We start from the raw sequence: 63,107 nt of genomic DNA on the forward strand, positions 1-63,107 counted from the left end.
CTTTTATATTTGTTATTCACTCATTTTATTTATTAAATGCATATTTGATTTAAAACAAGAAGTATTTCCATTTAAATCCAGTCAAAAAACACATATATTTTTTTTGTCCTCGGAAAGGCAACCAAACAAATTTTTTGGCCTTATCAATGCATATATCAAAATGCAAATAAACTACAAAATTAATCAACAAATATATGTTATTAAAAACATTTTATGCACATTACATGTGTGTAAGTTAACTATATGTCAAAACTTGTATTCCAAAGTGGAATTTTAACAGAGATGCATTTAGCATCGAAATATATTCATTCATTATTTTTTATTTATCATTTCATTCATAAAAGACATTATAATTATCAGTGTATCAGGTATTTATAACTATATATATAACCTTATAATATGGATCTGAATGTTATTTATAATATGGATCTGAATGTTATTTATAATATGGATCTGAATTTTATTTATAATATGGATCTGAATGTTATTTATAATATGGATCTGAATGTTATTTATAATATGGATCTGAATGTTATTTTCAATATGGATCTGAATGTTATTTTTGATATGGATCTGAATGTTATTTATAATATGGATCTGAATTTTATTTATAATATGGATCTGAATGTTATTTATAATATGGATCTGAATTTTATTTATAATATGGATCTGAATTTTATTTATAATATGGATCTGAATGTTATTTATAATATGGATCTGAATGTTATTTATAATATGGATCTGAATGTTATTTATAATATGGATCTGAATGTTATTTTCAATATGGATCTGAATGTTATTTTTAATATGGATCTGAATGTTATTTATTGTGCCTTACAAGTTACAACATCATAATTTCGTACGTATCTGCAGAACGGTATCAAAAGAATGCAACACTTTTCACATAAAAATGTCAGTGATTTAATTTCTCAAAGTAAAACTAAAACAAAAAGTAAAATTTAATCATTCACAACGTTTCATCTTAAAACAAAAATGCTTCACGCTATTACAATTTTGGTGTAATTTTTTAAGTATTTATTAAATTTATGACAAAACCGCATCTTCATCGCGGCCCGTGTGCATCCTTTTGGTGCAGCTATGCAATGTTATTATATTAGCTGTTAGGCCGTATAAAATTAATGTTTTGGTTCTCGTCCCCTCCCTCCTCAATTTCTGTGATTTGTCAGATTTTTTTTTATTTTTATAGATTTGTCAATTATTTTAGACTTTGGACTGATTTATGAATTTTTCATACATATAAATAAGTTTATTAGAGAACAAGGACCACTTCCAAGTCTTTTGTGGTACTCTAGGGGGTTTATACCTCAGAATCTCACATTTGAAAAAAAAAAGTGCCTCATCGTTTCCTCGAGCACTGTTGGAAAAGACCGAAAACTACAGACAATGCTGATTTTACACTGAAAAAAAAAAAAAAAAAAACACCTCCCTCCCTCATCAATTCATGAAAATCCGCTGGACGAGAACCAAAATATTAATTTTATACGGCCTTATTTATGTTTATATTTTTTAGATACTGTAAAAAGATAACAATGATCTTCCTGATTATTCCGTCGCAATTGTGTACTGTATTATTCGTTATTTTAATTACAAGTGAATAGAACCTGTAAAGTTGACAATTACCCATTTACTCATCATGAATACTGATTGAATTATATATAGCAACATGCTGTTTTAAAGTTTGAACAGTTGTTTGTATAGCACATGTATATACTATACCATTCTGCTTGTATATGCTCTAAACCTATAGGCCTATAGCCCGAGTTGAAATATAATTAATAGTACCTTTAAATGACATCAATTTTTGTGATGATTTTTAAATGCATAATCAAAATTGATTGATGATGGTATATGAATTTGCAGATAATTTTAAAGATGTGTCGCTTTTTTTTTAAATTTCTGACATGCAATTTTTTTTTTTGCATATTTTATGACGAAATAATAAGAAAGCGACGTCTGCTATGGTTGCGAATTGTAGATTATGATAAATGTAATATTGTTGCGTCAACTAACGTGTACAAAAGCACCGACGCATTGGTTATACAGGCTGTATCAAAATGATTGGTACCCTTCAGTTGCCAGTGATTTATGGATAAGACTACCACATCGAAATGCAACATATGAGAGACCTAATTTATTGATGAACGTTATAAAACTATGAATCTTGAGCATTTCAAGAGGATCCAATGTTACATTTGAAGTAGAGAGCTTGTCGCCAAAAACTGTTGGGTTCCACTATTATTGTGATACAGCCTGTAAGCCTAATCATGTATATTGTAAAAATGATTTATTAATTACAACATGATAAGTTAATAATTATTATTGTATTCAGGTTGAAATGCCAAAAAGATTTTATACAACTATTCAGACTGATGTGCAATCTTTGTATATAGTTTGTATATAGTTTCGTGTATTCAACAACATTATTTTGTGTATAATTTAGTTATACAAAGATTCCATTCAAGTAGTTTCAAATATGAGTGGAATCTAAAAATATAATAAATGGAAGTCAGTACTACTATAGTAAGAAATATGTGTGTGGTGTGAATCAAGCAATAATTATATGTGTGCGATAAAAGCAGGCATAATCCTAAAATATTAAACAAATATAGCTAAACCAATTTAAAAGGGCACTTCGTGATCCACAGCATCATCCCACCACTTTTCTCCAATAAAGTCAGTTGAGATTGTTATGCCACTGACAAACTCTGACTACATAATATTTAGGCTTTTGTAAAAAAAAAAAAATCTTGCAGATTGATTCGTTTGGCAAAAATATCGTGAAATTTGAATTATGTTCTGGTACAATGTACACCAGAACAAAATTACAACACAGAAGTCATTGTCTATGGAGCAGTGTAATACACATGCAAACGCAAAATAAGAATGAACTGAACTTTGGGAATAGGCTTTGTTTCGTGGATGATCTATACTGAAAAATGTCATGAAAAGAGGTTGCTAGGATGATTAGGATCACAAAATACTCCTTTAAGAGAATGGTTGATTCGTTTGCATTCAGTACCTTCAGCTCAAGACTGGTGCTCAAAAGCGTATAATTACCCTTAAACATGTTAAAACATTGAAAACTAATGAAAAGTTATCACAAACATGGGTTAAAGAATAGCAGACGAGGTGCTGCTGCAATTTAATGGACCATTTTGGTGCTAGTTAGAAAGCAACTGCTTGTAATGTATTTTATGTTATGGAATGCAGTGAAACCCTAATGAAAATGCTTCTTTCATTTCGTAATAATTATGTGATAAAACGTGTGTGATTAAATTTAAGCAATTATGAATTTATATAAAAGTAATAAATCGTCATGAATTATATAATGATTGTTAAATATTCTTGTCTATTATTAAAAACTGTTTCAAAATTAACTTTGATCCCGTCAAACAAATATGTTTATTATTTTCACGGATTTTGAGGCCAATATAAAAAATTAAAAAATAAGTTTCTGGAATGGAGTCTGAAGATTAAGAAACTAGAGCGGTTATCGCACAATAGCTGAACCAATACCACTATCACCCGGGGTTATACCTTCTTGGGATCTCGAGATAGACCCAAAATAGGAATTTTGACCACTCTTATAATGAGAAATGTCACCCCGATGGGGAAATTATTTTTCTGTACTTTTTTCTATTTCATTTGACACCACTCAGGAGGTTATACCTTGGCATTTCAAGATATGAAAATGACCAACGATATGATGTTGACCCAGGTCTTACAATTATCAATTATTTTATACCGTATAGGGCCTATTCTTTACCCTTTTCTCTTTCATTTGACACCGCTGTGGGTCATATCTTCTTGCCGGATTTCGAGATATGGACCCAAAATAAGAATATTTACCCGAGTTTATATGAGGAGTGTCACCCTGGTACATTTTTTAAATACATTATTTCTCTTTCATGTTGAGATATGAAAAGGGCCAAAAATATGAATAATGACCCTGTGATTGACCCAGGAGGTCTTACAAGGAGTGTTACCACCGGTGGGGAAATAAGTTGTAAGTTACTCTGTTCTCTTTCATTTTACACCACCCGGGGATCATACCTTTTTGACATTTTGAGATATGAAGAGGACCCAAAATATGAATATTGACCCAGGGAAATTATTTTTGTTCACGCGAGTGAACGTTAATACCACTTGCACCCACATCTCATATGCACAGTTTATCCCTTACATATACCCTGTGTCTCGAATACGGTACCTATTGTAACCCACCAACCCTGTGGTTAAAGGAAGTCTCCGGCAATCACAACATTATTCCTTATATGTTAGAAAAAATAATTATCAAGCACGAATCACATGGTTTTATTTAAAACAAACTCACAGTGACCATAAAAATGAATACAAACATCCGTTTCTCAACACGCGATATTCAAAATTCTCGGGCGCCGAGTGCAATGACGTCCCAGTAATACAATGAAGGCTGACGACAATTGAACACAAATAACCATTACGTCATTGCACTTAGACAATTTCGGCGCGGGAATTTTGAATATCGCGTGTTGAGAGCCGACTGTTTTTATTCGTTTATGTTGTTATACTGTATTTGTCCGCCCTGCATGATCTTTTATACGATCTGTCCTGGGCTTATTGTATTCCTTTATTGTTCAATGGTTTTATATGTATTTTGATAATAAAGTGATTTGATCTCATAAGGCATCTAGCATCTGTATAGCTGTATAGACGAATCAAACGAGCCAAGTAGCTCCAAGTCATGGTCAGGATTTGGTCGGCCATGTCGACGGGTCCCCGCATGCACCAAACTGGCATAGTGACTGCCCAATCGGGTGGATTAAAGCCGCTTAAAATTCGATGTTAGATTCTTTTGTGTTGTACACTGCACTGTCATTATTATGATTTTGATGTTACTTACATTCCTGTTGAAAACGTTGACCGATTCAATTTCTGAATTTTGGCATAATCATGTTCGTTCTCTTGCAGTGCAAGGACGTTTTTATGATCTCCTTTCCAAGGAATCTTCCTGCACTCTCTGGCGTAGCATCATTTTCAATCTTCCTTCGAGAGTCAGCAAATTTGTGGTTAACGCCCTTGGTGACTCTCTGAACACAAGGGTCAACCTTGCTAGGTGGGGTAAATCTGTTTCCAACAAATGTTTACATTGCTGCAACAAAGAGACTCTCAATCATGTTCTAAATAACTGTAAAGTCTTTCTGGACCAAGGTCGTTATACTTACCGTCATAATAGTGTTCTGAAATATTTTATATCTGTCGCACGAGCTGGCCTCAAAGATTCGGATGCAACCATTTTTCATGACATTCCAGGTGAAGCTGGCTTTGCCGGTGTCACTACCATTCCTACTGAATGTTCTCCAACCAACCTCAAACCTGATCTGGTAATTCTTTGGAAAAATCTCAGGAAACTGTTGATTGTGGAACTGACCGTTCCCTTTGAGCATGGTATTGACAGGGCCCATCAGTTGAAGCTCAATAAGTATGCGCCTCTTATTTCTGATATTCAGGAAAATGATTTTGATGTTACTTACATTCCTGTTGAAGTTGGCTCGAGAGGTTTCATTTCGCAAGATAATGCTGACAGGCTCAAATCATTCACTTCTTTAGTTCACTCCCCGATTTGTTTCAAGGAATTCCGCGACAAGGTTTCCAAATTGTCCATCATTGCCTATTTTGTCATTTACCATGCCAAAGACGAAAGGTCTTGGGACCAGTGCAATTTGCTCAGTGCATAATGTGATAAATAATGAAATCTTATATCTTTTTATGTCTTTTAATATTGCTATTTCTAGTGCTTATATGTTGTTATACTGTATTTGTCCGCCCTGCATGATCTTTTATACGATCTGTCCTGGGCTTATTGTATTCCTTTATTGTTCAATGGTTTTATATGTATTTTGATAATAAAGTGATTTGATCTCATAAGGCATCTAGCATCTGTATAGCTGTATACAAGGGGGTGACACTAAATTCACGGTTGTTCTATTAGCAACGCAAAATCTATGAAAAATTCAGCTGGTTTACTAGCTAGAAAGTGAGGCCAGTTATCGATCCGTTATAGCTCGTTATGAATAATTCATGTTCGACCCCTTGGATCATGTTAATTGAGTTTGGCAAATAACAACGTTGTTAGTTTTGCGAACTTTGCCTGTTCAATGAGAGTATAGCGCGCCCCCATACATCTGGGCACAAAACAGGCGAAAACGATCCAGTTTAATGAAATGGCGGACGGGTATTCCCATCAGGCACCAGTGATATGTTTTTTCAAAGAAAGTCTACTAATTTGATATGAAATGACATTTTGCAATAGCAAAGTCAAAATTAGGACTTGCTGTCAATAATATGAAGGAAATATGTGACAGAGGCAAGGTGGAAAATACAAGTAGTATTTAAGTTATAATAACCTTTGATACCCGACCTGACCTTCCATCATGGCGCCTTATTCGTCTTTATGTATTTCTATTATGCTCTCAGGTAAAATAAAATACCACTCTGCTCTGAGCAGACAATGTTACTTGGCTCCCAGCATGAATTATTGATTTTATACGGAAGTAAAGAAATGCACAGTGTATGTGCATGATGTGCAAGCATACTCCAAATATTGACGGTAACATAGGCCTATCATGTGCTCGGGAAATCACGTGGCAACATTTTAAGATTTCAGGCTTGTTTACTAGTTAATTGCCATTTGTACTCTTTATTATTTATCTTTGTTAATTAACATATATTTTAAATGCTGATAAATCGTGGTTGGCTACCCATGATATCTGTTAAATTCAATGTTTTATGAATATAATTCTACCACGCAGAGGGGGTCACGCAGCAGAATTTCACATCACCTGACTTAGCTACATTTCGAAGCTCTGCTCTTCAAATTCATGTAAATTTCAAGGTTTATGCATTTAATATATTTAATATGATACTAATTTTTTGTTATAACCAACTGGTACACGAAATATAGGCCTACTAGCTTATTACCTATACAGAAAGGTGATTATCAGCCTTCACTCAGCAAATTGACATGCCCAGCCTGGCATATGCAGCCATTCTCCGTCTGGATAACATGACTGTCGCCCTCAATACGTCTGGGCGCAAATTTAAATAACAATACGCTATTTACATATCAATGCGGCCTCATGCTAATTAAAGCTGTCCCATCCAGAAGTTCATCTATGCTGTATAGACGAATCAAACGAGCCAAGTCATGGTCAGGATTTGGTCGGCCATGTCGACGGGTCCCCGCATGCACCAAACTGGCATAGTGACTGCCCAATCGGGTGGATTAAAGCCGCTTAAAATTCGATGTTAGATTCTTTTGTGTTGTACACTGCACTGTCATTATTCTTTTGTCTACGTGTAACACAGGTGATAGAATGCAGTTTAAAATACCCTCCAAGGCCGCATCATTTCACATTTTAGGTGAGATGGAGCCGACGGGGACCCAACTTTGGCAGTCATTGAGGTGTAGGAATGCGTAAAATTGGATTCGTCTATAGAAAACTATTCAACAAAATAATTTGACATGCAGTGTTCCTGAAACACATTAGGCGATTTGCTTCCAAATAAAACTTCTTTTAAAAAGGAATGGGGCATCCAACGGGAAGTAGCATATGATGCATGATGGGCTGATACAGTAGACATTTTCATGTAATTTTCTTCGTATAATACTGTAGCCAAATTTGTTTCCTGCAGGTGGCTTAAAACCTAAATGCAAAATGAGGTTTTTTGAAAATTATTAGTCAAGCAAGATGCAAGTATCATTTCCGGGTATCATTTATACCTCAAATCACTTAGGCTATTTATTGTCAAATCAGTGCAGTATATGAATATTGGAAGTTAGACTAAAGTAGCTCAAAGTACTACACCTGTTCCGTGAACTTTGTCTTTTTAAAGACAAATTATTGTTTATTATATTCTTTACTTTGATCTCTTTCATTTGACACATGGGTGGGATGGGAGTCATACCTTAATTAATTCTTGGCATTTTGAGATATGAAAATGACCTAGCATTACTCGGGTCTTGTGAGTGTCACCCCGGGTACTTGGGAAAATATTTTTTTATTATATTCTTTACTTTTTTCCTTTCATTTGACAAACTTGGGGGGGGGCATGCCTCGTGGCATTTCAAGATAAGCTAAGATATGTCCATTTCAGACCACAAGGTTCAGTACTGAGGCCTAAGTTAGTATTAAAACAAGTAACATTCACTAATTCTAGCTAATTATGTGGCTGATACCATTTCATGGTGCAGCACTAAAAAATAAAAACTCCAAAATGTGAAACGAGTAAATTTCCCGGTAAATTTATCACGGTGAAACGGTATTGGTAAATCAAGCCAAAACATAATATTATTTTTAGGTAATTCCCATTTCATTTTCCCATCCAAATCGCGTAGTACCCTTTAAATTTCAATCCTGCATTATGTCCTTATGAGCGAGCCGTACGTATTCAATCAATTATCTCCGTCAGCCAATTAGCGCGCCGTACGTGATCCAATCAATTATCTCCGTGTCCAATCGGAGCGCGAGCGCGCGTTGGCTGGGGCCTGCCAGGCTCCCCTCATGGTATCTTTCTTTTGCTCTGCGGATTCATATTGATAGGCAAGTTTTGAGATTCGCTGTTAGAAATACTCTGATATTTCACATAACTCGCGGTTTGGGGGGAATTTAAGTGATATTAGACTGTCAGGAATATGTTATAGATCCTTCACATGAGTTATTTTGGTTGTGGTCTTGTTGTAAAATGTGTAATTTGATGATTATCTTCGTTTAGGTTTTTGTCAGAATTGCTTGTTGCAGTTCGCACATGGTTTCGATGTGTGAGTCGTGGTTTCTAAAAATTTCTAAAGATTTTGTCTTCCATTTTTCTCTTTAAAGTCATCCTGTGCACGTAGTATTGTCAAATTTTTGGGCTCATACGGATCAGCAAATATTCCTGGCCAGTTGATATCATTGTTGCATTTGGGGCGTTCAGTCTGGCCAAGGTATTTTTAAATATTTTGGCGATATAAAATTATGAAAATAGTTGCATGTTTTTGAGTCAAAATCACTACGCGCTGAGTGCGCGAGTGCGCGTATGCATGTACCATCTAATTAATCTGGGGATGTTTATTTTATATTATTGGAGCGTGATGGTACAAATGTTTATGTTGACGTTTAATTGCTGAGATTATTTTCTTCAGGTAATCCTTCCCTTTCGCCGTCTTATTAATTGCAATGCGCTGTATTTATTTATGTCATGTCGCCTTGCTTAAGTTTTTCTCAGATATTTATGTAAACTTTTTGAGATTATATATAGGCAGTTTGGTCATGTTCGAACGTCCTGCATCTTGAATCTTTTAAATAAATACAGGCATGTCATATGTAAACAAAGAATATTGACGTTCTCTAAAACATGTAAAAGCAAAATAAGTTTAGGATTATTATTATCGGTCGCACCCATACCTAATATTCTAATTGTCATGTAAGTCACTTTTATTTTATTTCTGCTTTGGAGAAAGATACTGAAATGTCATGTGATTTTATTTATGCATTGGTGGAAGTATACCTAGATTGTCATGTACAGAGCCTATGATCCTATGTAGGCCTATGCGTTGTGTGAAAAAGTATTTGAAAATTCATATCTTTTTATGCGAATGTTTAGATTTTACAGAAAGACGTGGTAAGTGATGGGTAGTATTTATTATTTTTTTTTATTTTTTTTATTATTGATTCCAACGGACATTGTGTATGTGTTGCTCTTTGTAGGATATACTTAGGCCTACAGGCCTGAGTGGATTATCAACTAATATGGAGAAGTAGGGATTAACGCCGACCCTGCGAGAAGTTCGGGGTTAATCCTGAGTGGATTATCAACTAATATGGAGAAGTAGGGATTAACGCCGACCCTGCGAGAAGTTCGGGGTTAATCCTGAGTGGATTATCAACTAATATGGAGAAGTAGGGATTAACGCCGACCCTGCGAGAAGTTCGGGGTTAATCCTGAGTGGATTATCAACTAATATGGAGAAGTAAGGATTAACGCCGACCCTGCGAGAAGTTCGGGGTTAATCCTGAGTGGATTATCAACTAATATGGAGAAGTAGGGATTAACGCCGACCCTGCGAGAAGTTCGGGGTTAATCCTGAGTGGATTATCAACTAATATGGAGAAGTAGGGATTAACGCCGACCCTGCGAGAAGTTCGGGGTTAACCCTGAGTGGATTATCAACTAATATGGAGAAGTAGGGATTAACGCCGACCCTGCGAGAAGTTCGGGGTTAATCCTGAGTGGATTATCAACTAATATGGAGAAGTAGGGATTAACGCCGACCCTGCGAGAAGTTCGGGGTTAATCCTGAGTGGATTATCAACTAATATGGAGAAGTAGGGATTAACGCCGACCCTGCGATAAGTTCGGGGTTAATCCTGAGTGGATTATCAACTAATATGGAGAAGTAGGGATTAACGCCGACCCTGCGAGAAGTTCGGGGTTAATCCTGAGTGGAGTATCAACTAAATAGAGTAGGTTCATTAGAGTTACATCAACTAAGTCCGAGGAGTACTATGAGTTGGGAGGAAGTTATTTTGGTGAGTTATATTTTATGAGTAAGGGAGGAGGCTATTTTGGCGAGTTATATTTTATGAGTAAGGGAGGAGGCTATTTTGGTGAGTTATATTTTATGAGTAAGGGAGGAGGCTATTTTGGCGAGTTATATTTTATGAGTAAGGGAGGAGGCTATTTTGGTGAGTTACAAGTTTTATGAGTTGGGAGGAGGTTATTTTGGTGAGTTATATATTTTATGAGTGAGGGAGGAGGCGAATTGTGAGCCAAATTATTAACATTGGAGGAGACGAGTTTTACATTATAGTAGAGGGAGGTGAGGATATTTTATATGGGAGAGCGGGGTTTATTTTTTTTTGTAAGTGCAGTGAAATGAGATAATTGATTTTTATATATGGTATATATTTTTTATTATGTTATTTGATGATAGGTACAGTCCGTTGGGATCATATTGTTGTATTATGTGTATTATGAAATGTGATGATACATAAAGATGCATGCCTCTGGTGTGACATTTTTTATGTATTATCGAAAATCTGGTCCGCACCTAGAGGGGAGCTATGCTGACCAGATTTTCATTTGGCAAAAAGGTGTTGTGTTTTATAAGATTTTCGATAGAGATTATGATGATACTTTACCAATACATGCTTGCATGTGTTCGTAAGTGTCGTCACTATTAGCATGCGCTGAGCGGAGCCATGCTGCCCAAATTCTCATTTTGTGCTAATTAACTTAGGTCTTTTTCGTACGTCTGTTATGTGTAATCATATGTAACGCTTTTAACGTTCTTATAACCTCTTTTCTTTTGCTCTGCGGATTCATATTGATAGGTGAGGGAGGGTGCTAGCCGAGTTATTACAGAAGCATTGTAGGAGTAGGGTGCCAGAGTATTGTGTGACTGAAATCTGTATGTTATAGTCTGGAGTTATGCAAATAAAATATTGTTGAGGATAAGTAAGAGAACAATCTACGTAAGAGTTATTTAGATGCACTCCTGTTGGTAAAAATATCGAAGGTGGGGTTCTGCCCCCACAACTTGCCCACGCCTCAGTACAAAATTTTTCGTGTTCCCATTTTGGGAACTGGTGTCAAACCGGCCACCTGACTTTCATAACCAAATTACAGTCCTGCCAGGTTTCTTTTCAAAAACACATTGAGGCATTCGTGCTCTCGTCTCGGCATTCGGCCGTCCCGCCACAAATTGGTGTCAGAAGTGGGATTGGAGTATTGCCAACAGACCTGTAGGTGCAGTTATCATGGCGGGGAGAGAAGGGAGGAATGGAGAAGGAGGTGAGGATGGGGTCGGAGGAGCAGAAGGAAGCATTGGAGGGATGGACGTCCCGGGGAGAGTAGGAGAGGGAGGAGGAGAGAGTAGAAGCGGGAGTGGGTGTCGTGTGGTGGAGAGGAGGACGTGTAAATATCAGGAGGCATGTGAGACTATGAAGGAGGAAATGGAGGAGCTAGACGGTTATATTGAGGCCCTGTCAGACATCTGTGTTAAAAATGGAGCAAAACTTGGGGGTATGAGTAAGGAGGAGGAGAGAGTAGGGAAAGATGATACGGATGGGAGAAGTGAGGAATTGCCACCGAGAGTGGGGAATACATATGAGCGCAATATAGAGCGCAGTGATGGGGAAGACAGTGGTATATATCTATCTGGAGGCACGGAGGTGGAAAGTGTAGATTGGCGGGGTATAAGAGGGCGAGAGGAGACCGGGGATGAACCAGGTGTGGACGGAGAGAATAGTGATCATAGCCCTCAGTCTGAGACATTAGAATTTCTGGGAGATTGGAATGACTCTGAGAGTGATTCTGGAGATATCACGGAGGAGGAGGAAGAGTATGAGACCGATAAAGTGGACGCCATAGATGAAAATGTGTATGGGAGATTTGACCAGGGTGATGGAGGTGGACCAAGGGGTAAAGATGGAGGAGTGGTGACTGTGAATAGGACGGAGGAAATAATTGATAGCCCAGAGTCTGGTTTTCCTCACATAGGTGGTGTAGATGTTAGTGCAAATAATGAGAGGAATTCAGCTATCCGGGAAGATGAGGACAAGGCAGAGGTGGAATACCAGTTTTCCGTGCAGCGGGCACAGATTGAAGATGTTAGACAAGCGATAGAGAATCGTATGGAGGAGAGACTGGCTAATGTAGTAGGAGAGGCCCAAGAGAAAATCGATATTGAAGTAGAGATTCTGGAGACATTGAAGAAAGAGCATATGCTGAATGTGGAGTTGTGGGAGAAGACAAAGGGGGAGGAAAAAGGAGAGATATATATTCAAAACATACAAAGTGATCGCCGGAAGTGGGAGTTGGGCAAGAAAATGAGTAAATTGGAGGAGCAACGAGCTACTTTTGAGGCAGAAGTGGAAGAGTGGGGAAAAATTAAAAGCAGTGAAAGACAGGAGATAGATGTTCAAAAGGAGGTAAATCAGCGACGAGGGGGAGGAGTTGAGGGAGAAGATGACGGAGATGAATGACAGGGAGGCTAAGGTAGAAGCCCAAGTAAGGGAGAAAGTTACCCAGGAGCTAAAAGAGAGAGAGGAGCGTGAAATTGCTGAATTTGAGAATCAGCGGTTGTGTTGGAACCGTAAGAGAGAGGAGTGGGAAAGAGGAGTGCAGGTATGGGAGGAGGCGAGGAGTAAGGAGGGTGAGGGGCTTGATGCCCGGAGGGTTGTGTGCGATAGACGGGGCAGAGAACTGGAGCAGAAGGCTGCTGAGCTGAGTAGTGAAGCAAATAAGGTCGAGAGACGGCGTGAGAAGTTTGGAACTGAAAAGAGATCCTGTGAACAGGTGTTCAGAGAGAAGCAGGCTAAGTTGAAAGAATGGGAAGCGGAGTTAAAAGAAAGGGAGCAGAAAATGAGAGACTTAGAAAACCAACTAGATGAGAGAAACAGGTTGATGCAGGGGCAACGTTTACCTCCTGGCCACGGTGATGAGAAGTGTGACGACTGTGTCGAATTGAGGCCATTGGAGTTTGATGGGAAAACGAAATGGAAGGATTTTATAATCCATTTCGAGGCATGTAAGGCTTACAATCAGTGGACGGAGGAGGCGGCCAGGTACCAGCTATTTACCTGTTGTAAGGATGATGCCCTGGCGATTTTGGGTGTTAATGACATAGATCCGAGAGAGACATCTTATGAGGATTTAGTTGAGCTATTACAGAAAGAGTTTGGGCCTAGGAGAGAGTGTGCCGAGAGTTATTTCTTGGAGCTGAAGAGGCGGGAGCAGAGTAGTGGAGAAACTCCACGGAGTCTGGCCCGTGATATTGTAAGGCTGGTGGGGCTGGTGTACCCGGAGATGAGCCGTGTGAAGAAAGAGGAGATTGCCAAGTTGCATTTTGGGCAGGCTTTGGGGGCTGTGGAGTTGAGGGAGGAGGTGTTTCGTGTTAGGCCCAAGACTTTGGAGGAGGCAATAAGTAGTGCGGAGGCCATGGATTCATTTCTCCACAGTGAGGAGGAAAGGGTGAAGACTGGTGATCATGTCAAGGAAGTGGAGCAAAGAGGGTCTGTGTTGGCGGGAGTGTACGTGAGGCAAAATGGCGAAGGATTGCAATCAAGTGTGTCTCGGTCGTTGACTGTAGAGGACGATGTCAATATAGTGCATATTGAGGGGCACCAGACTGGGGTGAACCTACAGAAGAGTGTGAAGGGTGTGGTTGGAGAGAGTCAAAGCAGCAAAGGAGGCGCACGAGATAATGAGAGATTGAGGAAGAAGGAAGCAGTTGGAAGGATGGACGGGAATGTGCGGAGAGGAGATCAGGACTGGGAGGGGGGCTGTAGTGGCGAAGGAGGTGTAAAGGGAGGATCAATTACTTTGGGGAGCATAAGGGACATGCAATCACGAGATAGGGTGATTGGCCCTGTTTTGAGATGGAAGATAGAGGGTAGAAAACCAGAGTGGGGAGTAGTGGCGAGGTTTCCTCCTGCGACACGGGCGTATATGAGGCAGTGGGAGATATTAAGTGTGAAGGAAGGTGTTTTGGTGAGAAGATGGGAGAGCGGCGATGGTAGGTCAGTAAAGTGGCTGATTGTATTACCATGGGGACTACAGGAACAAGTGTTGGACGAGTTTTGGTCAACTAGAAATGCTCTGGCTGCGGTAAGAGAGAATTACTACTGGGTGGGGATGGGTGACGATGTGCAGGACTATCTACGGTGTCGTGGAGTTGCAATGATATATCATGGCCGAGTGAATAAAGGGGTACGACCGAGATCGCCCGTAAATCATGTTAAGCCTGGAGACTTCGTTTGGTTGTTGAACGATCAAGTACCGGGGAGAGTTGGCAGGAGATCTGGAATGTCTCCATATCAGGTGCTGAGTAGACTCCCAGGAGGTGGTGTGCGAGTCCAGAAAGCTAGGGGCAGTAGGCCAACAATTGTTAGCGTGAGTAGAGTATCCGTGTGTGAGGGACTGGACTTAGAGCCGTGGAAGTATGGAGTTCCTTTGGTGGAACATGAGCGGGGGCCTATGGTGCATAGCCTGTGCATGCGAGTGCGCTGAAGAGTGGGGCTAATTAGAAGTTCGGTCAGACCTGCAGAGTAGTCAAAAGTGGAGCAGTTGTAAATAAGTTATGTTGCAGTTTTCAGTGTGTTTTACGTTGTGTTGAGGTTGTTGCGTATTCGAGTAAATTAAACGTGCGGTTAAGTAGTTAGGAGATGACTTCGTCCGTGACTTTTGCGGATGTGTTGTAGGAGGTGAGTTATTGAGGATGCGCGGTTCTTCAAATGACGTCTTCTATGGACGTGACAGGGAGACTGTACTTTGGGGCTCGACACACTTATTTCCTAATAGGAGTATGGAAATGTCGTCAGGACAACAGAGAGTCAATGATAGTTCAAGGAGTTAGAGAATGCTGTGCCAAATTTGGATGGTGGTGATGTCTGTACGTCATAGAACTCCTTTGTTACCTTGACGACGATAGCTTGGTAAAGTCAAGGACACTTGGTCCGGAGTAAAGGTCCAGACCGTCCTATTCCAATGCAATCAAGTTGAGATGAGCTGACCAACCAAACTCCCATGACCATGACTTATGAAGAGAGTAGATGGTGGGGAAGGAGAGAGCGTGCAGTGAGAGGAGGTGGCGGCATTAGGTGAGGTGAAGGAGGACAAAAGAGAGGGAAGTAGTGAACAGCGGAAGGAATAGTTAGGGAAAGTCGAGGGAAGTGGACAGCGGGGAGTACCAGGGAGACTAATGGCACGGCGAAACCCGGAACGGCGACGCCAGAAGCCTAAGCGGTTTTGATAATGCCTCTTAAAGCAAATTCAGGGCAGGGTTGGGAAATCCAGGAAAATAGAGTTTGTGTACGAATATGTGATTTATCTAGTTCTTTGGGGTTTTTTTGTTGTTGTTGCAGGTCGAACCCAGTGAAGAGATGGCGGGGCAGTTTGATGTTGTATTTGGGGTAATGTTGGGGATTGTACTGGCGAGTTCTGTCAGTGGTCTGATTCTCCTGTTTTATTTGATGTGGAAGGTCTGGATGGGAGATGTAAAGCATGGAAGAGAGAAGATGTTGTCGCGGACTTGGGAGGCTAGGGTAGAAGGGAAGCTGAACTGGCTACAAGAGAGGCAACGGTCGGAGGAGAGGGGAAGAGGGGCTACTACCAGCCGGATTAAGGTTTACTCTCGGAGGACCCAGACAGTCGAACAGATGCCGGGAGGTGTATCCGGAATTAGTGGAGACGTGTATGAGTTGAACCAAGGCCAGGTTCGCCTGACCTGCCCGGGTGGGGTGACCGAGAAGAAAGTGAAATTTCCCAAGGGAGTTGGATGCTCCCATCGGCTGCCGGGGATCAAACCAGGAGAGCTGTCTGAGGCCGAGGCAGTAGGCCAAAGCCGGGCCAGATTGGTCCTGGAAGGCGAGGCAGAGTTTAGAGCCGGTCTGTCGGGGAGGAGAGCATCGTGGCGCTGAGAAATGTATCTGGAGAGTTGGAGAAGAAGGGAGGTGCAGGAGTTTAGGAGGTATACGGGGGTGATAGGCTGGTTCTTTACCAGAGCGAGGGGACAAGCTCCCTCCACCGCCTTAGTCGTCTTTTGTACTGTACCTTGTGTACAGTACCCTTTATTTTATTTGTCTCTCTTGTCGGTCCTGATGGTAGTGTGTTTTATTTTTGCGGAGGGATATTTTACTCCCTCCAACACTTTATATTTAGTAATTTAGTTTGTCTGTTTTTACACTACCTCCCGGCAGCTGCCTCCAGACAGTACTTAGACTGGGAAACAAACTTTCTTTGGGTGAGACGTGAGTGGCGAGTGGCACCATGAATTCGGACAGTGATAAATGCCGTCACTGAGAGAGTGGTATTGGCATCCTCATCTTGTGGAAGACTGTCCCTTTGCTACCAGAGCTGTGATAAAATGCTGCCCTAAACATCCCCCGCCTCTAGTGTGTGGCATCCTCATCTTGTGGAAGACTGTCCCCTTGGGGCCTGTGCTGCTATAAAATGCTGCACTGATCATCCTTCCCCAGTGGGAAACTGTTCCTTTGGCGTCTGGCTTCGATGGAATGTCCTCGGGAGTTTAATAATTGGTATTCCAGTTCTCTCCAGTTGACAGTTCCATTCCCTTCGGTTCTGTCAGCGTTTCCCGTACTTATCATCATGCGTAAAGTAAGGGGTAGTGGTGCCCTGTTAATGTGAATCACAAGGAGGAGTAGTATGCACGAGGAAGTTCAGAGCAATGGTTCCGGTGGTATACGTGTGGCTGCTAGTGTGAGGATACTTGTCAGAGGAATAGACGAGTGAAGACATTTATAGGTGGTGGGACCACCAGACTCTGTCTCAATTGAATAAGATTACTGGGTAGAGCCACGGTTACCACCAAACCGTCTCTTCTTACCAGTGCATTCCATGTAGGAATGAGTGACCGACCAAACCCTATACCATGACGTACATACTTCAGAAGATGATAGCAGTTAGACATTCGAGTGGTTAATGATGACGGACAACCAGTCGCAGATGTCAGAACTGACAGACTGATACAGACGATACCCATGAAGACTGCGTTCAAGATTGAAGATTTAGGCCAATTTCATGTAGCTTAGAGTAGAGTAGTGTAGAAGTAAGATAAGGCAACATGTACCAATACCGTTTTTATTTTTTTTACGTCCATGTGCCAGGGACGGCACATTGTGGGAGGGGGGCTGTGAAACGGTATTGGTAAATCAAGCCAAAACATAATATTATTTTTAGGTAATTCCGATTTCATTTTCCTATCCAAATCGCGTAGTACCCTTTAAATTTCAATCCTGCATTATGTCCTTATGAGCGCGCCGTACGTATTCAATCAATTATCTCCGTCAGCCAATTAGCGCGCCGTACGTGATCCAATCAATTATCTCCGTGTCCAATCGGAGCGCGCGTTGGCTGGGGCCTGCCAGGCTCCCCTCATGGTATCTTTCTTTTGCTCTGCGGATTCATATTGATAGGCAAGTTTTGAGATTCGCTGTTAGAAATACTCTGATATTTCACATAAATCGCGGTTTGGGGGGAATTTAAGTGATATTAGACTGTCAGGAATATGTTATAGATCCTTCACATGAGTTATTTTGGTTGTGGTCTTGTTGTAAAATGTGTAATTTGATGATTATCTTCGTTTAGGTTTTTGTCAGAATTGCTTGTTGCAGTTCGCACATGGTTTCGATGTGTTTGTCGTGGTTTCTAAAATTTCTAAAGATTTTGTCTTCCATTTTTCTCTTTAAAGTCATCCTGTGCACGTAGTATTGTCAAATTTTTGGGCTCATACGGATCAGCAAATATTCCTGGCCAGTTGATATCATTGTTGCATTTGGGGCGTTCAGTCTGGCCAAGGGGAAGGTATTTTTTAAATATTTTGGCGATATAAAATTATGAAAATAGTTGCATGTTTTTGAGTCAAAATCACTACGCGCTGAGTGCATGAGTGCGCGAGTGCGCGTATGCATGTACCATCTAATTAATCTGGGGATGTTTATTTTATATTATTGGAGCGTGAATGGTACAAATGTTTATGTTGACGTTTAATTGCTGAGATTATTTTCTTCAGGTAATCCTTCCCTTTCGCCGTCTTATTAATTGCAATGCGCTGTATTTATTTATGTCATGTCGCCTTGCTTAAGTTTTTCTCAGATATTTATGTAAACTTTTTGAGATTATATATAGGCAGTTTGGTCATGTTCGAACGTCCTGCATCTTGAATCTTTTAAATAAATACAGGCATGTCATATGTAAACAAAGAATATTGACGTTCTCTAAAACATGTAAAAACAAAATAAGTTTAGGATTATTATTATCGGTCGCACCCATACCTAATATTCTAATTGTCATGTAAGTCACTTTTATTTTATTTCTGCTTTGGAGAAAGATACTGAAATGTCATGTGATTTTATTTATGCATTGGTGGAAGTATACCTAGATTGTCATGTACAGAGCCTATGATCCTATGTAGGCCTATGCGTTGTGTGAAAAAGTATTTGAAAATTCATATCTTTTTATGCGAATGTTTAGATTTTACAGAAAGACGTGGTAAGTGATGGGTAGTATTTATTATTTATTTTTATTTTTTTTATTATTGATTCCAACGGACATTGTGTATGTGTTGCTCTTTGTAGGATATACTTAGGCCTACAGGCCTGAGTGGATTATCAACTAATATGGAGAAGTAGGGATTACCGCCGACCATGCGAGAAGTCCGGGGTTAATCCTGAGTGGATTATCAACTAATATGGAGAAGTAGGGATTAACGCCGACCCTGCGAGAAGTTCGGGGTTAATCCTGAGTGGATTATCAACTAATATGGAGAAGTAGGGATTAACGCCGACCCTGCGAGAAGTTCGGGGTTAATCCTGAGTGGATTATCAACTAATATGGAGAAGTAGGGATTAACGCCGACCCTGCGAGAAGTTCGGGGTTAATCCTGAGTGGATTATCAACTAATATGGACGTAGAAGTGCGAGAAGTTCGGGGTTAATCCTGAGTGGATTATCAACTAATATGGAGAAGTAGGGATTAACGCCGACCCTGCGAGAAGTTCGGGGTTAACCCTGAGTGGATTATCAACTAATATGGAGAAGTAGGGATTAACGCCGACCCTGCGAGAAGTTCGGGGTTAATCCTGAGTGGATTATCAACTAATATGGAGAAGTAGGGATTAACGCCGACCCTGCGAGAAGTTCGGGGTTAATCCTGAGTGGATTATCAACTAATATGGAGAAGTAGGGATTAACGCCGACCCTGCGAGAAGTTCGGGGTTAATCCTGAGTGGATTATCAACTAATATGGAGAAGTAGGGATTAACGCCGACCCTGCGAGAAGTTCGGGGTTAATCCTGAGTGGAGTATCAACTAAATAGAGTACTAGGTTCCTTAGAGTTACATCAACTAAGTCCGAGGAGTACTATGAGTTGGGAGGAAGTTATTTTGGTGAGTTATATGTTATGAGTAAGGGAGGAGGCTATTTTGGCGAGTTATATTTTATGAGTAAGGGAGGAGGCTATTTTGGTGAGTTATATTTTATGAGTAAGGGAGGAGGCTATTTTGGCGAGTTATATTTTATGAGTAAGGGAGGAGGCTATTTTGGTGAGTTACAAGTTTTATGAGTTGGGAGGAGGTTATTTTGGTGAGTTATATATTTTATGAGTGAGGGAGGAGGCGAATTGTGAGCCAAATTATTAACATTGGAGGAGACGAGTTTTACATTATAGTAGAGGGAGGTGAGGATATTTTATATGGGAGAGCGGGGTTTATTTTTTTTTGTAAGTGCAGTGAAATGAGATAATTGATTTTTATATATGGTATATATTTTTTATTATGTTATTTGATGATAGGTACAGTCCGTTGGGATCATATTGTTGTATTATGTGTATTATGAAATGTGATGATACATAAAGATGCATGCCTCTGGTGTGACATTTTTTATGTATTATCGAAAATCTGGTCCGCACCTAGAGGGGAGCTATGCTGACCAGATTTTCATTTGGCAAAAGGTGTTGTGTTTTATAAGATTTTCGATAGAGATTATGATGATACTTTACCAATACATGCTTGCATGTGTTCGTAAGTGTCGTCACTATTAGCATGCGCTGAGCGGAGCCATGCTGCCCAAATTCTCATTTTGTGCTAATTAACTTGGGTCTTTTTCGTACGTCTGTTATGTGTAATCATATGTAACGCTTTTAACGTTCTTATAACCTCTTTTCTTTTGCTCTGCGGATTCATATTGATAGGTGAGGGAGGGTGCTAGCCGAGTTATTACAGAAGCATAGGAGTAGGGTGCCAGAGTATTGTGTGACTGAAATCTGTATGTTATAGTCTGGAGTTATGCAAATAAAATATTGTTGAGGATAAGTAAGAGAACAATCTACGTAAGAGTTATTTAGATGCACTCCTGTTGGTAAAAATATCGAAGGTGGGGTTCTGCCCCCACAACTTGCCCACGCCTCAGTACAAAATTTGTCGTGTTCCCATTTTGGGAACTGGTGTCAAACCGGCCACCTGACTTTCATAACCAAATTACAGTCCTGCCAGGTTTCTTTTCAAAAACACATTGAGGCATTCGTGCTCTCGTCTCGGCATTCGGCCGTCCCGCCACAACGGTTTTACCATCAACATCATGTAAGTGCATATATATAAATATTCCATAAAAATGGTGAATGGTAGCTCCACATACATGGCCACAAACAACTTGGAGTGGCAAAAACATAGCTAAACATGGTTGTGTGATTTTCTACAATTGAATTTGTTGACTATAGGCCTACTAAAATGCAGCAAACCTTTTACGAGCGCGACTACCGTGATGTTGCAAATTCGGCGCTAACAACGCGTTCGGCGCACAGTTCATTCATAAATTTCCACTCAGCAACAATATATCGCCTTAGCAGCCAATCAGAGACAAGTGCGTGCAACGCAGTATATACGCGATGTATCCTTACAATACGCGCTCGTCTAAGGTTTTCTGCATTTTAGTATAGGCCTAATACCAAATTTGTGTTTACATAATTTCATCTTTCCCTTTCAAAAAATGCTACTTTTGTGTCGTGCTTGAAGAATAAAGAAGTTATGGCACTTCACTTTACTATACATAGGCCTACATTTCTGAGAGTGCAGCCGGGTTTTTTTTCCCGGGTTTTTTTTCATCCGGAGCTTGGTCAAAGATCAGCATCCTTTCTACATCATGTTCCAAGTTATACAAATCAAGAAAATAAAATCATGCATCATCGGTGCGTTCAAGGGTATGATAGCCCGATCCACATTCCTCGAATAAGGGGCGGGCCGGGGGGCGGGCATGGTCACAGTAAATTCCGAAATTATAGAGGACGAAATTGTTCTAGGACGGATTCGAAATAGACCGACGCGACACGACGTACGTACGCAAGTCATAAGCCTACAGGCTGCGTTTACCCATAGAAAACCGCAGAAAAATAATTTCGTTCGGTCTGGCTTGGTTTTGTCCATTTGTTGTTGCATGCAGAGCAGGGGAGATATTTGGTTGCATAACTTGCATTGTCAACTAGCTGACAAAATATACATTGGTCATTGGGTAAGTCTGTTACCGTAGAACATGTCGATATCCGATCTGAGAGCATATACCCGTGAAAATGTGGGTTTTTTTGGATCCCACTTTTTCTTATTCCGGACCCGGGTAGTCACGATTATCGCACTTTCAGTTTCCCACGCGTTTGAACGGGAATTGGATTGCGTACTTTTTCGATGTCTAGTGAGCAAATTTTTTCAATATTTTGAGAAAATGATGTCAAATTTTCTATTCTGTATTGTTTGGTAATAATGTCTTTTGCCAATAGTATGTTTAAAGTTGTAATTTTGTGTTTTTGATCGCAAAGATCGGATATTTTCGTTCCCGATTCGAATTCTGAACCCTTCGCAAGGGTGCCGATTTCAACAGAACTTTGACGATAATTTTGCCTTTTGGACACTAAAATGCTTTCGATCCTTAATTTTGTTTCAACCGAGTCTTAAATTAGCAAGCACAATACGGTTGGTACCACTTTTATATACATTGATGAAATTTTAAAGATTTTTTTTCAAGTTTCTAACCGGCGCAAATCGTTAAGTGTGTATTTCCCATTGACATCCAAAATGGGAAATACGAGTCTGATGGACATAGGAACGGCGTCCATGAGACTCAGCGAGTCTAGACCCGGGCACATCATTACTCAATGATCTAGCCCGCGAGGTAGGCCTACTCACACCTCCGTCACTAAGATTTCCACTGTCCTTCTCCGTACGAAGGTCTGAGACTCCTGAGCATATCTGGTCCACGGTACACATAAAATACCACTTTTTCTCATAAATACCACTTCCTACCATTCCTCACGTGAAGATGAGACTTAAACAAAACATATTTGGTGCATGTTTGTAAATTTTGAGCACATTTGAGGATGTAAAAGACCAGACTTGTGACTGTTATCGTCGCCGTGTTTTGAATTCTGGATTTCTTCCTATAAATAGATGCTGTCAGTGTGACGTCATCACCGCGACGTGATTTCAGGGTGCCCCGGTTTTACGTACATAGGATAGGGCATTCATGGCCCTAGTGAGGAAGAAACAGGGCCATGATAGGGATGTTCATAAAATTTTGAAGTTCAATATTTTTAGCTGAAAGTTCTTTCATTTGAAAGAGAATTAAATTACCAAAACAATAAGGGGTCAATCATGTTTCTAGTGCATATACTTTTGAAGTAAAAATAGTGTCATCAAATTGCCCAAAATTTTGTGTGTGAAATTGTGACAGCCGGCACATGTACAATGCGCACTACTACTAGTGACCCCAGATGACCTCCTATTCTTTACTGTAAGAAAGCTGTTTTGGATGGTCTTGATTTACACACAAATTGCTTTTGAGCTAAATCAAGCGTCGACTTGGTGGAACATGGATTGCACTATGTGATAGTTTATGAATCCAGTATCATGCCAGTACCAACATAAGTCAACATCACTTAGGTTTTGGTTGTCAAAATTAATTTTTAGTAATTTTCTCCATTGAGCCCCACAGTAAAGCCATTTTTGGACCGTACATGCACATTCCACTTCCCTATGGACGAATAGCGCCACCTATAGTGTGTGATGTGAGCTAGCCAAGCCATGATGTTTCGGGCTTATCATGATCATGCTTAGTTTAGAAATCAATGCACTAGTGTGTCGAGATACTCCACAGCTCAGTAGGACCTATACAGGTTTACACCATGTACATTTTAGTGTTATCTATCTTACACCTTGGTGTGCGCATGCATGGTGGTGAGTACCTCGGCCTCAACATCGCTGCGACGCTGGTGATATTTGGTCTTCAAAGTTCACCTTTGATGATTTTTTGATGTTTTCTCAAAATTGCTCAAGTGGATGTATTAAAGGGGTTTTGAAACAAAGCTCTTCATATATATACACGGCCAGGGAATTGCTGCCCGGGGCAGCCAAACCTCGGTAACTACATGTCGGTGATCTTGTGCGTGGCATGCGAGGGGTCCCGGGTTTGAATCCCGGGGTATCAAGTGACTTCTTTCTTCACCTTCTCTCATTTTTCGTTTCTTCTTTCCCTTCCGATAGCGAAAAAACCACGGGTAGTGTTAGGGTTTAATTAAAGACACAGTTGCAGCTAAAGCTGAATTTTGATGTGCAATTTACAATCAATAAATATCAACAAACTACATGACACATAAAATATATAAAAACAAAAATTAACAAATAATATTTGACAGTGGGGAGAGACCTCGTCCTACACCAAATCCCAAGGTGAGTAAAGGATGTCGGGCGAAAAGGTGGAAAGGAGGTGCATGGTCTTGCCCATAGTACTAAATCAGTGAAATAACCAATTATATAAAGAAGTGGATAAAATAATCAGAAATATAAGTAGATAAAATATTCAGATCAAAATTTGTAATTATACTGCACAGTCACTTCACATCAATACATGTATTTACTTCACATCTAAAAATCATGCAAACTTATAGACACACCCAAATAAGCATCACCAACAAACTAGTACACACACGTAAGTATATACTGGAACACACACATAAAGTACACCCTATAAACACTTTCCAGCTCCACCCTGATGTAGCAGTGTCGTCGGAACATGTTGATGCAGCTGTTTCACTTGCGCATCTATGTGGCATTTTTAAAAGCGTGTGTGTATGTATGCCAGCGATTTGAAGCTGCATCCAATAAAATGCACCCAAACGTCACTGCCACATTAGGTGAAAAATGGTATAGTCCAGTTGCGAGAGGGATAGGATCTTGCAAATATGCTCTTGTCTATTAAACGTTTTTAGATCAAAAGATGCAAACAATTCTGCAGTATAACATATCTAAAATCATCTCAAATTAAGGGCTGGGGTATGAACGTTTGGACAGTATTTATTTTGGGACATTAGAGCACATCAGACATATCGAATTGCATTCTGAATACGAAGAATGTCATTCTGATATCAAATAATTTTGATTTTTGAAATTAGCAATTTAATACACATTTTATGGCAAATCATTAAAATTGATACTTTTGATATTTAACAGTACTTGAAGTAAACTTTATAAATCTGATGATTTATACTTAAAGTGTATGTAAAGGCGGGATGAAAAGCCCGACGATCAATTGAAAATTTTGACTTTTTCAGATTGAAGATATGGATTTTTTCCCAAAACACCAAAAAAAATTAGGTCTTTTTGGGAAAAAATCCATATCTTCAATATGAAAGGTCAAAATTTTCAATTGACCGTCAAACTTTTCCTCCCTGCTACATACACTTTAAAATATATCATTGGATTTATATAATTTACTTCGAGGACTGTTATATATCAAAAATTTGAAAAATATCAAATTTTTATAATTTGTCATAAAATTTGTATTATATTGTGATTTTCAAAAAATGAAAATTATTTGATATCAGAAAGACATGCTTCAGATTCAGAATGCAATCGACAGGTCTGAGGTGCTCTCATGTCCCACAAAAAATACTGTCGAAACGCAATAAACGCCATTTTAGATCCCTTAACCCTCTTTGTGGAAATATTTTACAGATCTATTCAGTATCCATATATAATACTAATCATGTTTTCCATCCCATCATCCCATCAAATGTGAGTTGCTTGGGACCATGAGAGTATGCCAAAAATGACCATGAGAATATACCAAATATTCTACAAAAACAGATTTGTGAGGTAGTTTGCTTGTATGGTGGCACCCATACCATGAGTAAAACATACAACAAAGAACAACAAAAAAAATAATTTGTTTGGTGTGTTTTATTTGGTTTGAAGTGTGTATGTATGTATTCAGGGCTGAGATGGGCAGCCTCCTTGATTTGTTTGTCTCCCATCATCCCATGACTCCCATATATTATATTTTTACAATCTGCATCTCTACTAAAATTATTATTTATTTCATATTAATACAGGTAAAACTAGCTACAGGAATAACTGACAAGTGACAATGTTGCAACCATTCAGATGTACAATCTGTAGAGTCAGTTTCAACTCATTTGACAAACGTTTGCATCATACTCGTAGACACAAGATGAAGTATAGCAAACTTCTCTACAAGAAAACATGTCTTAATCAAACTCAGGACTTGAAAATGAAAAACCATAGATGCGGACATTGATTTGTCGAAACCAAAGAAGGTGTGGTTATGTATGACTTGTGAGAAATGCTATACAAGCAAAGACGCCTTGAATAGACACTTAATAATGCACCATGGAAGGACACTATATAACTTCTGTCAGTTTTGTCAGAAATGCTTTATGTACAGCAGTGATCTCCAACAACACATGAGAACTCACACCAAAGAGAAATCCTACCAGTGTGAGTATTGTCAGAAATGTTTTGCTCACAAAAAAGGACTCTCATATCACATCAAAACTCACAACAAGGAGTATCAGTGCAAGTATTGTCAGAAATGTTTTGCACAAGTTAGTAATCTCAATAAACATATTAAAACTCACATCAAAAAGAAACCATGTTTGGCACAGGGTAGTAGTCTGAATGAACATATTAGAACTGACATCAAAAAGAAACCATGTTTGGCACAGGGTAGAAGTCTGAATGAACATATTAGAACTGACATCAATGAGAAACCATGTTTGGCACAGGGTAGTAGTCTGAATGAACATATTAGAACTGACATCAAAGAGAAACCCTACCAGTGTGAGTATTGTGTGAAAAGCTTTAAGCAACGTAGTTTCCTCAAATATCATATAAGAACTCACACCAACGAGACACCATACCAATGCGAGCATTGCCAGAAATGCTTTAAACAAAATAGTCATCTGAAAAGACATATTATTACAACTCACAAAGAGAAATCCCATCAGTGTGAACATTGTCAGAAATGCTTCATTAATAGTTGGCATCTGAAAAAGCATATTATGATAACTCACACCAAAGAGAAGCCTTATCAGTGCGAGGATTGTCATAAGCGCTTTAAAGACCGCAGTTCTCTGAAAGTGCACATCATAACTCACACCAAAGAGAAACCCTATCAGTGTGAGCATTGTCAGAAATGCTTCAAGAAGAACAGTGATTTGAAAAGACACATCAAAATTCACACCAACGAGAAAGCTTATAAGTGCGAGTACTGTCATAAGTGCTTTAAGCACAGCAGTTCTCTGAAATTGCACATCAGAACTCACACCAAAGAGAAACCCTACCAATGTGAGCATTGTCAAAAATGCTTCATTAGCAGCAGTGATTTGAAAAGACACATCAAAACTCACACCAAAGAGAAACCGTTTCAGTGTGAGTACTGTCAGAAATGTTTTATTAGAGGAAGTGTTCTCAAAGTACACATCAGAATCCACACCAAAGAGAAACCCTATCAGTGTGAGCATTGTGGGAAATGCTTCATAAGTAGAGGGCATATGGGAAGTCATATGACAACGCACTCCGATCAGAGCAAAGAGAAACTGCATGAATGCAAACATTGTCAGAAATGGTTTGCCCAAAGGAGCTCTCTCATAAGACATATCAACGACATACACATCATCGAGAAAAATTGTCATTGTGCAGTATGTGGGAAAGGCTTCCGAACTAACTGTTATCTACAAAGACATATTAGAACTCATAACAAAGAAAAACCTTATCAGTGCGAGTATTGTAAAAAATTGTTAGGCTCAAGTGAGCGTCTCAAAAATCACATAAAACGAGTGCACACCAAAGAGAAACCGCATCAGTGTGAGTATTGTGGGAAATGCTTCACCACCAAAACGGATGTGAATAGACATATTGCCACTCACACTGAAGAGAAACCATTTCTGTGTGACTATTGTGGGAAATCATGGGTGCAAATAAGTTCCCTGAAAAAACACATCAGGATTCATCACACAAATGAAAAGCCTTATCAGTGTGAGCATTGTCAGAAACGCTTTGCTGAAGAATGCAGTCTAAACGAACACATCCAAACTCACACTGTTAAAGAGAAACCCTTCAAATGTGACTATTGTAACAAATCCTTCTCTCAAAAAGGTAATATGAAATCACATATTAGAACTCACACTAAAGAGAAACCTTTTCAGTGTGAGTATTGTCACAAACGTTTTTCAGATTCAAAAGCTGCAAAAGACACACAAGTATACACACCAAAGGAATTCTGTTATAATGTGCAATTTCAGAAGTACAAATGACTGGGTTCAATATTATGTGATATCTATGTGCCTGTTTATCCCCCTGGCTTTAGCCATGAGGGGGATATTGCGATAGTGTATTCCTTCTGTAGGTATGCGGGGTGTATGTCTGTTCCATTTTGGTTAGGGTTTGCCTTCCGCCTATTTTCTCGGACACTAAGGGTCACATGTTACTCAAACTCGGTGGGTGGGTGCATCTTGACCCGAGACAGAACCTGTTTTTATTGGTTAGAGAGTCAAGGTCACTTGGGTCATCCAAAGGTCATCTGAGGTCAAATTAGTAAAAACTGTTATATGGGCATGAAACTTGGTAGGTACAGTCAACATTTAAAGCCAAATTTTTGAAGGTCATTTCGAGGTCACCAGGGTCATCTGAGGCAGGGGTAGCGCTAGAACTAAACACTCGAGGGTCCGCAGGGACCCCCGAACTTGCAAAAAATTAAAAAGTAGGGGGTCCGGAGTAGAGTTTGGGGAGTCCCAGTTGCACAAATGCAGTATAAATAGTATGTCTGCAATAGCGCTAGATTGAAAAACTGGGGGTCTGTAGGGACCCCTGAACTTGCAGAAAATTTAAAAACAGGGGGTCCCAACTCTATTTTGGTGGGTCCGGGACCCCAAAAAGCAACTTAGCGCTACCCTTGATCTGAGGTCAAATTAGTAAAAACTATCGTATGGGCATGAAACTTGGTGGGTACATTCAACATTTAAAGCCAAATTTTTGGAAGGTCATTTCGGGGTCACCAGGGGTCATCTGAGGTACAAGTTTACTGACCGCCCAGCCAGGGGGATCGCGTGGTTCGAGAACCGCCTATTTTTTAATAGGTCATGCTATTACAGCAGCTTCCTTGAAACTGAGTTGGATTTGATTTGATTTGATTTTGATCTTTGTCCAGGTTTATTCAAGGGACATTGAGAGATCTTGAGATGTGAACTATTTGCATGCATTTTACAATGAGTCGGTGACCTGCATACATTGATGGTAAATTTGAGGGCAAGCATTTTAGCATTTACATTTCAATTCCATTTTGTTGGTAAAAATGTTAAAATCAGCCTTTTTTTTAAATCTAAACTTCACAAAAGTTCCACTTTTTAGCTCCCTACACCCCAGAAATAAATCCTGGCTATGGGCCTGATCTAACTTGATCAGTTTTTAGTCAATGTTAAAATCCTGGTGTTAGATGTCAATCCCCTAACCCTAGCCCATATCTCTTTCCCTTTCTATACTTTCTTCCCTTCAAGATTATTCTATTCAAACTCAAAAAAAAAAAAAAAAAAAGCAATTTCATTATTAACAACACCTGAGCAAATCTTCCATAATTTCAAGACACTTAAACATTTTTGACATAAAGGAATGACAAGCAGTGCTCTTTATGTACCAATATGACAAAACTCCCAAAGTCATTCTCTAACTTTCTCTCAAAACACATTGACATTCATAAAGGTAGGGCCAATGCAGATTTAAAGCCCTTAGGGTTTATTTGGCATTGCCTTCAAATGTTTTTTTTTCACCCCTCCACCCTTTACATTTTAATTCCTCTTGTTTTCAAAATCTACTGAGTTACTGAGTATGTCAAGGGCAGAGCTGTCAACTTTTTGGAATTGCTTGGCATGAGACAAAGCCGTACCGGGATTTATATCGACTACAATGTTTATTTTGACCCATAATTATTTGAGCCATGGCACTTGTGAAACTGAAAAGCTGGGGGGGGGCACAATTTTTTTTGACGATGAATGAGATTTTACTCATTTTCCAGCATTTTATGTGAGATTTACTACCTAGGGTGAGATTATACTACCTTGGCGTGAAAGTGACCCAGTGCGTGAGACTCACGGCCAATGCGTGAGAGTTGACAGCCCTGTCAGGGGTGTGAGAGTCCAGCTTTTTAGCTGATTTCAGCTATTTTTATTGCCAAAATTTACGAGTTTTCTTTTATTTTCAGCCCATATTTTGCATTTTTACGCTGTTTTTCAGCTATTTTAGTAATTTTCCTCTTTTTTTTTGTTTGAGGCCTCTCACACCCCTGGTATGTCTAAACACTGTACAATATGTACATTATTTATTATTAATAATGAATTGCTGTTTTCTATGGTAATACTTAATATAAATTTGTTCTAATGTATGATTTTGAAATTGTGTCTTTGATTTAGGCTAATCGTGATATAATTTTGTATCATGTTTGGTTACATTTTCAATTTTTCATTATGTACATTTAATTTAAATTTGTTTTTTGTTGTTTATAAATATGATTTTGAAAATATTGTACATTTATTATCATTAAGGGGCAATAAGGGCTGGGATACTCTCCCCGATAGTGACATTTGCACAGTGTTTTTGTGGGACCTGCGAGCACGTTAAGACACACCAAATTGCATTCTTAATACGAGGCCAGGAATATCCTGATATCAAATAGTTTTTATTTTTTAAATTTGCAATATAATACAAATTTTATGACAAATTATTTAAAAAAATATTTTTTTGACATTTAATAAGTCAAAGTAAACTTTAAATCTAATGATATGAAAACTGTCCATCGTTATGAAAATTTTGACCATTCAGTGTCGATCGATACATGTTTTTCCCAAGCAGATTTCAAATTTTAGGTGTTTGGGGAAAATGTATCTTTAATATGAAAGGTCAAAATTTTCATATGATGGATGGCTTTTCCTCCCCGCTACATACACTTTTACATATCATTATATTTATGTTTGCTTCGAAAACTGGTACATATCAAAAATAGTAATTTTAATAATCTCCAATAACATTTGCATTTATCATGAATTTCAAAAAATACAAATTATTTGATATCAGAAGGACATTTCCTCATATTCAGAATGCAATTTTGTGTCTGATGTGCTCTCAGGCCCCACAAAAATACTGTGCAAAGGTGGATGACCAACTCCGTAATGTGAAAATTGTGTGTGAATAAACTAATTAAATGAATAAATAATAGCCTGTGTTTTAATATTGGCATTGGGTGAGAGCACATGTACAAAAGTTGGGGTCATTGGGTGAGAGAGAGACCATTTGGATCTAAATTAGGGGGGCATTGGTTGAGAATAGGCTATGACCTTTTTTTAAAATAGGGTCTTTGGGTGAGAGCCAAAAGAAGCCACATAAATTGAATTTCTAGTTCTAGTGGCTTCAAATGCCTTTGTTATTTCAAAAGAAGTAAAAAAATCAGTGATAGATGACTCGGTGCTGTTGGGTAATAGATCGAACACGGAAAAAATAAGGGGTCTTTAGGTGACGGACTATGTGTGCTCATCACAAAATATGGGGTCCAGTCAGCGATGCTAAAAAAGGGGTCTTAACAGCCCTACATACAAGTCACCTCCAATGGGAGTCCCCTTCCCCCTGAGTAAAATATAAAAAAATATGGATGGGGTCCTTGGGTACGAGACGGGACTGTTTAGATCTAAATTGGGGGGCAATATTGAAGGTCGGGATTGAAGCGCCCCTCCCCCGGGTATTAGAGTACCGTAACCTGTGGTTTACGCGAGTCATATTAGGGGCACCGACCATGATTGGGGAGGGCATGGGGCCCAGGTACAAACCATTTGCCTATGGGATTTTGAAATTTTCTCGACCCCACACATTTTCTTTTTCTCTTGTGTTAAGTATACATTTTTTTTTTTTTTTTAGATTATTAAAATAATACATGTAGCGACATTTTCAAAAACTGACACCATTCATTTTATTGGCATGGTGTGGCGTATAATAAATGGGTACGGTACTCACCTTTGGTTCACAAGTAGTCAGGGAGAGAGAGCTCTGGGAAGGCTGTCTGCTGGAATTAATTCCTCAATCGACATTTTTTGTACTGGTAGACGTGGCTGCAATTATTCTATCACATATCCAAAATCGACCAAAATCCACCCTGGATGACAGGGGCTCAAAAGGGTGAGCGTGTTGGCTTGCATACTGCGTAAACCAGAGCGTCCACGAACACATCACGCATAAAATCGGTGTCTAATTGATCGCTACCTTGTGCAATAATTTGTCGCTCGGATGAAATAGTGGCGTATCACAAAATGGCCATTTTGAGATAGGCCCTATCGCGTTTGAAGTTCTTGCAACTTTACCTGTTCGTCATCATGGTCATAGGCCTACATGAATTAAGATGTCCCCATTTGTTGAATAGATATTAAAAAATAAATATTTAGGCCCTAAGTAATACATTTGATGTATAAAATACATTGATGTCGTTCACCAATTAATTATAGTCATTAAACCTAGGCCTAAGTGGTATATAATATATGCCAGACTATATCAGACATTGCAAGACGCCTACAACGGAAATTAATAGTTATCTACACCTGTACAATAATTATGAGCCCTGGAGGAGGGTGAAATTGGGGGGGGGACAAGAGCATATAAGGTTTGCAAATTGGGATCCCACAAATTTGGCATGTGCAAGGGGCCGGGGGCAAAGGTTTTTAGCGGGCCGAGAGGGGAGGCAAGCGATTTTTGACAGGCTGAGAGGGGGAGTGCGATTTTTGGCGGCCGTTCGAAATTTTACCACCCGGGGCTCATTCAATTGGTCTAATAACCCATAACCCGTTTGGTCTACAAACCATTTGGTCTACAAACAGTGGCGTAGCCAGGAGTTTGAAAATGGGGGGGGGGGCACAACTTGTAAAATGTACCGACGGAAATATTTTTTGCCGACGGAAGTTGTTATTTGTTGACCCAAAAATTTTTTGCATGGTTTGAAAAAAGTGAAGAGCAAAAAAAATAATAAATAAATAAAAGGATAATAAAAAGGATAATAGGCGGTATTCTCCCCGTTTTTCTGTCACTCTGGGTAAAAAATAATCTATTGTTAACCCTGTTTTTTTCACCAACGCCTTCCGTCTACCGACGGCCTTACATCATGAACCGACGGCCATGACGAACGGGGGCAGGGGGCACAGGCTACAACGCCACTGTCTTCAAACCATTTGGTCCTATGATTTAGTCTGCTAACAGAGTGGTTTAGGCCTACTAATGAGTTATAACTGGTTGGTATAAAAGCCTATTATGCAATTATTTTGCTAATGCAGTATAGATTTATCGTGTTTTTATTTTCCTAATGTATAATGTAACTGACGGCCTAATAATATAGGACTATAGGCCTACGTCATTGCATACCTGCTGGCACACACTTTTACACATGTGATATCGCGGGAGCCTATTAGGCCCTATTATATAGATTTGATTGAAATGTTATCGCTCCATGAAATTGAGTCACTGACAAGCGATGGCGGATTATCAACAACCTTGCTCAAACATTATTTTATATAGATTTCTAAGTGAAAGTTGACGGTACTTAGTTTAACCTAGGCTATAATAGCTTTAATAGATTTTTTTCTACAATATTTAAGTAAAAAACGTTTAGATTCTTATGATTGACAAATCCATTTTCTACTCTACTTCTCCTAGACTTTCACCATCTTGGCACTTCATGCTTCACGAGGAAAATGTGGTCAATCGGGACACACCGGTACTACACGCTACCCTGGACCACGTGAGGCATATGTAGGGCCTATAGGTATAGGCCACGCCTGGGCCCTACGGTCCACTTAAAAGAACCAAACATCATGGGAGGTTTTGTGATCACATAGGCCTAGCCTAACTTAAAAGGGCCCTACTCCCGGGGCCTACCTCTCAGAACAACAAATATAACTAAGCCCTTGTCTTTGCACCAATCTTGCGATCATTCATAAGAAATAAAAAGCAACTCTTCCTCTTTTTGTTTTTAAAACCGGACTATAGAGCCGAGGACCCAGAGAGACATGTTTTTTTTTTTTTTTTTTGTTGTTGTTGTTGTTTTGGTTTTAAAAAAAATAATAGGCCTAGACCTAGTGGGCTATAGCCGCTATTATAGCAGGCATCGTAGGTGCATAAGGGACGCACCATTAGATTCTCAGGGGGGCATGGGAGTTTGGGTCAGGCAGAATTTTTTTTTTTTTTTTCCCAAGAGCAACAAATTTTTTTTTTTGCCCTTGGCGGCAGCTATTTTTTTTCAATTTTAATGTACATTTTATACAAAGTTGGGTGGGGAAGTTTTTTTTTACTCATCAGTGAGGCAAAATTTTTTTTTTTTCTTACTAGTGGGCAAAGTTTTTTTTTTTTTCACTAGTGGGCAAAGTTTTTTTTTCTCAAAAACTCCCATGCCCCCCCTGGAAATCTAATGGTGCGCCCCTAATATAATTATTTAGACTAATACTAAATACGACACCTTCGAAGTATCTTGAAAGCAGTTATGCTGAAGATCCCAATTAATAATCCGCATTTCATTGGCAAACAGACATGAACAGTCCGCCGCAAAATATGCAATCAATAATGCGAACCGTGTGTGCGGAAGGATAATTATAATAAAATGTGACTTAGCGCGGAACACGGTGTATGCGCAATACGCAATTTGACGCTCATGTATCAGCGCCTAATGCCGTCGCGATAGCCGATGCGACCACGCTTCGCAAAAGTATTTTCTATTTACCTCTTCGGAATTAAACTTGCTCAAAGTTAGAATAAGTGCAATTTTCTAAGGCTTGTAATTTTTTTTGCCCAAAGTAGATTTCAGTCGATTTTTGTTATACAATACTACAATATATTCTACACCCGCTGGTACAAAAATCGTCGATTGAGGAATTAATTCTACCTAAACTGCTTTCACTCCCTGACTAAAGGTCCCGGGTCCAATTCTTTAATTGTTTAAGTGGCGTAACCAGGACTTTTTCGAGGAGGGGGGTAAGACAACTTTCAAGGAGGGAAAATAGGCATATAAATATTAGGGTTGCCAGAATCCCACAGAGGAGGGGGGTGGGCAAGACTTCTTACCGGGGGGGCTCATGGTGGCAGGTTCCTGTTCGCCCCCCCTGGCTACATTATTAACTACATGTACCGTATATGACTCGCCCAATGGTGCTTTTAAATTGGGTAAGGTGTGAGTTCACAGGTACGTACCCAGCAAACACAAAAACAGTTTTAAAACGTTTAAAATTTAGGTAAAAACGTTTTAATAACATTAAAATGTCGGGTTATATAAAGGTCATGATAACGTTTTAAAATGTTTTGTATGAAAACACACTACAACAATATTTTTAAATGTTTTCAAAAAATGTTATTGTAAACTATTTTTACAAACATTTTTGCCAAATATTGTGTCAATACTTAAATAACATTATGTTAAAATGTTTGAACCCAGCAAACACAGAAATGTTCTTAAAATGTTTTTTAAAACCTTTTAATAACATTTAAATGTCGGGTTATACAAAGGTCATGAAAACGTTTTAAAAACGTTATTGAAAGTATTTTGGGCAAACATTTTTCGCAAAATATTTTTTTTCAACCCCAAAATAACATTCTGTTTAGAATGTTTTGTATCAAGTTTTCAAAAATGTTTTTGGAAAGTTATTAAAACGTTTTATACCCTTTATATAACCCAACATTCAAACGTTTTCTGTAAAACATTTTTGTTTGCTGAGCAGTAGATTATCAAAAAAGGCTTTTTAAGGTTATGAAAACGTTTTATACTCTTAATATACCCTTTATATAACCCGACATTTAAACGTTTTCTGACAACCTTTTATAACCTTTTGCGAATGATGTCGAAAACGTTTTGTATTTGCTGGGTAAAGAGTCGTACCGTACCATTACATCAAGCAGTTTAATTGAGTTTTCAATTTCAAAACTAGAGAGGTTACCGCACCAAAGCTGAACCATGGGGCTTCGGCAGTATATTGAGGTATACCGTTTGTCCCCCGGGGGTTCATACCTTCTTGGGATATGTGAAAAGGACCCAAAATAGGAATATAAGCAGTGTCACCCCCGGTGGGAAAACTATTTTTTATATATTCTGTACTTTTTTCTCTTTGATTTGACACCATTCTGGGGGTCCTATTTTCTAGGCAGTTCAAGATATATGAAAAGGACCCACAGTTATGAATATTGGCCCAAGTCTGGTGAGGAGTGTCTCCCCCCCCCCCCCCAATTGGGAAATTATTTCAATTATTTTCTTTCATTTGACACCACCCAGGGGGTCACCCCTTGGCATTTCGAGATATGAAAAGGACCCAAAATTGGAATATCGACCCGGGTCTTATGAGGAGTGTGACCCCCGGTGGGGAAATTATTTTTATTATATTCTTTATTTTGTTCTCTTTCATTTGATACCACTCGGGGGTACCTACCTTCTTGGCATTTTGAGATATAAAAAGGACCCATATGAATATTGACCCAGGGTTTATTATGTGTGCCACCCCTGTGTGGGAAAATATTTTTATTATATTCTTATTTTCTCTTTCATTTGACACCACTCGCAGGGTCATACCTTAGTGACATTTTGAGATATGCCCATTTTAGACCAAATGGTTAGTCAGTCTGTAAGTAAGGAAGTAAGATACACTCATATAGGCTGATACCATTTCATGGTTCAGCAAAAATGGTAAACTATACTGTCTATCGATCAGGGTTTACTTAAACGCACAAATCACTTATATTCACGCGTTCATGTACTTTGCGGACCCTTTCAAATCCAAAGCCAGAAGTCCAACGTGTACAAAGTCTTGAAAACGTACGAATTCAAATATTGCAAGATTTGAATATAGAAACACCTTGTATTGTGAATATATTTTCTCAATTTTTTAAGAAAATAGCCCGATCCCTCAAAGTTTATGAAATTTCCCAAAAATGTGCTTGAGTCATTTTGTGTTAAATGTCCAAATTTCTTGAAAAAAAAGGTATACTGATGGGTCCACTTTCGAATTCACAGCGGCATGCCCCTACCAACCAAACTTGAGTACCCCCTGCCAAATTACCAGTGTCAACTTATAAGTGGATCCATTTTCTGTTTAGGGAGATATAAGCACATGAATCATTTGAATATTGTCAAAAGAAATTTACCATGTTTTTATTATGTGATTCATGCACCTTATTCAGTGAAATTGCTAACACAAACGGTAACTCCAAAAATACATACATTGTTAAAAATGTCTTTCGAAATAGAAATACCCCTTGGACAAAAATATTGAAAATACCCCTTCAGCAAAATGCTTAAAGAAAACCCTGCTATCGAATTGATGCATTTTCAAATTAAAGATTCTTCCTTCTTTTATTATTTTAAATGCAGGTCAAACTAGATGCAATAGAGTGATGCCATCAGAGAATGTGTTGCAACCATTCAGATGTACAATCTGCAGAGTCAGATTTGACTCATTTGACAAACGTTTGCAGCATACTCGTAGACACAAGATGAAGTATAGCAAACTTCTCTACAAGAAAACATGTCTTAATCAAACACAGGACTTGAAAATGAAAACCATAGATGCGGACATTGATTTGTCGAAACCAAAGAAGGTGTGGTTATGTATGACTTGTGAGAAATGCTATACAAGCAAAGACGCCTTGAATAGACATTTAATAATGCACCATGGAAGGAAACCCTATAACTTCGAGTTTTGTCAGAAATGCTTTATGTATAGCAGTGATCTCCAAAAACACATGAGAACTCACACCAAAGAGAAACCCTACCAGTGTGAGTATTGTCAGAAATGTTTTGCTCAGAAAAAAGGACTCTCATACCACATCAAAACTCACAACAAGGAGTATCAGTGCGAATATTGTCAGAAATGTTTTGCACAGAGTAGTAGTCTGAAAACTCACATCAGAACTCACACCAAAGAGAAACCATATCTGTGTGAGTATTGTGGGAAGTGCTTTGTAAACAGTTCCTATCTCGGCATACACACCAGAATTCACACCAATGAGAAACCTTATAAATGTGAACTTTGTGGAAAATGCTTCATTGGCAGAGGTTTTCTGAAAAAACATATTTTGACTCATGCCAAAGAGAAAAATCAGTGTGAGCATTGTAAGAAATGCTTTACTAGCAGTTGGCATCTGAAAATGCATAGCAAAACTCACACCAAACATCAGTGTGAGCATTGTCAGAAATGCTTTGCTAACACCACTAATCTGAAATTTCATATCAGAATTCACACCAATGAAAAACCCTATGAGTGTGAGCATTGTGGGAAATGCTTTAGAAGAAAGAGTCACATGACAAGTCATATTAGAACTCACACCAAAGAGAAACCCTATCAGTGTGAGTATTGTCAGACATCCTTCGCAGAAAGCAGTTACCTGAAAAAACATATTATGAGAACTCACACCAAAGAGACACCCCATCAGTGCGAATATTGTCAGAAATGGTTTACCACAAGTAAGGATCTCGGAAGACATAAGCTAATTCACAACGAGAAAAACTGTCATTGTGAGGTTTGTGGGAAAGGCTTCTCAAATAATCATAATTTGAAAAAACATATTAGAATTCATACCATAGATAAACATCAGTGTGGATATTGTCAAAAATGGTTTGCCCAAAGTGACTATCTCAAAACGCACCTACAAACCCACACCAAATCCCTTGAGTGTGAGCATTGTGGGAAATGCTTCTCAAATAAAAGAAATAAGGCAAGACATGTTAGACTTCACACCAACGAGACACCATTTCAGTGTGAGTATTGTGGAAAATGCTGTACAGATCAAGGTTACCTCAGGAAACACATAAGGACTCACCACACCAACAAGAGACCCCATCAGTGTGAGCAATGTAAGAAACGCTTTGCTGAAATAAGCAGTCTAAGCGAACACGTCAAAACTCACAAAGAGATACGCTTCAAGTGTGATTATTGTGGCAGAGGTTTCTCTCAGAAAATTAATATGAAAACACATATTAGAACTCACACTAAAGAGAAACCTTTTAAGTGTGAGTATTGTCAGAGATCTTTTGGGGATTTTGCCAACTGGAAAAGGCACACAAGTAGACACACTGAAAAAGCAATCCTGTAATGCTATTGTCAGAAAAACAAATGGGTTCAATAATGCTATCATTGTTATGTAAATATCCTAGTGTGCACTGTCAGTGCATAGACTTTATAGTATGTTATACTATTTAAAGCAGCTGTCTTGGGAAATACATGTCCTAAATGTTATGTCTGAGTTTGTCTTGATTTATTTGCTGTAAGATTTTGTTATGGTTTATTAATAGCTATTAATTATATGCTTGTTCTTAACTTTTCAAAATTCCATGCATGAATGGAGCTGATGACTTGTATAATATATAATAGATGAGTAAATGTTGACCTCAATGTTTATCAACAACACTAGACCTCAATGTTTATCAACACTAGGCAAGGGACTAGTATATCCATATGTATGAGTGAACCCCGTGCAACCACTACACTGTTCAATAGCCTTATTGTGATGTGGCGGGAGTTTTAAAAACACAAGCCCTGAACAAAATATGATGCCAGGCATTGACTTCAGAAGTCAACTCATCTATAGCATTGGGCCTCCTTCACACTGCACGCTCCATCAGTGGGGGATGGCATGTGCAAATGAGGGGGCAAAGATTTTTGGCAGGTCAAGGGGTGGGCAAGCGATTTTTGGTGGGCTTATAGGGGGTGGTAAGCAACTTTTGGCAAGCTGTTTGAAATTTTACCCCCCTCAGGGGCTCATTATTGCACAGCCCCTTTTAAAAGTCCTTGTACTTGGGTGATATACAACTTGAAATACCAGTGGGCCCTGGATTCTGAAGCAAAGCGCCATAATTCCTACACTGACAGGTTTGACTTGACAGAACCAGGCCCGTAACCAGGGGGCTGGGCTCCCCCCAAATCCCCAAATGCCCCAAAAGTCCCCTTTTATGACCCAAATGTCTCATTTGCGAGCATAGCGAGTGAAAAAATATGGGTTTTTTATGTTTTTTTGGTCAAAAAAGGTCCAAATTTTGGAAAAAAAGTCCACTTTTTCAAAATCAGCCTCCCCCCATAAATCCTGGTTACGTGCCTGTACAGAAATCCTTCAAAGCTGAATAATTTAAGACTAACTTTTATCATAATCAGAGCATTTTTGATGTTTCACCCCTGTAGTGACCAAATTTGATATTTGACTGATCTTTATGTTTGTAACTCAAGAACTATACTGTAGGTAAAACCAGTGGCGTAGTGTGGGTCATCATATAGGGGGGCACCAACCATGATTGGGGGCACGGGTCTGATCATTGGGGGCACAAGCCATTTTTTTGCAATTTTCAGTATGGGATTTTCTAAATTTTGCAATTGATTGGGGGCATGCCCCCCCCCCCCCCACCTCCACCCATATGATGCTACTGGGTCAAACTATACTTTTTCTGATTCCTATAATAATGAAAGGAATGCTTTGATGAGGTTTTTACCCAGATTTGCCCAATTTTGTACATATCAAAACGGAGCTCAATTTCGCGAAAGAAACGGCGTCTAGAGTACACAGCTGCATTAAAGCCATATTATAACATTTTCATACAAAATAGATTTAGTATTTCTCTGCTGTAAAATGTTAGCTTTTACTGTCAGATATAGGCCTATCACCTTTTAATTTTGAGCCGAACAACTAAGGCCGCAAAGCAAAGAAAATTGGAATTTACTACCGTGCGCCGATGTCGCCAATACAATCCTTTGTTGTGTTAGATCACCGCCTGCACGCGATGTACGTACTGTGTTCTGAACATCGCATATGCATTTAATTTCCATCGTTATAATAAAACGACGGTTCCTGCGTTTTATTCAAAATCTCGGGATTTTGACAAAACTACAGCAGTCCATACCTGCCAAGTGTCCCGATTTTGGCGGGACATCCCGATTTTCGACCCCCAAAAAAAAAACGTCATAAAATCAGGTTTCTTGATTTTCTAAAAAAAAAAAAAAAAAAATTTTTAATTTTCAAAAAATATTTTTGGCCAAAAAATGAAGTTATAGGCCCTAAATTACTTGTTATTGAAGGTTGGAAACCATAGAAGTACTGCTACTTTTTTTTTTAAATGCCAATTTTTTTTACAAAGTTGGATTAAGTTGAACCTTTTGATTACTTTTGCTTCTTTTGAACAGTCAGGGACACATTGAATTAGTGTACATTGTTGGCTGTTCAATAGAAGCAAAAGTAATAAAAATGTACAACTTTATCCAACTTTGTAAAAATAAATTGGCATTTTTTTTATATTTTTTAGTAGCAGTATTTCTCTGGTTTCCAACCTTGAATAGCAAGTAATTTAGGGCCTATAGCTTTTTTGGCCAAAAATATTTTTTGGAAATAAAAAAGAAAAAAAGAGGGGAGGTCAAAAATTTGATGAATCATCATTTTTATATTGCGCATTATATATATCAATTTCAGCCAATTAGGCCATGTTATTAGGCAAAAAAAGAACTTTGAAGAATGTCTCTCATGTACAAAAGTATAGGAAACTGAACATTTGAAACCACTTTTTTAGGATGAAGGAAGCATTTTTTCAAAAAAGTCTAAAACAGGTTTTTATGTCAAAAGTGGTCTTTTGGGGTGCTAAATCTGCTAACATTACCTGGGCTTAGGTACCTACTTTGCATATTTTATGCTATAATTTTGAGAAAACAAGTCAAGATAACAGCCTTGAAGAAGATTGCATGTATAATAGATATTCTTCAAGGCTGTTATCTAGCCCGGTTATCTAGGTTTGTTTTCTCAAAATAACCTTATTTTTTAATCCATTTAAATGTAATTTCCCCTCGACACCCACCAGGGGCCCTTAAGCAAGCCCCTGGCCGTAGTCACGAGCGCTACGCCCGCGTCGCGAGCTCGCTCCGCTTCGCAAGTGTCCCTATTTCTAGTTTTCAAAAGTTGGCAGGTATGCAGCACCTAGGGTCATGATTTTTGCTTTTTTGCAGGGTATGTTGGTTTAATAAAGAATAACATAATCGTGTAAAAAAACAGAATTTGGAAAAAAATATTGAGGGCATCCTGCTCAGCAAATGTTTAATAATAATGGCTTTAATTAGTAGCATATTGCTTAGATTGCGTCTTGCTCCCGCTGAAGCCGCACATTTTCATTTTTTCTGCCGAAAGCAGTATGTATTCGAATTGGAACATGAAACACGACTATTGGGCGAAATAATGGCCGGATTGCCATGACAAATCATTCTGTCAAGTACATTTGGGCTACGTTTTCCATGTTGCCACGAAGTTCTTACAGTACAAAATGCTCAATGAGTCTGCATTTCGGGCTAATGAATTATGCATTAGAAAATAAAAAGAAAGGGACGGTCATAAATTCTTTATACGGGGTTGTAGTAAAATGTTTGCCTTGAAGAGTGATTATAAAAATGTTTGACTTGATTCTGGACTTTGAAAAGAATATAAAGCTTTGAATGTGTAAAGTTTTTATTGTTTTAAAGAAGTTAATCTGAAATAAGGTATCTGTGAAGGATTTTAGGGATATTTAAAGGGCCTGCACCCCCGTCTTACAAAAATGTCGAATTTTTTGTGAACGGTAGCTAAATAGTTCAGCCTGAGACGAATATGTAGGGGAGATCGGGGCAAAGTGGAACACGGGGCAAAGCGGAATCATCAGTCGGCTGCGGAGCAGGTGACTACAAGCTCCTATCTTTGGCTGCATCCTTTTTTGTACTTTGTGTACTTAACCCTCTATCTTTTTAACCAAATATCCCACAGAGTCGTGCGATATGTCAAACTTTTCCTCTGGTCATAAAGAACAAAAAGTCAGTGGTCACATCTCTGTAGGATCATTGGTTGATGAGATATAGTCACTTTTTCTACTTTGTGCATTTAACCCTCTATCTTGTTAACCAAATATACCACAGAGTCGTGCGATATGTCATACTTTTCCTCTGGTCATAAGGAACAAAAAAGTCAGTGGTCGCATATCTGTAGGATCATTGGTTAACGAGATATAGTCACTTTTTCTACTTTGTGCATTTAACCCTCTATCTTTTTAACCAAATATACCACAGAGTCGTGCGATATGTCAAACTTTTCCTCTGGTCATAAGGAACAAAAAAGTCAGTGGTCGCATTTCTGTAGGATCATTGGTTTATGAGATATAGTCACTTTTTCTACTTTGTGCATTTAGCCCTCTATCTTTTTAACCAAATATACCACAGAGTCGTGCGATATGTCATACTTTTCCTCTGGTCATAAGGAACAAAAAAGTCAGTGGTCGCATATCTGTAGGATCATTGGTTAACGAGATATAGTCACTTTTTCTACTTTGTGCATTTAACCCTCTATCTTTTTAACCAAATATACCACAGAGTCGTGCGATATGTCAAACTTTTCCTCTGGTCATAAGGAACAAAAAAGTCAGTGGTCGCATTTCTGTAGGATCATTGGTTTATGAGATATAGTCACTTTTTTCTACTTTGTGCATTTAGCCCTCTATCTGTTTAACCAAATATCCCACAGAGTCGTGCGATATGTCAAACTTTTCCTCTGGTCATAAGGAACAAAAAGTCAGTGGTCACATCTCTGTAGGATCATTGGTTAATGAGATATAGTCACTTTTTCTACTTTGTGTACTTAACCCTCTATCTTTTTAACCAAATATCCCACAGAGTCGTGCGATATGTCAAACTTTTCCTCTGGTCATAAGGAACAAAAAGTCAGTGGTCACATCTCTGTAGGATCATTGGTTAATGAGATATAGTCACTTTTTCTACTTTGTGTACTTAACCCTCTATCTTTTTAACCAAATATCCCACAGAGTCGTGCGATATGTCAAACTTTTCCTCTGGCCATAAGGAACAAATAAGTCAGCGGTGGCATATCTGTAGGATCATTGGTTAATGAGATAGAAACTGTTACACTTTTCAATTTTGTGCATTTAACCCTCTATCTTTTTAACCAAATATTCTAGAGAGTCGTGCGATATGTCAAACTTTTCGTCTGGTCATAAGGAACAACAAATTCAGTGGTCGCGTATCTGTACGATCATTGGTTAATGAGATATAGTCACTTATTGTACTTTGTGCACTTAACTCTGTATCTTTTTAATCAAATATCCTAAAGAGTCGTGCGATATGTCGAACTTTTCCTCCGGTCATAAGGAACAAAAAGGTTGATTGGCGCGAGGTTCATATTGGTGCGTATGCACCAAATATGTATCTTGTAAACCTTACGTTTTGCCTTGCTTGCTCGTAATCCTGTTTGGGCTGGACAAAAAATATGTTCCACTTTCCCCGATCTCCCCTAGGTAATATCAGGGTTGCACTTCCCTGGTAATATTCGTCTTAAGCTTACTGATTTTCTTTATTTTATTACTAGTATATTGTGAAAAACCATGTAGCTGTGGTGTTAGCTCAATATGCTAGGAAAATATTATAACCGATGACCCCATGTTGAATTTGGCTAAATCAGCTGTATTTTTGCTGATAAAATAGCACGTACTCGATCGACATCCGCCATCTTGTATTTAAAATGCCTAGCAACTGTCACTCAAACTTACGATGTGTCAACTGCCGTTCACTTTTATACAGGGATTGAATACGAGTGTCACGGCCCGGGGTTTAGTGTGCATTCAAATCCTTACTAGCCGTCGGAAATGACTGCAAATTACACATTTGTAATCATTTTGACCACAAAATATGATGTGAAACACAGGTAAGCAATGAGAACAAATCCTACATTTGAAATTTGTAGCTTACTACAACCTGAGACTAGCATTGACTAGTCTCAGCTGCATGTACTCATCTGAATTCCTACTGACTGAAGACAGCCTGAAGACATAATCATAATTCATATACATGTCAGATGTATAATTGTATTGGCAAATATCCACAAAAGCGTTCATTATCAATTTATTTTGATAAATTGTCACATTTTATGCCATGTATTATATTCTTAAAACTAACCGGTGGATTTGCGAACAATTTGTCGCAATAAATGACGTTCGCGGTGAAACGGTGGGCCAAAATGGGTTATAAAAAAAATTATTTGGTAATATGCACACGAATGGTCAAATTAATAGAAAAATACCTGTGATAAATTTATCTGTACACATTGTCGCACTCCGAGTGACATATGGTATATTTGCAACCCTGTGGTGGATTTGCGAACAATTTGTCGACATAAATAACGTTAGTGGAGAAAGCGGCGCGCCCAAAATGCATTATTTTTGGTAATATGCAGACGAATGGCCAAATTAATAGAAAATACCTGTGATAAATTTATCTGTACAAATTGTCGCCTCCGAGTGACATATGGTATATTTGCAACCCTGCTGTGGATTTGCGAACAATTTGTTGACATAAATGACGCTTATGGAGAAATTATTAGAAAAAAAGCTTTTATTTTGCCTAGGCCTGTCCTCCATGCTAGGCAGGGTCTTAGGCAGGATCAGAAGGTTTGGGTGTGTAAATTTAAAAAACTGGGGGTGTAAATTTAAAATTTATGTACAAAGTGGGCAAAAACTGGGTGTGTATATTCCTGCATTAAATACATCAGAATTATTACCATTGCAAGATGGCTTAAATAAAGCTAGTTCACCACGTAAACTTGTATGGCTCAAAATTGGGACCGCTTCGCCATTAAGTTTACTGTCATTGCGTATTTTGAAATTGTTGACGTTTTAATGATCCCCGATTTCCGGTTGATTATTTTAGCTGTGTCACGTCACGCGCATGACGCTGGTGGTAACCAGCCTAGCCTAACTTCAGTAAAAAAAAATACGATCGCCGATATCGATGTGATGGATGTGATGTGGGACTTGCATAGGATTACACAGAGATATTTCTTGCCAAAATTTGACCATTTGTAGGCAAGTTGGCCTTACTTTGTCTGCGTTGTGTGAAAAGGACAGTCTTAAGTATACGCATAACGCTTTTGATGTTTTGGGAGACAGTGAGGGATCCGAAACAGCGGTGGCGGAGCTTATTCTTGACTGTTTAATATTCATTCAATACGCTGCCTTACGGTAATAGTCTTATACGATGGACAGATAGTATCAGTTTGTGAATATGAGGACATCGTATAAGTTCCTTGTACTAGGCTTAAAGCTAGCATTTCAAGTATCTCTTATGGCAAATAACAGATGGTGCCCGCTGGAATCTCTTGAGGCATTGTCTTTTTTAAAGACATTTCTTGTTTTTTTAAATATCGCCCTCTGTCACACCACCTCAATGCCTTCGGCAAAATATTTCCCTAAGTTCAGGTGTGCCATTTGCGCATGCGCGAAAGTAGTTTGATTGACAGATTTCACCTCTGACCTCGATCAGCTGTTTTTGCGACAGTCATAACACTGACAGAAGTATCCAGTTGCGAAAATCGAATTATTTGCCTCATTTTAGCGACGTGCTTGGACTAGTTTGCAATAGTAATATTAGTATTCAATTCACTGAATATTTAGAGAAGCAAATGACATGATGGATAAGGACAGTTTAAGGCCACGGACATCGAATATACCACGAAAACTAGCTCGTTCACGTAGCGTTTTCGTTGTCCCACTGGCCTACTACACGTAGATTGCCTGGCGATCGGAGTGTTATCGTCAGAGCACCTCGGACTACACGAAAACATGACGAGATTTGTCCCATTCACCACTGCATCACACAGATCTGTTGTTCATGCACTGTCATGACTGTACATTCATGATCATTGCAATACAGTGTATGTCGTGTATGTGTATACCGTTCTCACCTGGCTGAGTATGTTGGGTGTGCATGTGTTGTTTGTAGTCCTCGACTCTGCAAGGTGAGTTTCTTTTTATAACTCATTAATTTTTTTAATGCACAAGTAAAACTAAACGACACAACATTAATTTTAACTGGCAGTGAGGATTAAGCTATAGTATAGACGAATCCAACGAGCCAAGTCATGGTCAGGATTTGGTCGGCCATTAGGCCAAGTAAAATAAAAAACATGTTTCACGTCCGGGTTTTCGAAAAAAAAGGAGGAAGAGGGTCTTTTTATTTTCTATTTTTATCACAAAATTGGTGTAAATAGCCATACTTAGAGCTCAGTGTTTTAGCGTATACAATAATGCCTGGAAAAAGGAGGAGAGTTACACCCCTCAAATGATCACAAAACCTTCCTAACGTGTTTCTTGTATCTTAACAAGGCTATAGAAAGCATCCTAACTTCCTAGACATATATTTTGAAAAGTTATAACCGAATTTCAAAAAATAAAATATATTTGAAGAAACCTCAAAAAGGAAGCGGAGGGGGACGTGAAACATGTTTATTTTTTTATTTGGCCTTATTAGGGTCCCTGCATGCACCAAACAGGTGTTGTGAGTGACCAATTGGGTGGATTAAACCCGCTTAAAATTTGATGTGAGATTCTTTTGTGTTGTAAACTGTCATCATTCTTTTGTCTGCGTGTAACACGGGTGGTAGAATGCAGTTTAAAATATCCTTCAAGGGCGCATCATTTCACATTTTAGGTGAGATAGTTTGGTCCCCGTCAGTCGGCTATGGCCGCCATTAAGGTGCAGGAATGCGTGAAATTTGATTCGTCTATAGGAAAATATGATTTTGACTTCATCTTCAGTCTCAATCCCAACCCACAGCAAGTGAGCAAACATAAAGTCTTGATTTTTGCAGAGTATGTAGGCCTACTATATGTTTACAAAGCAATCGTGTAAAAACAGAATTTTGAAAAATATTCAGGCCTTTCCCCTTAGCAAATGTTACAATGGCTTTAATTACAATGTCATACTGTATTGTCTTTCCAGAAACTGGCACACGAAAGGTCCATTCAGCAAGGCATATCTTCCAAAAATCTGAACTATAAACACACGCTGAAGCAAAGCACCTGCAACCTAACAGCACAGCTTTCCTTATTGAGGAGGATGTAAGTAATTTCATTTACAAAGTTGTGGCCAAGGGGGTGCAGCACACCTCAGAAAATGCCAATGCCTTATACCTATGTGGTCCTATATTTAATTCTCAGGCACGACAGGTATATATGAAATGAAAGTGCCCTCTGACAAAAAAATAAAAGAGAAAATCAGAAGGGCAAAAGAAAAGAAAAGGACAAGGAACCCTTTTCTGCCGAAATTAACCTGATCATGACCGAAAATAGTGTAAAATACTTAAATTTTTTGCGTACTACGTCCCAATAAAGCCTTTTTAGAAGCTCAAAGACATACAACCTCTCTATGTATAATTGTATGATGCAACTTTTTTTGCAATGCAGAGTTTTTTTGTGTACCACCTAAGTTTTATTTTGCCCTCCTTACTAAAAAAGATGGCTATGCCCATGAAACTATGCACGACTAGTAGACTTAGTAATACAGATTAGTGCTTTAAATCTGTCTCCGCTCTCACAGTTCATAAAAAAAAATTAAAATTGCAAAATGATTGCAAGTGACTACTTTTGACTTTATGACCTTTGACCTCACACCTATTGAAATAGCATATCATGACTCTGCTACAATAATTTATCATTTTGGAAGGAAAATCTAAAAATTTAAAAAGATAGTACATTAAGGCTTTAAGGGAGTACTACACCCCTAGCCAATTTTGTGCTTATTTTTTGAAAAAAAAAAAAAAATTATAGCACATTGGTGACAAGTAAGATATGTATAGGTGCAAGGACTCCCAACTACTGTACTGTAAATTTAGTTACTCTAAGCAAGTAGTTATTGATTTTTTGATCAAATATTGGTTTTCCCTCATTTTTGACTTTAACTCCACAACTGTTGTCTGTGCTGATATAAAATTTCCAGTGCAGTAGTTGTAGTCCTTGCCCCTATAATATACATATCTTACTTGTCCCCAATGCCCTGTAATTTTTGAGAAAAATGCACAAATAGGCACAAAATTGGGCAGGTGTAGTACCTACTAAGGCACACAAACAGCCTAGATACCATAATCCTGATAATAATGTGTAATAATTAATCATTGGCTATTATTTTATTTTATTCCAATTTCCAGGTGCAGCAGTACTACTGAGGATACTGGTTTCGTGAAAGACAAAGAGGATGATGGTTTGGAAGTCAACAGCTGGCATCTGTTATCTGTCGCATCACTTTCGCTAGCTTAACGTTACTATAGGGCTTTTTAAACACACTATATCCGAGAACTGCTAAAACCCACTAACCGCTCCACCCAAAAGGGGGAGTTAGCAGTCTGGGTTTAGCAGTTCTCTGGATATAGCCAGGTTTTACGATATAGCATGGTTTTGGACCACCACAGTCAAAAGGCCGTAGTAGGGCTATCACTCGCATGCATTGAAAACTTTCCCAACATTATGTCAACAATTAAATTTTTTGAAGAAAATCTTTTCTGGAGGGTGAACATTTGATGAGAACTTAAATACTTGCATAGTAATTTATGTGGTGCATAAACTAACTAGTAAATGTTTGCTCCAATTATTAAAATAATAAGGACCTCAACAAATGACTCTGACATCATGTGATGTAATCGTAATGCATAGTTCCTTACAGGCTGTAAAAGTTGCATGGAATTATTGGAAATGTTCTAGGCACTTTTCTTTGGTTTGCCTCAAATTCAGCAGTGACGTCAATGTCTTTTCATGGCTGCGCCACACAAACCACCCTTTTTTGCTACACAATTAACTATATGCACACGATTCAATACGGCGCCCACTAAAATATGCACCTACGTCACTACTGAACTTGAGGGGAACCAATGTATAGCCAAGGTTCCCTAGTCCAAAAATAAGGATCGCTAGTCCGAAAAAATAGGAAATGGTTCACAAGTCCAAAAATAAATAAGGTTTACAAGACCTTAGCAATGGAAAATCTGCAGCCATTAGGACTAGCGACCATTTTTTTCTTGGACTAGTGACATTTATGACTAGCGCACCTTAGGATTAGCGGATGCAGGATAGAGTAATTGTAGACCAAATTGTTTAGTAGCTGCTACTGGTTTACCTTCATCCCCGTAAATATGATGAGTATCCAGTCCACTAATCAAGGGTTTAGGACCAGAAGGCCTAACTGCAATAGCTGCCCCATAGACATTTTGATAATTTATCTAAAATATGACACGCCTCGTTAATGTCTGTTATTTATTAAATAAATAAAAGAAGACCCTACATGTAAACCCTTAACATAAAAATAAAATAAAAGAAGGTCCTACATGTAAACCCTTGACTTATAAATGCTTTTAAAGGAGTGTAAGTGTTCATAGTTTATTATTGGCAGACACTGTTTCTTTCATGAAAGCTGTGACTGTGCATCAATGCATTCACACCCAAAGCCTTCAGGAAAGACTAGCCGATGTCAGTCAATGCTACAATGTAGTCTTTTGTGAAGGCACCATATTAACACACAAGCTGGACTCGAATTTCAGTCAGGGCCATTGCCTGCAGTTTTTCAGTTTTGGCCTTTGTGCCCCTGATCTTTGTTAACTTCAAGGTGTTCTTCATTCCTCTTGACAAGTGGTGCCAAATGGCCTTGACAAAGGGTCCCCCCCCCAAATGAAGGTCTGAACAAAAGCCTTCTCAAAAGACTAGTGGCTGCCAATAGACTGTAAATAAATGGTCTTTTTGCACTCATTATCTCATACTTCATTACTAAATGTATTTTTACACCTATTTCTCTGGTACATAATTATTAGAAAGACAAGAGTTCATGAAAAAAACAAAAATGCATTGTGAATATGTAGCTTTGATCATTGTTTTAATTTATTTTGAGATCTGTAAGGAAGTGAAAAATAAAAGCACTATTTTTTCATTAAAAAAGTATGAAGAAGGAAGTCCAACAAACCAAAACAGTTGAACACACCTACTTAATAGATAATAAATGATGGGGATTTTTTACTACATGTATCCTCTATTGTGTGATGGAAGATATCCAATAAAAAGTCTGCACAAAAAGTAACACAGCTGAAATATGCCTATAAGTTCAGAACTAGTAATCGTTTCCACAATATTTCTACATAGAAAGAAGGATGATTTATTTACGCTCATTTTGATACCCCATTTGTGAAATGTCGTTCAATACTGATAACACAGTACATAGTGCTTTTAAAGAAAAACCACAAATTTAAAAGTTGCCATTTACAGCAATCAATGGTTTCAATCAATGACTTCATATCAATACAAATAACCGCAACTTTCAATTCGGTATTTTTCTTTAAAAACACTGCTGTGTTGTTATTATTGAACGAGATTGGACTAATGGGGTATCAAAATGCGCGAAAATAAATCATCCTTCTTTCTATGTTGAAATATTGTGAACACAATTATTTGTTAAAACGCTACAGGCATGTTTATAACAGCTGCGTTACTTTTTGTGCAGTCTTTATTTTTATAATACAATTCAGCATATTCCCTCTAAGTGATTGTGATCTGGGACAAATCCAAAATTGGATCTAATCTATTAGAAATATTCAATCTAGAATTCAATCTTATTTGATTTTTAATCTAAAAACATTTGGATGGATTTAAAAAATCTAATTTGAATACATCTAATTTGATTTTAATCTAAGGGTTAAAAATCAATCTAAGCAATTTTAATCCCATATATTAAAATTGAATTAGATTGAATTCTAATCTATTGGATTGAATATTTCTAATAGATCTTAATAAATTTTCACACATTCTGTTACACCTAATTTATGAGTCCCGACTTTCAACACAAGTATTGTTCTTCAATTAGTGAGATTGAAGTGCGTTTCTGAATCTGGTCATTATTTCAGTCCTTTTTAATATTTCATTTGTTCCATGACTTCCATCTGCCTCCGCTGCAAAATGTGACATGAAATGGCTCACAGTGGCATTGGTTAATGGTGTCTGGCAGTTGGTTGTTACTTGTACAGTGTAGCTCTGACCTTTTAGTAGGCCTGAAAAAGAAAAAAAGAGGATTTTAGAAAATTTGTCAGGGTAAAGCTGGGACAGTGGCACAATCCCCGCATGGGGCTGTTACAGCGGCTTGGTTTGAAATCCTTGCCCACCCACTTCCCCAAATGAGCACATGCATCTGTATTCCCCAGCCCCCCCCCTTGGCGGTGGTGGCAGATTTACCCCAGCTAGCTGTTCCTTGATTGCAATGAAAGTGTAGTTTTGCCACTGGTGCCCCAATCCCCCTCCACCATCGGTTGCACACCACAGGGTTCATTTATGTGCCATATTAGGGGCTGTGTAATAATTATCGGGGGTAATACAATGTCCGAACGACCCACCAAAAATAGCTTGCCCCCCCTCTCAGCCTGCAAAATAATCGCTTTCCTCCCTCTTTTGGCCTGCCAAAAATCATTGCCCCAACACATGCCAAATTTTTTGGGATCCCAATTTGCAAACCTTAAAAGGTCTAGATATGTTGCGAGCACAGCGAGCATGAAAATTTGCATATTTCAGCGTTTCCATACTGTTTTCCTAAGCCTTTTTAGAGCATTTTATTTAAAAGGCACCCCATGAATGTGTGCCAAAAATTGCTTGCCTCCCCCCCTCGGATCGCTTTCTTGCCCCCCCAATTTTACCCTCCTTCCAGGGCTCATAATTATTGCACAGCTGAGCCCCTTATAGGTATAAGGGGCTATCATTTTCTTCAGAAGGGGGGGGTCATGAATATACTGGGGGTCATAGAATTTTAAGACCAAAAATAGGGGGTTATAATTTTGTAGCAATCAAAATAGGGGGTTATAGAATTATTAAGGGCTGGCGACTGGTGTAACTTTTCTTACACTTTTTTTGAACAAAATGTGCACACAATCTTTATACAATGCAAGATTTTTGCGCTCTCCGTGCGCCTTCTTTACGCTTATGGTCAAAAATTTTAACGCGTTTCGTGTACTCCGCTCTAAAATTTTGACAGAAGGGGGGGTCCTAAAATTTTTTGACCCACGATAGGGGGGACGTAAAAATTTTAGCCGGCGATCGGCGATGGAGGGGGGGCATAAAAAATTGACTTCAGTCACCGACATATTCATGACCCCCTGTCAAGAAAATTACATCCCCTGAAAGGTGAATTCAGTCAAATTTTGCCATCAAACACTGCATCATTTTATATCAAATTAAACTCCTTGATTATAAAGAAAGCCAAAACTGAAAATCGTTTTGTCATAGCACTTTCCGTAGCAAAATTACATCTTGTCACAGATTGACTTTCATGATATCATCAAAACATTCAGCCAACATTAGAAGCTTCAATTGGCAAAACAAATCAGGATCTAGGCTCATGATGGAATTTCCGGCTCATGACAGAGCAGCTTTTCTACGGTGCGGAACTGCTATCAAAATCCTCTAAAATTCCATGTGCGATTCTCTCATTACAAAAATAAATCATATATTTGGGTCAAGTGAAGTATTGACAACATATTCATATAGGTTTCCTTGACCGATCTTTTCTTTACGAGGAAAATTTACAAAATATTGTTGTATTTTAGCCTAGTCGTAACTCGTAAGAGATTCCCATTGAGTTTACATGTACGAACCTGTTATTCCCACCTAGACCATGCCAAAACATGCCCACATTTCAACTCGATTATCTACCAAACTGGTCATAGATCTCCAACAATTTTTTGATATGACATAAATGAAAGTGTTACTTACCTAATGTATCCATTTTCAGTCGAGATCTATGACTGAAATTCCTGTAATTCGTTGCCAAATATTGGTATTTTCCTCATTTTGCACCACACAAACCAATGGAAAAAGTTACTTCCGGGTTGCCGAGAAGGCAGGGAAAGTAGGCGGGGCTTGTGAGAACAATTTCTAGAATCGTTTGAGTCGGGACGGTAGAAACACCGAGTGCATTAAAAGTAACGAACCCAATGTGGTGGTGTGGCCCTCTGTCATGTTTCAACTTGACCATTTAAAGTGGATATTCCTAGAGTAATATTATGTTTTCCAAGTAGGTAAAAATATCACTTTTGATTGAATACACAAAATTTCAGTAGTTTGAATTTCCTTAATTTGTTGTTTTGGTTAGTTGGTTTAATTTGGGTATATACATGTATGATAAATCTTGAAAATCGACAAGACATATGATCACGTTTAAAGATATCCATTTTAATATTGCTACAAAACAGCTGAGCCATGCTGAGCTGTAGCCTATCTCCGTCAGGCCCTATCGCGGCGGCGTCCTACTTTACCCACAATCCTGTTCGTTTTTACCCATAATCCTGTTCGGCCGCGAATAGGCACAGAGAAGCTAGCCTGAATCCATCTGGCCTCTAATGGCGGCGCCTTTTATTTACCCACAATCCTTCACGTTGCCTTATTCGAGGCCTGAATTCCAAACACGAAAAAAACAGGAGCGCTCCAAGCGCAATAAACTGAATCTCGACCTACTCCCCTAAATTTGCACACGGCACTATTACGATTCATTTCACAAGTCTAGCGCTAGCGCATCAGTGCATTGCGGTGATGTCATGCACGAATCGCGTAATAATAAACTTTGCTACATGACCTACATTTCGCGGGGAATTTGACTCCGGGTAGTAAAATATTTTTAATGGGCTCTCACGATACAATTTTTATAAATGAAGACGCAATCCAAGGACACAAACTCCTATATAAAACCAACCCAATATAATAATATGATCGAAACACAAAAAAGCTTGATATTTCACCTTTTCAAAACCATGTCAAAACTGTGCAGCATCTGTAAACTGTACCAGTAATTGCACTGAGCTGCGTGATTGACGATGAATGGAATTTTTAATTATTACTAATGAGGTAACAACCGGATGATGAGTATAATTAAATACCAAAATTTCACACGAGTTGTATGCAAAAATGGACATTATTTTACTGATATTAACATTACAAAATACTGACAAAACTAACCAGTAAGTAAACACGCACTTGCCCGATAAATTCGTGAAAAACAGAATGTTCTCAAATTATATTCACCCATTTTACTGAATGGTATAGTCAACATATTAATTATGAACCCATATTAATTAATTATGAATCAAAACAATGATTTGAATATAACTCATGAACTTGAACTTGCCGTGTAGGACAAATCTGACCGTTTTTAAAACAATTCTGCGTCAAAATTTCAGTTAAAGAGCTCAAGATGATGTCGACAGTAAGTGAAATATAAGCTTGTATTTTATCTGTACACATCACTTTAATAATAATCACAATTAAATAATTCAAGTCATTTTGCAAGTTTTTTTTATTAAATTTGCCAGGCATGACAGTTGATATTTACACATACATACGCTAAAAAGTGTGTATACACAAGTTCAGTTATTCTGTTTAAAAAAATCATATAGGCCTAATTTAGGATTTTAGGCCATCTTATTTAAATTCTGTTTGAAATTAATAAGTGACAAGGTTATATCTGAATTTGACAGGTGTTAATTGATGAAAACATCAATTAGCTCATCCCAAATTCAGAGATAACCTTAAGTCACTGATTAATTTGATAACAAACCAGGCAGGTTTGGTTCACCCTAAGGCCGTATAAAATTAATGTTTTGGTTCTCGTCCCCTCCCTCCTCAATTATTTTAGACTTTGGAATGATTTATGAATTTTTCATACATATAAATAAGTTTATTAGAGAACAAGGACCACTTCCAAATCTTTTTGTGGTAGGCCTACTCTAGGGGGTTTATACCTCAGAAATCTCACATTTAAAAAAAAAAAGTGCCTCATCGTTTCCTCGAGCACTGTTGGAAAAGACCAAAAACTATACAGACAATGCTGATTTTACACTTTAAAAAAACCAAAAAAAACACCTGCCCTCCCTCATCAATTCATGAAAATCCGCTGGACGAGACCCAAAATATTAATTTTATACCGCATAAAGAACTCCTCTGACATGGCTTCCTTTTTAACAAGAAAATGATCAATAAAATTACTTTTGTATTTAAGAATGAATGGTATTGGCAAGAAATCAAACCACCATTTAAATCAATCAATTATAATAAATAATTATTATATTACCGTAGTCATTCCAATAAGCACCCAGGCTGCACAGGCGCTTAACAAATTAATTTTGTGTGGGCGCTTATTTTTTACCTGGTTTTACCCCTGTTTCGTGAGGGGTGGTCGACGAATTAATGTACCTGGTATGTTCTCAGAGGGTCCTGAGGCGTTCTAGTAGCTTTTCTGATGTAGAAAATGTATTTCAAGTTTACACAGGACTTGCAGTCCTCCAGCTATTTCACTGTAGGCCTATCAATGTCTATCTGTCACTTCAACATTGATGGTACCGGGGGTTACCCTTTAGCAAATTGAAAATACCCTGGGTGGGCGCTTATTGGGGCTTGGGCACTTATTGGAATGAATATGGTACTTATTAAATACAACTTATTAATGTACTTTTTTATCAATTTGCGTATTATTTATTTATATTTTCAACTCTCAATTTTTGTTACAAATAACCCTTAGGCCTTACCCAGACACGACTGACCCAAAAAATCAAAAAACGTCATACACTTTTTTCTTTCTTTATTTTTACAATGATATAAAAATAAAGAAAATAATGTTTTTCCCCATGAAAATGCCAAATGACAATATTTTAATATCAATCAACATCAATATAGAGAACTAAGCATGACAAGTACATGTACTAGTATGGTCTGGGATTTTGTACGCCAGTCAGATTTTGTTACCAAAGTTAAACTTTATAGATACACTCCTATATCAAAGCAGCCAATCAGAAAAGCAGTTAGAGAAGTATGCAGAGTGATTGTGTATAATGTGCAATCCAGCGTACTATACACAGTGCTTTAAATGCGGTATCGCATAGATTTTCCAGGGGCGGGTTGATGCATTTATATTTGGTCCTATTTTCCAACATTTTTAGTGAAAGTTTTGTTATAAAAACAGCAAAAATCACATGGTTTGTTTTTTCTTCTTGTGTATGAAATACTACTCAAATAGCTTTTAAATGAATGAGTATTACTTGTTGCTCGAGAAATTACACTAAATAATAATGCACTTGCGCTGCGCATCAACATCAGCGTGCATGCATTATTTTTATCTAATTTTTCTCCCAACAAGTAATAAACATTCATATATTTTCTTTTGCCCCACTTGCTGCAACACATGTACAGATCTAAAAAAGAAAAAAAAAGAAAAAGGAAATGGACCTACCGACCCACTCCTTTCTACCCCATGTCTGGGCAAACAAACACTTTTTTTTTTTTTTTTTTACTGAACCACATCTCACTAAATCTCACTATAGTCAAATATACACCCAGGGAATCGTTGGCTGTGCCAACATCACCTGTGTGGAGCCTACATGCTGGGGATCTTCTGCGTGGCATGCAAGGGGTCCGAGGTTCGAATCATGTGGGTGCCAAGTGACTTCTTTCTTCATCTTCTCTCATTTTTTCGTTTCTTCGTTTCCTTCCGATAGCAAAAAACCCTTGTGTTCAGTTAGGGTTAAAGCACATACCTTGGGTTTTGGATTTTTCCACCCCTTGAGGGTATTAATATATATACCCTCAAACAGAGCTGTTCAAACCGCCCCTGAAAATTTAAATTATAAGGAAGGTGGTCCAGCTGTTAAGGAGAGTGGTGGGTGAGCTAGGAGAGTTGTTCCTGATAAAGGACACCTAGAGTGCAAAAGTCTAAAATTTCGAAATACGTAAAAACTATCTATCGATAGATTTCAATTTTGTTTGATCAATATTGAATAATTTGAATTTAGTCATAATTTGTTAATAAACTTCTGCTGAACTACTGGGTGAAGTCATAAAAAGTACCTTCCTTGATTGCATTTAAAGCCATAATGTACGATCTTATAATATGAAGTTGGTTAATTTTGATCATACTTAAACAGCTCAAGCTCCCCTCAAAACAAAAGGCCTGAAACATTTCAGGCTTAGTCTTACTTCAGATAGAGAATAAAGGTATTGTTTTTAGCCACTGGAGTGCATCTATCATCTTATATGACATGGGCGACAAGCGACATCATTATTTTAAGTAAAACTACAAGGCGAATAATGTGTCGCCAATGTTATTGTTATATGAGACTTAGGGATTCAATCATGTTTCACCGTTGTCTGTAAAGTTGGGTTGGGGCACTCACAAATTGGCCATAAAAATAACCTCCTTATACATGGCATCACATAGGCACGTGGCATCTCACTATATAGATGATCTGACATGTGTTTACATTGTTTGGTCGCAGATAGTGTTGAACTTGCTTTGTTGCAGAGGGTATGTTTTCTTCAGCTGATACACTTCAGTTTTACTCCACTGGACTGCACATAAATTATGTATTCTTACTGGCATACCTGCAATAACAAAAAAAGTAAAGATACATTTACGTTACAGTTTTCCCTCAACAAAATACCTCTTAGTTGGAGTCTTACAAATTGTCGGTCGCAACACATAATGGTGTGAAGGATTACAGTTAGCTCTATCCTGTAGTTATTCCTTTTAATTAAAGTAATTTGTAAAAGATACAGTTTAACAGCTTGCAACTTGAACTTCAATTTCAAATAGAATTGGGTCACTAAGAGATAATAGTGGAGGAGTATCAACTCTGTTTTAGTAACACTACTCAGAAAATCAAAATTGCAAATGAGAAACATGTAAAACTGACTTAGGCAATTAGCGCAGCAGGCTGACGATATAAGATACCCAAGAAATAGACCAGCATGCTTATATAAGCCGTCTGTCGTTACACATAAAGTGGCATAGAGTGATTTTCCAAATTTTCAATTTCACATGGTGTATTTTTTTTATAGGTAGCTATTATCCTAGAATCCAAAGTTTTCTGTTTTACGGAGAACGGAAAAATCACGGAATCGGAGGTACAACACGCAAAATGTCATTTTTGTATGATGTGACAAAAATTGTTAAAAACAATCTTGAGTTGTGTGTGTCAATATTTATGATAACAAATACTGTTTAATAATACCGAAATAAATGTATATTACAAATGCATGAACCCATATCCATCCAAACATCGAAACAGTCTGCCTATTCTTGTGAGAATATTCCAATCAGAGCATATTGATCGTGATATTGAACACTTTATTGTGACATTAATATCATTCATAATCATTTAAAGCTTTATTCATAAAACACGGATTTACAAATTTTACAACATGGATTACAACATGGAAAATAGATTTTCGAAAACGGTAAATTTCTGACTCTATATTATATAATAGTTATTCCTTGTTTAAAGGTTAATAACTGCGTATCAGTTATTTGTAGGGCATTGTGAAAAATCTAAACATTTTGCCTTTGGAACTGAGGGATATTCCGAGGTTCAAAGGAAAATGTTTAGATTTTACACAATGCCCGACATATTACCAATGCAAATTTATTAACCTCATTCATAACCTCATTTATCTCTTCACTTTACAAAATAACACACAATGTTCCTCAAAAATAAACAATAATTACGTTTTGCCTTTCCAAAAATCGATCAGGCTATAATGCGTGGAAGTTACTAATATTTACGCCAACGGCTCGAAGGTCCCCTGTTGTTTATTAGTGAATAAATAAAAATGATTGGATCGCACGCAACATGTTTATTTATGAGGTTATGAATAACTAAGGATACAGTTTAATAGTTTAAATCTTAAACTTCAATTTTAAATGGAATTGGGCCACTGAGAGATAACAGTGTTTGTTTACCCAGGTTGGTCCATGACGGACACATGCTAATCCATGGGAAAACCATGGACCGTTCCAAGCTCAAACTATAAAACAGCACAAGCCTGGATAGCCAGTGTAGGCTAATAAAATGCATGATGGCCTAGATAGCTTTGATTAAACAAAGCAAGAAATGGAAGAAAATAGCAAGGAAAAGAAGAAAGAGAACAGGCCACTCCCAAACACAATTGTACAATTTCACTCTTAGCCCTTACTTTGTGAGAAAGGAAACTGTAATTCCAATCTCAAGCCCCGATGCAAAGGGCAGGCATGAGAATGATCATTCATGAAAAAACCTGAAAAGTTTGAAAAAGCCTGAAAAAGCGTGTGAAATGGGGCCAAAAAGGCCAAAAAAGCGGGCTGAAATTAAAAGAAAGTCGTAAATTTGGACCACAAAAAGCAGGAAAAGGAGGAACATTCTCATGCCTGAAAGGGGGAGCAAGGGGGGTCAGTACAGGGTATCAATACTGCCCCTTAGGTGCTGAAGATTGGATATCATTTGGGGGATTTTCACATGTAGCACAAGTAGCTCCAATCATGTAGTTTTATGATGGGAAAAGCGACGCAAAAGAAGTTCCACATTGCGGTGAATACACACCCCTCACCCACCCATGCAATGGCATGTGTCCATCCATCCCCAGATTATTTTGTCCCGTGTGTCCAATCCGTAATGTACATACTCAGTATTTATTCAGCAATGACCATCATGAACAAGGGTACCGTATTCGTTACAATAAGCGCCCATGCCCCAATAAGCGCCCACCCAGGGTATTTTCAATTTGCTAAATAGTACCATTAATGTTGAATCAGAAAAGCTACTAGAACATCTCAGGACCCTATTAAAACAAAAGTAAATTTGTTTCTAATAAATGTCTCTTAAAAAAAATTTAGGTAAACGAGGTAAAAAAATAAGCGCCTACCCAAAATGACTTTGTTAAGTGCCCTGGGCGCTTATTGGAATGATTACGGTACAAGCATTTTTCCTCCTTAGAATGTCTCATTAAACAGTTCGAATGATGAACCATAAACTACACTGGGCATGAAAACACAGTTTGTGGTATTTTGATATAATAGAGAGTTTGAAAAATGGAGTTTGAAAATTCACTTCAACTGCATTAGCATCAGCAGCATAGCCAGCAGGGGGACAAGGGGGGCAGAGTGCCACCCCTGACAAAAAATGAAAGAAAAAAGTGCCCCTCTGCTGACAAAAAATGAAGAGGCAAAGGAAAAGAAAAAGGGCAAGGAGCCCCTTTTCCACCAAAATTCAACCAAATCATGGACCAAAATAGTGCAAAATACAAAATATTTGCGTGCTGCGCATGCACATTGTCACAATTAAGTCCCTTTTATCCTAATAATGGGCGAAAATAGTGTCAAATACAAAAATGTTTGTCCTGTACAGTCTCTCTAAAAACAAAAACGGTTATGTACCGGTATGTATGCAATTTATTTTTCGTCTGTGCCCTCAAAAGTTTATTTTGCCACCCCTGACCAAGAAAGCTGGCTACGCCCCTGATTAGCATCTCCTGATCAAACCCTATCACTATAAAATAAAATAAAGAATTTTTCTTTTCATTTTGTCTGCATATTGCCGATTGTGTCTTACACAGTTGGACCGCTGTCATTGCGCTGTGTGAAATCTGTTCCTGAGGGTAAGAATTCTCAGGTTATGATCCTAGTCAGTTCTGAGGTGTGGCCCTTTGAAGACCTTGTCCAGCTGCCGTGTACAATCATGAAGGTCAATGAGGTTCACAGAGGGTTAAAAATTTGTAACCGGGCAAAAGTCAGATCCTACAATTTTTTTAAAGGATGTCTCTGGCAATCCCAGCTTTATCCCTTATATGTTAGAAAAATAATTATCAAGAACAAATCACCTGGCTTTATAACAAACTCATATTGACCATAAAAACAGACGGCTCTAAACACGCGATATTCAAATTCCCACGCCAAAATTGTCTAGTGCAATGATGTCATGTTATTTGCGCTCAGTTGTTGTCAGCCTTCATTGTATTACTGGGATGTCATTGTAATGGACAATTGTGTTACCCGGGAATTTTGAATATCGTGTGTTGAGAGACGGCTGTATTAATTTGTTTTTATTGTCAATATGAGGTTTTTTTTTTAAAATAAAACCATACGATTCATGCTTGGTAATTAATTTTCTAACATATAAGGCATAATTTTGTGATTGCGGAGTGATCCTTTAAATATATTAAAATTCTTATTAAGTTTGGTTTGCATACAATGTATACTTACATGGAACAACTGACATCCAGAGTATCATTTGCAGAATTTCAAAGCAGTGTTTCTCACATATTGATGTTACAAACTCTAGTCTATGTTGTTGTTGATATTTTCCAACCATGTAGTGATGGTCTACTTGTTGCAAGGACCTGTAATCACAATTGAAATAACCAGCAATTATTAAAAAGTACAACTACATAAGCTACTCCCATCAAATGATGTGATGTGAATATTTGTCTTCCAAGAACATGGTCAACCTCTGAAAGCCAGTATAGAACAATGTCATTAAGGTTTGGTATAGAAATCTACAGGGGTGTACAATGATCCTATCCCAACCCCTACCCCCAAAAGGTGGGTGTTTTGGTGTTTGGCTGGGTTTGGGCTTTCATTTGAAATATATTCCTATTTCCAGACTATTTGTTATTTCAGTAATTTCACTCCAGAAAATTGATTTTAATTCTATTCAAATTCAATTCAATTCCAATTCAACCCACCTTGCTTTAGCATTAATTCAATTCTATTCTGGACAATTCAATTTTTCAATTTCAAGATCATTTCATTTCAATTCCCATCCAATGCAGTGAAATTAACAGTTAATCAATTTCAATTCAATTCTGAGCATTCATTTCAATATCTGTGGTTCTCGAGCGAACAGAGCCAATGGATACATCCTTATCCAAAGGAGGGCATCAAGATTTATTTTGTGTCAGAGAAGGGGGGATCAATCTTACAGGGAACATCTTCAACAACTCAATCTTATGGATCTTAATAACAGGAGGAAATATTTATCTATTTGTTTTGCTTGCCAGTGTATTTCAAATTCAAATTCTTATGTCTTTCATTTCAGCAACTGGACTGTAAACATTAGCCATCTTGACAATTTGCTTTTTAACAATCACATCACCCCAAAACCGATAGTTTTAAATATACCATCAGTGTCAATTTTCCCGTCTTTAGAATGCACTTCCAGTGTCCATCAGGGATCAGTTTATTTTGTATAAAAATATGAGGCCATTCAAAAGCCACCTTAAAACACATTTTATTGAAATGACTATGCAAGAGCTGGAGCTGGACTCCTAAATTTTATGTTATTGTTGATGAAATATGTGTAATGTGGATATATGTAACTTATTCTAAATGTGCAATATTTAATAATTAATATTTATGTTTTGAGTTCACTTGTCTCGGTGGGTTGGAGGGGTCACACCCCTTGGGTGTTAGTGTTCACGCTCCTGGCTCCTCCTGGCTAGCCTACTGGGACAATCTTTTATAATTTTTATTTTATGACATGCTTTAAACATGTATGTGTATTTTTGATGTATTTTAGCCAGTTATGTAAATAAATAAATAAATAAATAAATAAATAAATAAA

At 38.2% G+C, this 63,107-nt stretch overlaps 1 protein-coding gene across 2 annotated transcripts; it reads left to right on the forward strand.

The window, feature by feature from the left end:
- Positions 1-21,951: 21,951 nt before the first annotated feature.
- LOC140158748 (uncharacterized) lies at positions 21,952-39,119 on the forward strand. 2 transcript variants are annotated; one of them, XM_072181955.1, is made up of 2 exons: positions 21,952-22,065; positions 37,270-39,119. In XM_072181955.1, exon 2 carries the CDS (start codon positions 37,293-37,295, stop codon positions 38,988-38,990), a length of 1,698 nt encoding a protein of 565 aa, XP_072038056.1. In that variant the 5' UTR covers positions 21,952-22,065; positions 37,270-37,292; the 3' UTR covers positions 38,991-39,119. The 2 variants fall into 2 exon arrangements, with proteins under 2 accessions (XP_072038056.1, XP_072038055.1); XM_072181954.1 differs by lacking the exon at positions 37,270-39,119 and adding an exon at positions 25,934-28,518.
- Positions 39,120-63,107: the final 23,988 nt, after the last annotated feature.

Source organism: Amphiura filiformis, chromosome 8 (genome assembly GCF_039555335.1).
Source record: "Amphiura filiformis chromosome 8, Afil_fr2py, whole genome shotgun sequence".
Lineage (NCBI taxonomy): Eukaryota > Metazoa > Echinodermata > Ophiuroidea > Amphilepidida > Amphiuridae > Amphiura > Amphiura filiformis.

Excerpts from the sequence above, each read along its gene's own strand:
- LOC140158748 (XM_072181954.1), top strand. The coding sequence starts at position 26,171 with ATGACTTGTGAGAAATGCTATACAAGCAAAGACGCCTTGAATAGACAC.